This window comes from Cupressus sempervirens, chromosome 1 (genome assembly GCF_028749045.1).
Source record: "Cupressus sempervirens isolate cs-2001-9-10 chromosome 1, ASM2874904v1, whole genome shotgun sequence".
Lineage (NCBI taxonomy): Eukaryota > Viridiplantae > Streptophyta > Pinopsida > Cupressales > Cupressaceae > Cupressus > Cupressus sempervirens.
The window spans coordinates 278,145,363-278,217,451 of record NC_143118.1 but is presented as its reverse complement, the minus strand read 5'-3'; positions in this window follow the sequence as shown (position 1 = coordinate 278,217,451).

Here is a 72,089-nt window from a genome sequence, read left to right as displayed (position 1 = left end):
TGATTAAATCCTCTAATAGGGTCACACCTAATTGTGTGTTTTGTAACCTTTAACAAGGTTGGCTCCTAATAGGGCTCACTTCAGAAGAGTGAAAATAGTAACTAGTTGCAATTGGTGGTTTTCCCCAAATTGGGTTTCCACATTAAATCTTGGTATCAAATGTGTTCATGCTATTTTATTTTATGTGTTTGCAACTAAGCTAAAGTTATGATAATCATAGATAACATCTTAAGTTTTTATGTTAAGTATTTACCGAGCATATTCAATATTTACTGAGTTACAACATTTTATGTGTTTGCCGAGCATCAACAATATTCAATTTTTAGAATTTATTTTGTATTGACATCTAAGGGATCTGGGCTTTATTTTTGTGGTAATTTATTCACCCCTCCCCTCTCAATTACTCTTATATTTACAATAATGTATTCATCTTTATGATGTGCTTCCTCACCTCCTCATGGATGTTCTTCAGATGTTTAGCAAAATCTTTTACTTTAGCACTACTTATCTCATCTTTATCCAACTGCCTCAATTCAGAAGCATTTTTAGGACTATGGCCATATACAATCTAGAATTGTGATTTACCAGTACTCCTATTGAAAAAATTATTATATGGAAATTATGCCTATGGTAAAATCATATTCCATCCTTTTGGGTTATCTCCAACCAAGCATCTTAGTAAGTTTCCCAAACTGTAATTCATAGCTTCTATCTATCCATCAATATGTGGATGATGTGATGAGCTAAACTTAAAATTTGTCTTCAAAATCTTCCACAATGTATGCCAAAAAACCCAACAAATTTGGTATCTCAATCTAAAACAATACTCTTTGGCAGACCATGTAGTCTCACCACTTCTTTGAAAAATAACTCTACCACATGAACAACATCACTAGTCTTCTTGCAAGGAATAAAATGTGCCATCTTTGAAAACCTATCAACCACCACAAAAATAGAATCATTCTTCTATTGTGTCCTCAGTAATCCAAGAATAAAATCCATGCTGACATCCTCCCATGGCTTCTCTGGTATAGGTAATGGCTAATACAACCCTATATTCTACTTCACTCCTTTCCCCATCTAACATACTCTACAATTTTGTACAAAATTCTTTACATCTTGCTGCAACTATTGCTAGTAATAATTCTCAGCAAATATAGCTATGGTTTTATCTCTACCAAAATGTCTAGCTAATCCTCCACTATGCTTCTCCTTGATGATATTCTCTCTCATTGAACTTTTGGGAATGCACAACTAGCTTCATTTAAATAACATACTATTTTGGATCATGAAATCCAACCACTTCATCACGTCAAGTGTAATAGGTTCTATACTAGCCTTCCATGCTTCACCAAAATCAGGATTATCTAGATAAAAAGAACTCAGTTCCTTGAACCCAACCACCTCTATCTGCATTTCTGACAGCAAAAGTTGTCTTCTACTAGGAACATCTATAACTTTATTATACTTACCACTCTTGTGTTTCAAAATAAATGTATAACTCTACAAAAACTCAACCCACTTCAAATGCCTTTGGTTCAATTTTCCTTGACTATTTAAATATTGCAAAGCTTGATGATCAGTATACAAAAAAAACTCCTTAGGAAGAAGATAGTACTCCACTTTTTCAATGTTGGAACTATAGCATAAATTTCTTGATCATAAACATAATATTTTCTTTTAGCATCATTAAATTTCTCACTAAAGTCATCAACAAGTCTACCTTCCTGGCTCATAACAACTATGATTGTAGTACCACTAGCATCACAACCTACTTGAAATACCTTGTTAAAATTAGGAAGCGCTAAAATAAGCAGCACAGTAACTTTTTGTTTCAATAGATTGAAACTCTTATATGCTCCTATAGTCCACTTAAATTCTTTCCTATCCCCTCTCATTGTTTCAGTCAAGGGTCCACAAATACTACTAAAACCTCTTATGAACTTTTTGTAAAAACTAGCTAGTCCATGAAAAGATCTTACCTCTATCACACTCCTTGGAGAAGGCCATTCAAGGATAGCTTTCACTTTCTCTAGGTCCCTTTTTAGAACTTTTTCTTACACTAAAAAGCCTAGGTACACCAATTCCTTCTTTGCAAAACTACACTTCTTTAGGTTTATCAGAAACTTTTCTTCCCTCAACTTATCAAAAACCTTATGAATATGGATCAAATGCTCCACCAACCTCTTACTAAAGATCAAAATATCATCTAGGTAGACAATGACAAACTTACCTTGAAACTCCTTCACTACCTCATTCATGAGCCTCATGAAAGTGCTTGCTACATTTGTTAGCCCAAAAGGCATGACTAACCACACATACAATCCTTCTTTTATCTTGAAAGTAGTCTTCCACTCATCACCTTCTCTGATACAAATCTAATCGTACCCACTCTTCAGATCTATCTTTTTGAAATACTTAGCTCCACTCAAACAGTTCATAATATCATCCATCCTTGGAAATTGAAATCTATACTTGATTGTGATCTTGTTGATATTGTGAGAATCTATGCACATCCTCCATTCTCTATTCTTGTTTGGTGCTAATAGTGCTGGTACAACACATGGACTTAGACTCTCTTGAATAAACCCTTTCTGCAACAACTCATGAGATTTCCTATTCAACTCTTTGCTTTCTATTGGTGTCATTTTGTATGCTACCTTGTTTGGAAAACTAGCTCTTGGAACCAAATCCATCTGGTGACTAATCTTCCTCATTGAAGGCAATCCATTAGGTACAATATATGATACATTATCAAAAAACTCTCCCAACATATCTTTATGTTCTGTAGGTACCTCCTCTACTTCTTCTTTACTATCTTTTGGAATTATAGCAAAACACACATGTTCACACTTCATACCTATGAGAAACTATTTTCCATCAACGAAACATAATGTAGTAGCACTACATACCTTTTCCTTTTTCTCCTTCAATAGCTTGAACTTATGTTTCACTCCATCCTTGGTCAGAGTATAGGGATTTTCTTGCCCATCATGTACAACATGCTTGTCAAACTACGATGGCCTACATAGAAAGATATGAAATATGTCCATAGGTATGATATCATATAATGCCTCATCCAAATAGCTTCTAATCTTGAATGTCACTAAGCATGACTCGTCGAACATGACCTTGTGGCGATCTTGCACCCAAGAAATATGGTATGGATGCAAGTATTTTTGTCTCTTTAGCTTCAACTTGGTGACCATCATTCCTAAAACTAGATTTTTAGTACTTCTACCATCAATATCATATTACAACACTTATCTTCACATCTACACCTTGTGTGAAATAAGCTCCTTCTTTGATAAGGTTTATTCTCACCACTCAATAGGACTCTTCTATTAACTAGGGCTTCTCCTCTTTTAGCATCTTCAGAATATGAGGATCTGACATCTTCATCAACATGTGAAAAATTTGGCCTAGCCTTATATTCTTTAAACTATCCATCCTTGGTGTTGGGTGCATTCAAATGCTCTATGCCCTTCTTCTCTATAGTGAAATTTTTTTCCAAAGAAGCCTCCTCTTCTAGATCCTTGTCCTCTGCCTCTTCCTCTTTGATCTCTATTCTTATGATCATAGAAATGATTGGAATTATTTCCCCTCTAGTTTTGACTGCTACTTCTAGCCTCATCCTTTTTCTTTTGATCATCATTACTACCTTCATAAGATCATATGCCAGATCTTCGATTGCAACCTCTTTTGCTATTCTTATTGTCAAACTTCTCGCTCAATTTCTTCTCAAATTTTAAGGAAAATTGGTATGCCTCATCAATATTATTCATTCAAACCATACTTAGCTCATCCTGAATGTTTGGCCTTAACCCATAAAGATAACAAGCCACTTTCTCCTTATCAGCTTCTGCATGGCCAATTTTAATGAGAACTTGGTAGAACTCTTTGGTATACTCTTGAATGGATTTTGCTACTTGCTGAAACCCTTGCATTTTCTTCAACAAATCAAGTTGATAATCCACGGGAATGAATTGTCACTTTAGTTTAGATACCATCCATTACCATCTGGTGATTTTTCCCTTTCCCTTTCTATTTCACTCCAACTAAACCTCCTATGGCCAGATCTTTGCATGTTCCTTAAGTTTTTCCTTCATAAACTTGAACCTATTAGGATCTTCAATATCTTCATACTCAAATTACTCCTCCAGTTCATTCATCCAATTGATCAACTCCTTTGGATTAAGATTTCCCAAAAATCTAAGAACTTCAAACTTAGGTCTATTTCCAATCTTGAAGATGGCCTTAAAAGGCCTCTCTTCCTCTGGGTTTAGAACTACCTCAACTTCAACATTATCTTCTACTTGATCCTCATCCTTACTTTCATCTCTTATAGGAAGATTTATTCCTTGATGAATTTGTTCTTCCAATGTTTTCATTTGTGTTTGGAGGGCTTAGAAACCCTCAAGTGTTACACCTACAACTCTTTCACTATGCTCTCTTCATGGAGGCATTTTCAGACTTTTATTGAAATCCTAGTGCAAATTGCCTCACAATCGATGATCTGTCTACATGCTCAGCCAAAACCATAGTCCTAGTGTGAACTATCTCATTATAGGCAATCTATACACACACTCAAGAACTCTATCTCTAATACCACTTGATGAAGTGTGGTCCCCTTAATACCATAAACTCATAATAGAAACAAAGTAACAACAAAAAATGTGAGAACAAAATATGGACTTCTTATTTTCTCTACAAATGTAGAATTATAGAATTCATAAGTACAATATTCTAACCCACATGGGTGCCTTCATTACAATAAATTGCAAGACAAGCTGCAAACTATCATCCAGAGCTGTCCTAGACAATGTTCAAGTCTTTCTTAAATAGGCAATTTTATACCACTTGAGGAAGGTTCTAGACAATGAAATTTAATACCTAGGACCAAAAGAGCCTAACAATACATATAGAGTCAGCCAAACACATCTTTGACATTTATTTTCAATACTTCAGGTAGCCCAACTTTGGATGACCATAACTCTAGAATCGTTGTTCTGATTGGCTATTTTAACCACTTTTCATAAATGCCAGCTCCTGATCTATAGATTCAAAATGGTGCTAGTGCCCTTCCATTGAGTTTTTAGACCTCATTTAGGAACTCCAAGGCTTCCAAAAATGAGCCTGAATATTTTTTTACAAATTTTACCTCCAAAAATCTGCAATAACTTCTCCAATACATAAGTTGGAGTAGTGCAATTTTTATGGTAGGCTTACAACTTTGAAATGAACCTTCCTATAGAAAATGAGAACATTTAAAGCTCATATGAAAAACTTACTAAAAATAGCAAGTTCCCATAAATAGTAACTACCCTACCTACTAGTCCTTATTAAAATAGAAAAGACTAAAAATTAAATATGTTTTTGGGTGATGCAAGATTTCTCTTACACCCAAGATGCTTTTGAATCACATTGACAGTTCACCAAGTGGACCGGAGGGTGAAGAAAATCTAATGGTGATAAGAACTTTATGTCATTAGGGAAGTGGTGAGGAACCTATCCTTAGAAGAAGTCTTTTAAAGACTAGATGTAAGATGGTTGGAAAATGCTAGAAGGTGGTCATTGATAGTTGAAGTTCTACAAATTTGGCATTAGAAGAGTTGGTTACAAAGTTGTAGTTTTAGAGCCTAAAGAATACTAAACCCTATCATGTTTCATGGATCAAAGATGAGCATAAGATATTGGTAAGTGAGCAATGTGTTGCGAAGTTCAAGATTGGACATTAGTTTGATGAAGTGTTATGTGATACTATGCGTATGGATTGTTGTCAAATTTATGTTGGGTAGACCTTGACAATATGATAGATATGTTGTACAGGATGGAAGATTGAATCAATATACTCTTTGGGTGAATGCAAAAAAGTAAATATTGCTACCTTTAATTGAAAGTCTAGATGAGGTCAAGTGTACTACTGTGAGAGTTTGCATGGTTAATGAGAAACAATTTGAAAAAGAAGTAAAGAGAAATCAAGTTTATTTTTCTATACTTCCTAGAGAACTAAGTGTTGGTAGTGATGGTTGAGTAGTAGATAGTGGTAGTTGAGTGCTAGAAGAAATTATAGAATTGTTGAATGAGTATAAAGAGATTATTGCTAAGAATATTCTTGAAGGTTTACTACTAGCAAGAAGTATAAGTCATTGTATGGATCTGATTCCTAGAGCTAGTTTACTGAACAAAGCACCATATAGATTGACACTTATAGAGAATGAAGAGCTTAACAAACAAAAACATGAATTATTGTAGAAGGGACTAATTAGAGAAGGTTTGAGTCCATTTGTTGTACCTATTGTATTAGCACCTAAGAAGGATGGAGAATAGAGAATGTGTACTAATTCTAGAGCTATTAACAAGAGCACAGTGAAATATAAGTTTCCTAGGCCAAGGATGGATGACATAATGGATTGTTTGAGTGGGGAAAATTATTTTACCAAGATTGATTTGAGGCGTGACTATCATTAGATTAGAATCAAAGAAGGTGATGAATGGAAGACTACTTTCAAGACAAAAGATGGTCTGTATGAATGGTTGGTTATGCCTTTTGGTTTCACTAATGCATCTATTATTTTCATGAGGTTGATGAATGAAGTTATAAATAGATTATTTTGTAAGTTTGTGATTTTTTATTTGGATGATACTCTAATATTCAGTAAGACTAAGGAAGACCATCTTGGGTATGTTAGACAAGTATTATAGAGATTGAAAGAGGATAAGTTGATAATTAATCTAAAAAAGTGTACTTTTATGTAAGAGGACTTTATGTATTTTGGATTTTTTATTTCATTTGATGGTTTAAAAATGGATCCTGAGAAGGTTAAAGAAATTTTGGAATTTCTTGCACCTAAGAATTTGGGTGAGGTAAGATCATTTTATGGTTTGGCTAGTTTTTATAAGAAGCTTATAAATAATTTCAATGTTGTTTGTAATGTTACAACTGAGACAATGAGAGGAGATAAAAAGGAATTCAAGTGAACACATGGATCTAATAATAGTTTTGAGACTTTGATACAAAAGGTTGTTGAGTTACCTATACTAGCTCTTCCTAATTTCAATAAGGTATTTCAAGTTGAATGTGATGCAAGTGGTAGTGCAATAGGAGCTATATTAAGTCAAGAAGGTAAGCATGTTTCTTTCTTTAGTGAGAATTTGAATGATGCTAAAAAAAATTATTCTATGTATGATCAAGATTTTTATGCTATTGTTCAAGCTTTGAAGAAGTGGAGAAATTATTTGATTCCTAAGGAGTTTGTGTTGTATGCTAATCATAAAGCTTTACAATACTTGAGAAGTCAACATAAATTGAATAAAAGAAATGTGAAGTGGGTTGAGTATTTATAGATTATTAGATTTGTGACTAAGCATAAGAGTGGAGTTACTAATAGAGTTGTTGATGCATTGAGTAGAAGATGTTCTTTGCTAACTGAGATAAAGATTGAAATTCTTGGGTTTGATGAAATAAAAGAGTTCTATGATATTGATCTAGATTTTTTTGAGGTGTGGAGAGAGTGCAAAGCACCAAATCTAATAGATTATATTAGTAAGTATGATGAATATTTCATTCAAAAAAGGTATTTTGTTCAAAGGTATTCAATAATATATCTCTAAAAGTTCTATGAGAGTTAATTTGATTAAGGAAAAGCATAGTAGTGGATTGGCTGGACATTTTGAAATTGATAAGACATTGAGTTTGCTGAGGGAGAAGTATTATTGGCTAAAGATATATAAGAATACTCAGAAGTTTGTGAAGAGATGTGGAGCTTGTCAAGTTGCAAAAGGAGTAAGTTAGAATACTAGATTGTATACACCTATTTTTATTCTTGGGAAACCTTGGAGTGACATTAGTATGGATTTTGTTCTAGGATTGCCTAAAACAACAAAGGGCTATGATTCTATATTTGTTGTTGTAGATAGGTTTTCTAAAATGGCTCATTTTATACCATGTAAGAAGAAATTAGATGCTAAGCATGTTGTTGAACTTTTCTTCAAAAAGATTGTTAGATTACATGGATTACCAAGAAGTGTTATTTCTGATAGAGATAGAAAGTTTTTTGGTTATTTTTGGAGAACTTTGTTGAAGAAGATGGATATTGAGTTGAAGTTTAGTTCTACATTCCATCTATAGATTGATGGAAAAATAGAGGTTGCAAATATAGGCTTGGGTAATTTGTTGAGATGCTTATTTGGAGATGACACACATAATTGGGAGATGGCATTGGCATAAGCTGAGTTTGTGTATAATAATTCTATGAATAGGAGTATAGGGAAGACGCCTTTTGAGATTGTTACTAGAATGAAGCCTAGAGGAGTATTAGATTTAAGGAATGTTGTTGGTGAAGAGAAGAGAAGTGCTATAGGAGAAGAATTTGCTAATTTTATAGAGTCTTTGCATAAGGAAGTGAAGCTAAAGTTGGAACAAAGTAATCAGAACTACAAGGAGAATGTTGATAAGTCTAGAAGACATCATATTTTTGAATTTGGTGATGAGGTAATGGTTTATTTGAAGAAAGGGATATTCTTACTTGAAACATGTAGTAAGCTAAAGATGAAAAAGTTTGGGTCTTTTAAAATCTTAAAGAGCTTTGAAAGTGGAAATGCTAATGAAGTCGAGTTACCTGATGACATGGATATATCTCCTATATTCAATGTTGTTGATCTATATAAGTATCATGAGTCAAATGATGAAGTTTTTGTACTTGATGATTATCATAAGAAGAAAATTGAATGAGTTGAATAGATATTGGATTAGAGAGTTCGTAAAAGCACAAGAGGAAAGGACTACTATGAATATTTGGTGAAATGAAAGAATAGACCAGTTGAAGATGCTACATGAATTTCTCAATTTGAGTTGGATTCAACTTAGGTTGTGACATCTCAATAATTTAAGAGAATCATTTCTTTCTACCTTGGTTGTCTAATGTAGGAGCATCCTGGGTTGATGTGTTATTCTACTCATGTGTGTTCATTCTATCAATGGTTGTCAAGTTATAGTCATTACCGAGTTGTAGTAATTATTGAGTGCTAGAAATTTTGTAGTTTAAGCCAAGTTGAGGTTATCTAATGTCATGTTAACACAAGGTTTAGCATGTTATCCCATCTTACTCTGCGGTGTGTGTAAAGCTATCCTTCGTGTGTTGAGCTATCCTTCATGTGCCAAGTAATCCTTCATGTATCGAGTTTTCCTATTGATGCCAAGTGTCAACATTTTGGACATGTTTTCTACATTTTTGGTGTGATCCAACTTGCTAGATTTATTTTGATCATGACATTTATGATAAGATCTTGTCTTGGGATGTGTCTAGACCATTTTTGGGTCAGCCTTACTATTTTTTAATGATCTAGAATGTTTTGTAAGCCATTTTGGCAAGTATAAATAGGGTGTTTAGGCTTAGAGTTAGGGTAGTTTTTAGAGAGTTTAGAGCAAAAATGGAGAGGTTTGGAAATTTGGTGGCATATGTGTCTGGAAGTTGTGAACTTGAAGCTAAATCTTAGATCTTGAATGTATTTGTATCTGGTTGTAACCTATAAGGCCTTACAGCTGGGCATGTATGCTAATCATTTCATGAATCAATAAACAATTTTGTTTTTCTCTCTCTCTTTGTGTTGTTCTCTTTGTGTGTTTGCTTCCCTTATGTTTACTCTAAAAGGTTGGTTTGGATTGATGGGTGTGCCTTTGGCCCTATTTATTCTTGCCTTCAAGGTTGGTTTGGATTGATGGGTGTGCCTTTGGCCCTATTTATTCTTGCCTTCAAGGTTGGTTTGGATTGATGGGTGTGATTTTGGCCCTATTTATTCTTGCCTTCCTTGCATTAGTACAATTGTCTATACTTTGAACTGTGTACAAGTCAAGAAAGGTACTCTTTCAAAACCTTTTGAACTATGGTATGGATACTCACCCAATCTAAAATATTTTAAGGTATTTGGAAGCAAATGCTATATTCTCAAAGATTTCAAGAATGGTAAACTAGATGCAAAAAGTGAAGAAGGTATATTCCTAGGTTATTCCACAAAAAGAAAAGCTTATAAGTATTTAAATACTAAAACTAATGAAGTTGTGGAAAGTGCAAATGTGAAATTTGATGAATATATAGAAGTATATGAGGCTTAACCTATGAAGGAACTAGAAGAATACAAATCATCTATATACTTTTATGAAGGTATGTCTGGTGAAGAAGTTGGTGCAAATCAAGTTACAAACAAACAACAAGTATCAGTGACTGTCGAATCACATACTATGAATATTGAGTTGCATTTTGGAATCGAGCTATACTCGAATGCTGAATTATAGAATGAAGTTGAGGAACATTTTGATTCTAAGATTAGTGTACATGAAAGAAATGCTAAACTACTTAAGAGAGATGTACATAGTGACTCATAAGTTGAAAGACTGAATGAAGAAACTAGTGTTGAATCAAAATTGTCCAAATATGTCAAGAGACATCATCCTACTACACAAAACATTGGACATAAAGATGCTAGACCAATGACAAGGAACAATTTGAGTAATGATACATGTTTTTTGAGCATGAAAGAACCCAAAATAATGAAAGATGCCTTATAAGATGTGGACTGGAGTAAAGCCATGGCAGAAGAGATTGAACAAATTGAGAAAAACAAGACATGGACTCTAGTTCTAAAATAGAAGACAAAAATGTGATTGGCACCAAGTGGCTATATAGAAACAAGCTAGATGAAAATGGTGATTCACAAGGAACAAGGAAAGATTAGTCTACAAAGGATATGCACAAGAGGAAGGAATTGACTATGGAGAAACATTTGCTCCTCTTGCTAGATTGGAATGAGTAAGAACTCTTCTTGCTTATTCTACCCAAAAAGGTTTCAAAGTTTATCAAATGGATGCTAAATCTACATTTCTAAATGGTATATTAGAGGAAGAAGTTTGCATAGAATAGATAGAAGGATTTTTTGATGTTAACAATAAAAACATGGTATGCAAGACTTCATAATTATCTTGTGAAAATTAGATTTGAGAGGACTGATGACAATATCAATCTATACTTGAAGACAGAGAAAGGCAAAGGTATTTTGTTATCTGAAATTTTTGTTGATGATATCATATTTGGAGGTCAAGATGTTTTATGTAAGGCCTTTTTAAATGAAATGAAGCAAGCATTTGAGATGTCTATGTTTGGAGAAATCAAGTTCTTTGTGGATTTGCAAGTATATCAGATGAAATATGGTATATACATCACTCAGTCAAAGTATGTCAAGGAGATATGGAAAATTTTTGTTTTCTATGGTGACAAGATATAAATTGTCAAAGAATGATGATTCAACTAAGGTGAATCAAGCAATATACAAGTCTACGATTGAGAAATTACAATATGTAGTATATAGTAGACCTGATATTGCATTATCTATAGGAATAGTTCAAGATTCTCTTCTAATCCTAGGGAGAATCATTTGATGGTTGTAAAGAGAAAATGAGATATCTAAAAGGAACACAGAAATATGGTCTATACTACAAGAAAAATAAAAAATTTGAATTAAGAGCCTATATTGATGTTGATTGGGATAGAAACATTCATGACAGAGAGAGGACCAGTGGAGAACCATTTTTCTTAAGAAAGAGGCTAGTTACATGGATTACCAAGAAACAAAATTGCAATTCACAATCTACTACTAAAGTTGAATATGTTGATGCTGCTATAAATTGTACAAACATTGTATGGGTCAAATGGCTATTCAAAGGTATGAAGGAAGAGATTGTTGAACCAATGATACTTTATTGTGATAATATAAGTGCTATAAATATATCAAAAAATCCTGTGATACACACAAAAACTAAGCACATTGCAATCAAGTATCATTACTTGAGAGAATTAGTTCAAGATAAAGAAGTAAAGATGGAATATGTTAAAACAAAAGAGAAAATTCCTAATATCTTCACAAATGCATTACCTAAGGATGCTCATGAGTATCTAAGAGGGTAAACTACGGGTGATAGCCCTATCAAAGGCTATCTAACAAAATAAGAGGAGTGCCCTGCTATTATATTAACCTCAAATAGAAATAATAGTTAAATGCAAATATAACCAATACCAAAAAATAGTAGATCACATAAAAGAGAACACCGGACACAAGAATTTAACATGGTTCACCCAACCCAGGGCTACGTCCACCAATAGAAAGTCTAATATTATTACAATCCAATGATTACAACCTGATTAAAATATGTAATCCATTATAGCTTAATACCGTCGTAAGAAGCTACAATATCACCATTCATAATGAATTCTTTCTAACCATAAGGATTTTTATAAAAAATCATTGCACTTACAAAATTAGGGTTGAAATAATAGAAAAATAGTAGCTAATGCCTTTTATAATATAAGGACCTCGTAGGGGCACTACTACCAAACCCCCATAGAAATAATCTAGAGGGAAATCATGCTGAATAAACCTTTGAGTATGATTAGGCTCTGTATCACAACACCTACATCAAAAAAGCTGATTACTATCTACTAAAAGTTGATGCAGTGGATCTTATTTTAGGAGCTACCTAAAGTAATCAAAGAGCTGAAACTACAAATCAATCACAAGCAAGGTGACAAAGGGAGAAACTAAAGAAGTTTATATCTACATATTAAGATGAAATTTTTTTAGCATTATTGTCAAAGAGAGAGAGATATAGTTGAAAGGAGATATATACAGAATAAGGGAGAAATCCTAACACACAGTATGAGGGAGAAATTTTGACTACTATGAAAGAAAGTGTATTTGTTGATTACATCTACCTAGTAAGAGGAAGATAACGTAGAGGGAGATATAAGAAGTAATTTAGAGGATGAAATTTTTTGATAGAGGGAGAAATTTGAATACAAAGAATTTTTTTTTGGGTATTTTGTTGGTCTTACTATTTAAACCAAGTCATTTTGGTTGATCAGTTTGGTTTACCATCAATGCCAAAGAGGGGGATTGCTGAAAATATATTGATACAAGTATGATAAATGTGTTTCAATCATTATTTTTTTACTGATGTCAAACCTACTATTTGTTAGTAAGACAACTACTTATATGATTTAAGTGCTATCACTTAGTTGATTAATGAAGAGGATTTTATCAAATGATGTAACAATAGCACCTAGAGGAAAGGTTTAGTTATAATATGAAAAGGAGTACAAGAATCAACTAAGACAGTGATATCATAGTGCATTGATAATACACTTAAGGTTACAAAGGTTGGTTACACTAAGAAATTTTAGAAGAACAAGTTAAAAAATGTTTGTCTTCCAAGCTTGACCAAATGGACAATAGGTGCCAAGAAAAGTTAGTACAAGCCGAGCAAAAAATCAGTTGGAGCTAAGTAAATCTCTATTTCAGTGTATGCAAAGTAAAATAGTTCATGCCAAGTAAAGTTTAGTTGATATTGAGCACAAGTAAACTTTAGTTCATGTTGAGTGAATTTATAGAGGATATGGAGCAACATAGTATGTTTCGAGCATTAGAAGCAAGTTAATGTCAAGTGTCAGTATTATTTGAAAGATTGTGATTTTGATTGATCTGAGCCAACAAGTTTGTTTTCTTGAATTGTGTGAACTAGGTGGAAAATAAGATTCATGAGCTAGTGGCAAATAATTCATGGTAAACTATTTTGAGGTGAATTCAAAGAGGATTGAAGGAGAAGTTACTAGAAAGGAATGGAATGAAATAAGGGATAGATTCATTTAATATTACCTTATCTATCTAAACTCTAAAGTGGACAATGGAGAATGAATGACAAAATGTCTTACTTCTCTATTTATAGGGATGCTTGGTCAGAGGAAAGGGTTTTCATGTGTGAGAATCTAAGAAAGACAAGGAGTCTAGGGTATTGCTTCATTTAGTGACCGAAATGAAGAGTTTGAATTGGCATAATGAGCAAGGAGACTGAAGGATATATATGCTTGAAGGGTAAACAAGATTTCAAACATGAAGTGTGTGAAATCTAAGTAGAATGGAGGATTGAAACATAGATTTGTAATCTGCAAATGAAGTTGTAAGTTGTTATCAGATCAAGCCTTATTTTTACTCTCTAATAATTGTATCAATCTAGTGTAAATTCTTTGGATTAAGGTTGACCTAACAGTCATTTGTAAATCTTTAACTGGGTGACATTCCAAGTGAATGGTCTAAAGTCCTCTAACAAGGCTCACTCATAACAGGGTGATTGAAATCCTTTAACTAGGTCACACTTAACAGTGTGCATTATAATCTTTAACATGGTAGGCCTTTCATAGGGAATCACTTCAAAATAGTGAGAAAGAGTAGCATGTTACTAGTGGTTTTTCCCAAATTGGATTTTCACATAAATCATTATGTCAAATGTGTTATTGAATCTGTTATGTTTCATATTTACATTTTTGCAAATTTATTTGATAATAACTTAGAAGTTTTAAGTGATTGCATAATCTTATGGATGCATGGATGATGAGAAATGTTTTATGGGTTCACTAAACTTTGAAAAGTCTTATTTGTACATGTGGACCTTGGATAACTAATTCACCCCCCTCTCAATTATTCTAAAGAATTCCAACAAGATTCATTTTAGTTGTTATGTTGTTATTGATGTCAAAGTCTTAGTTGGATACACATTATGCTAATTTAGTAGAGTTTCATATCATTTGATTGATGAAGAGGATTTGAAGAAAGTATGATGATGACAAAGATGATATGTATTGTATTCAATGGGCACTTAAATGATTTTGACACTAATAACATAATGTTTGTTTTATTTATTTACAATCATGTAATTCTGTAATGTAAACATGAAGTTGTGTATTCATTGAGCTATACAAGCTACAAAAAGTAACAAGGTGAAAGGAGTACATTGTTAACCAAGCATTTGGAAAAGGCAAGTTGAAGGTGAATGTTAATTGAGTGATATTTTAATTGAGTAAAATATAATTTTTAGCAAGTATGAGCAAGAATAAAATGTTAAGAAAGATGGAATCTAAGGATGACTTATGGTAAAAATAAAGAATGTTCAAGAATTTCAAAGGCACAAGTCAAAATTTATTATAAGATCTATGACTGGAAAAATACAATGAAGCTATGATGATGAAGATTGAAACAAGATAAGGATAAACATAAAGTTCAATAACAATTCTATTTTCTAAGTGAAAAAATACAATGAATCTAAGATGTATGGATGTGATTAAGTGGCAAAACCTAGAAGAATTTGGAAGCATCAAGTTTAATATTTAAAGAGATATTAGAACTAATTTTTGACCAATTTTTTTTATCGATGTTATGAAGTTGGTGATTTGTGCAAACGAATGTGAAAGAAAGAAGCAAGGAGAACCAAGAAGAGGAGAAGGAAGATGAAGCAGAGTTAGAGAAAGGTAGAACTGTAAAGAAGTGAATTAGCCAAATAGAGATCAAATAAGGAAGAAGGCAGAGAAGAACAAAGATATGAGAAAAAAGTAGTGCTAATCTTACACATCATTTGATTTTTACTTTCTTACCATTTTAACAAAAAAATTGTTAGAAATAAGTGAAGTAACTGAGATGGAAGGGGTGAATCAGTTACTACAAAAATAAATCCTAGATCCCTTAGATGTCAGTATAAAAAAAAAATTTGAAAATTGAACACTGTTGATGTGTGATAAATAAAAATAAAATGTTGTAACTCAATAAATACTGAATATGCTCAGAAAATACATAACATCAAAAATTTAGATGTTATCTATGATTACCATTACTTTAACTTAGTTGTAAACACATAAAAGAAAATAGTATGAACACATTTGACACCAAGATTTAACGTGGAAACCCAATTTGAGAAAAATCATCAATTGCAACTAGTTACTATTTTCACTCTTCTAAAGTGAGCCTTGTTAGGAGCCAACCTTATTAGGAGTGGCCTTGTTAGAGGTCTTTAAACAATTCAATAGAACTAACACCTTGTTAGAGGATTTGGAAATAGCTTACCTCTTAGATACAAAAATGTATCCTTAGGTAATGGCTTGGCGAATGTCTACAATTTGTTCTTTTGTGTTCACATATTCCAAACTAACTTCTTTGTCTTAAACTAATTCTCTTAAGAAGTGATATTTTATAGCAATGTGTTTCATTTTGGAATGCATCACTAGATTCTTTGATATATTGACTGCACTAGTGTTATCACAGTATATGACTACTAGATCTTTGATCTCTATCTTCATACTTGTCATTAGTTGTTTGAACCAAACAATGTTAGAACAATTAACTATTACTGCCACATATTATACCTCTATTATGGACTGAGAGATAAAATTTTGTTTCTTGCTTGTCCAAGACACTAGTCTTTTACCAAGAAAGAATGCTCCAACACTACTACTTTTTCTATCATCAAAACTTCCTGCCTAATCAACATTAGTGAATACTTTTAAGTCCAAATTTCTTTGAATTTTGTACCATAAGCCATAGTCTTCAGTACTTTTCAGATATCTCATGATTCTTTGATTTCCATGGTGTGATTTTCTTTTGAGTTTTTTGAAAATCTTGCTACCATACCAACTGCTAATGCAATATTAGGCCTTGTATACACTACATACTACAATTTTCCAATCATTGATCTATATGTGGTTTGATCTACCTCTTTGGAATCATCATTCTTTGAAAGCTTATGTCCAGTAGACATAGGGGTTCCAACTGGTCTTAAATCTTCCATTCCAAATTTCTTCAGTATCTCATTGATATATTTAGATTGAATAATATAGATGCCATCTTTCTTCTACCAAATTTGCAATCCAATAAAGCATTTTATCTCTCCAAACATAGACATCTCAAATTCTTTACTCATTTCTTCTCAAAATGCTTTGTACAAGTCATCATTTGCTATGAATAAGGTATTATCATCAAATATTTTTGCAAATACAATCTTTGTGTGTGGTCCTTGTTTGATATATAGAAATATTGTTATCATTTGTTCATTGAAAGCTGATCTATATCAAGTAATTATGAAGTCTTTCATACCAAGCTTTGGGAGCTTACTTAAATCTATATAATGCTTTGTGTAACTTCTAGATCATGTCATTTTTTTGAGGATCTACAAAACCTTCTAGTTGTTCAATGTAGACTTCCTCATCAAGAATTCCATTCAAGAATGTAGATTTAACACGCATTTGATACACTTTAAATCCTCTATGTGCTCCATATGCTAGTAAAGTTCTAACACCTTCTAATCTTGCAATAGGAGCAAAATTTTCACCATAATCAATACATTCTTTTTAAGAATAGCCTTTACATACCAATCTTGCTTTATTTTTAGAAACTTTTCCATCTTCATTTACCTTGTTTCTGAACACACACTTTGTGCCGATTACTTTTTTATCCTTGGGTCTAGGAACAAGAGACCAAGTTTCATTCTTATCTATTTTTTCTATTTCTTCATTCATTGCTCCAATCCAACTTTCATTATCCAATGCATCTCTAACATTTCTAGGTTCAAATTCAGCAAGTAAACATGTGTCTTTCAATTTGTTTCTTGTCATTGTTCCATCAGATTTGTCTCCAATGATCTAATTAGGTGCATGATGCCTTCTAACATATCATGCTAACACAATTTCTTTTGATTTGGAATAAGTTTCAGTAATTTCATCATGAACTTTAGTATTAAGCTCAGGTTGCACTATTTGTGACTCAAATCCTTTAAACTTAGTTTGAACTAGCTAAGTAGCCTCTAACTGTGACTCAGATTGCACTTTCTACAACTCAGTAGCTATTGCATATTTTGGGGACTCGGGAGGTGAAGCCTCCTTCCTTCTAGATAGATTTGATAGGGTATCAAGTTCATAGTAAACAAATCTTTTATAATCCTCAGGCCCTTTGTTGCTTTCTTCTTCACTCTTTTCTACAAACTCATCAATTCTCACATGTGCACTTTGTATGATTTTATGAGTAGACAAATTCAAACATTTGTATGCTTTACTTCTATAGGAGTATCCTAGAAATACGCCTTCATCACCTTTGACATCAAATTTTTGTTTTCTAGATTCTTTCAAGATTTAACATTTTCTACCAAATACTTTTGTAGCCATACAATAGTTCACAAGGAGTTTGATTTGAGTCTTTCTTTGGTTGTACTCTATTCAAAGTATGAATTATAGTGTTGATAGCTTTCTTCAAATATTTGATTGTGACATTATTTTCTATCACTAATGTTCTGGCACAAACCATGATGGATATGTTCCTTCTTTTAGCTATATCATTTTGTTGTGGTGTACCAGGGGCTAATACTTGTCGTTTAGTCTCTTTTTCAATGCATAATTCATTGAATTCATTGGAGATGAATTCACCACCTCTGTTTGACCTTAAACATTTCAATTTCTTTCTAGTTTCTTTTTTACTCTTGCTAGATACCACTTGAAGTTTTGTAAAGCTTCTGATTTTTCTTTTACGCACATTATAGTCATCATTCTAGAATAGTCATCAACAAAAAGAATAAAAAAATTATCTCCACTATAACTCTCTATTCCAATAGGTGCACATAGGTTTATGTGCACAAGTTCTACGACTTCTTCTGAATAATAGTTTTTGCTTTTGAAACTAGTCTTTCCCATCTTACCAATTTGGAAATTTTTGCATAGACCTATATTAAGTTTCTTCAAACTAGGAATACATCTTACTCTTCTATTTTTGCTTATCTTAACCATATTATCAAAGTTTACATGATAGTTTTTTTTTCCATAGACAAATTTCTTCTTCTTGAGCAATAAAACATGAAATTTTACTAAGATCAAGATAAAATAGATTACCTTTTATTTGCTTGCCAAATCCAACTAGATTTCCTTTACCATATAGTAGTTTGGTCTTTCCATGCATGAATTCTACTTTAAATCCAATGTTATTCAATTGTGAAACACTTAGTAGATTATGCTTCAATCCTTCAACCCAATAAGCATTATAAAATATAAGTTCTTTAGTCAAAGAAATACATCATTTTCCTTTTATGTTACAAGGTCCATTTTTTTTTAAATCTCACACTACCACCATCATAATATTCCATGCACTCAAATTCTGTTTTATCTCCAATCCTTCTTTTAGCTATATCATTTTGCTGTGGTGTACCAAGGGCTAATACTTGTCATTTAGTCCCTTTTTCAATGCATAATTCATTGAATTCATTAGAGATGAATTAACCACCTCTGTTTGACCTTAAACATTTCAATTACTTTCTAGTTTCTTTTTTACTCTTGCCAAATACCACTTGAACTTTTGTAAAGCTTCTGATTTTTCTTTTACTTACATTATAGTCATCATTCTAGAATAGTCATCAACAAAAAGGATGAAAAACTTATCTCCACTATAACTCCCTATTCCAATAGGCCCACATAAGTTTATGTGCACAAGTTCTAAGACTTCTTCTGAATAATACTTTTTTCTTTTGAAACTAGTCTTTCCCATCTTACCAATTTGGAAATTTTTGCATAGACCTATATTAGGTTTCTTCAAACTAGGAATACATCTTACTCTTCCATGTTTTCTTATCTTAACCATATTATCAAAGTTTACATGATAGTCTTTTTTTACATCAACAACTTTCTTCTTCTTGAGCAATAAAACATGAAATTTTACTGAGATCAAGATAAAATAGATTACCTTTTGTTTGCTTGCCAAATCCAACTACATTTCCTTTACCATCTAGTAGTTTGGCCTTTCCATTCATGAATTCTACTTTAAATCCAATGTTATTCAACTGTGCAACACTTAGTAGATTATGCTTCAATCCTTCAACCCAATAAGCATTATCAAATATAAGTTCTTTAGTCAAAGAAATACATCATTTTTCTTTTATGTTACAAGGTCCATTGTTTCAAAATCTCACACTACCACCATCATAATATTCCATGCACTCAAATTCTATTTTATCTCTAGTCATATCATGTGAACAACCACTATCAATAATCCATGTATCCTTTTAAATCCATCATCAAATTCATCTTCACTGTTATCAGAATCTTTAGCCATAAAACAAGATTTCTTACCTTTGTCCTTGTAGTCACTGTAGTTCTTAAAATCCTTCTTTCCTTTGTACTTATTGCTTTTATTTTCATTCTTGTTTTCTTTTTTTGGACACCTTACAGCAATGTAACCATCTTCTTCACAAGAAAAATAGATAAGAGGAAACTTACCTTTGTATTTTCCTCTGCCTTTGGAATACTTTCTTGCAAGTAGGGCTTCAACAACTTCAAAATCACTATCTGAACTCTCTTCTATTTCTTCCTCTACACTTCTTGATTGAATAGCCTTTGACTTCTTTCTCTTTTTCTTGAGTTAGAGTTTAGCATTAAATGTAGACTCAATACCTTTGGAACTAGGAACATAGTTATCATAGTTATCCAACTCAAAAGTTGTCAATCTTCCAACTAAAGCATCCAAGGTTATTTTATTATTTGGATCACATCTCATATGTTGAATAGAAGATACTCTAATTGTATAAATAGGAAGAAGGGTTCTGAGTACCTTGCTTACAATTATTTTGTCATTAATGTCCCCTCTAGATGCTTTGATTGTGCTCACACTTGCTTTGATTCTTTCCACATATTTTGCAGTGTTTTCATCTCTCTCATTTTCATCTAATCAAAATGACCTTTGAGACTTTCAGCTTTAGCTCCTCTTACATTTTCATCTCCTACATAAATGTCTTTCAGTTTGGTCCACATTTCATGAGTTGGTTTATAGTCTTTTACTTCATCACATTCAACATAACTGAGAGCAGATGCAATATCAATCATCATGATGTTATGATTCTTCTTTTCAAAAATATCTTCAACTGATAATGTTCCAGTGGGAGTGTTGGATTTAGAATAAAGATTATAAAACCTAAGTCATGATAGTAGCCAAATGTAACCTCATAAATCCTTGCCATGCTATAAAATTGTTTGTGTTCATCTTGGAAACCTCTCTTCTGAAAGACATCATCATCTTTAGCTTAGGTCCTTGAAACCTTCTCTACAAGCACCAAACACCTTAATACTAGTTGTTGGAAATATAAGAGGAGTAACTAAGAGGGGAGGGGTGAATCAGTTACTAAAAAAATAAATCCTAGATCCCTTAGATGTTAGTACAAAAACAAACTCTGAAAAAAAAACACTACTGAAGCTTAGTAAATACACATAAAATGTTGTAACTCGGTAAAAGTTGAATATGCTCAAAAAATACTTAACACGAAAACTTTAAATATTAGCTATGATTATCATTAATTTAACTTAGTTGCAATAAAATAGCATGAACACATTTGACACCAAGATTTAACATGGAAACCCAATTTGGGAAAAACAAACAATTACAACTAGTTATTGTTTTCACTCTTCTAAAGTGAGCCCTATTAGGAGAAAACCCTATTAAAGGTTAAAAAGCACATTCTTAGGTGTGACCCTATTAGAGGATTTAATTACCTTGTTAGGAGTAGCCTTTTTAGAGGTCTTTGGACAATTCAATAGAATTGCCACCTTGTTAGAGTATTTAGAAATAGCTATTAAGCCAACTTTGTTAAGACATTTAGATCACCACTACAATGGTTAGAGAGTAACAATGAGATGATCTAATTTTTGGTGCAACTAAATTTTTTATTATAGATCTCAATTCTAGCTTGTATACTTGATCCTTCCTGATTAAATATATCTTTTCAGCTCCATAAGGGTATTTTTCTTATCCTTCTAATTTGCTTCCTCTTACTATCATTAAATCTTCAATGATCCACACACCACTTCACACACTCTAACCCACAACTTGACCTTATATCTTTCATATTGTCAAGTTAGCTAGAACACAACTTAGAATAAATAATATTCATCTTCTTAGTCAACTAGAACTAATAGATAAATCAATTAAACTTAATATGTCAAAACAAGAAAATCCTTCATTAACTGACCCTGCTTAGTATATACCAACTCAAAAATGATTTTTCTATGTTAACCAAGTGAACTTCGTTAACACTGCATATTCACAAAGTTCCTTTGATAACTAAGTGAGCTTGGTTAACACTAGTTCCATCAAAAATTTCCTTCATTAAGCCAGTGAACTTGGTTAATACTCATCATCTGCATACTTTCCTTTGGCACTCAAGTGAACTCAGTAGAAACTGCCTTATGAACTAGGCAAACTCTGGAATACTTTTTAGACACAAAAAATTATCTTCACTGCTTAAGTGAGCTCAGCATACATTGACTTATAATGATATGAAATTTGTGTAACATTAAAGACAATACACAATTAATCAATTGTATCAACACAAAATATCTTAACTAAGTTCACCTAACAAGTCTATGAAATCCTATATGGTAACATTGATTAGTGATGTTAGTAAGTTATTTATAGTAGGCCACTCTATAGACAAGATCAAGGAGTGTTAAGTTCTAGATGATCTATATGTTGAAACACTCTAACCAAGTCATACTAAGAATGTGCATGTAAATATTTAACAATGTGGGCTCCTAGTAGAGCTCATTTTAAAAGAGTGAAATTATTTGGGTTTCTAGTACCATGTGATTTCCCATTTACATGGTTTCCATGTTAAATTATGGTCTCAAATGTGTGAATGTTTTTATGTTGCAAGTTTTTTTTCATGATATTTACCTAATAATACAACTCGGTAAAAAATAGGCAATAGTGAACTAAATGAAAAATTATATGTTTGACACTCAATAATAACAAAAGTAGTGAGATATGAGTTTGAAGTAAAATGATTAAAATATTGAATTGTGAAGTTGAATTAGATCACAAAGCTATTTCTATTGATGTTTTTAGAATGTATTGGTATTAAAGTTTTTAAAAAGGCATCTAGGATAACTAGACATAACTATTTCAACCCACCTCAACCCTTCCCCCCCACTTCATTTACCTAATAATTGGTATAAGAACTTATTTTTTGGAGGTAGAATTTTGAAGAAACGTGAGGTAAAGATCTAAATATACAAAGGAAAAAAATCATGCTAGATTGTTGTAGAAGAGAATGTAGCGTCTAGTATACTCAAAATGGGTACAATTCTCTAAGTAATTCTATCCAAGGGATTCCATGGTTTACGAACCTTGAATTGTGACTTAGAGCTCCCTATCTATAATGTGCAAGAGGTGAAAATGGAAGTGTTGTGGCTCTCAAATGGGCTTAGTTATGTAGCACTTGCAAGGTGTACCATAGAATGGGAGATTTAGACACAAGAGAAAAAATGTTAGTATCCAAGAATCAATATGCAATGCAAATGATAACTAAGCTAAGTGAAATTAAAAGATGCAAGCTATACTAACAAGAATGAAATTATTGCAAGTCCTCCTATTTAAGCTAGATGAGCTAGTCTAAAAAATGAAAAGGAACTAAGCTAATGTAAATATGCCATAATGCTACTATGAAATTAAAGTGTGGATGAAATGATGTCACAAGTTATCCAAGAGCTCCAAGAGAACCTAAAAATCTTGTAGCATAATGTTGATACAAAAGAATGAGATGTGATAATGAGGAGACAGCTCTCTGCTTTAAAGAAAAATAGATTGTTGAGGTCAAAAGTGAAGAGAGGATTAATCAAGAGTGGAGAATGAATATTGAATGAACCATGTGTACAATAATCTCACCTAATCAAGATCAATGGAAGAGTCCAAAAATGTGAGAGATGTGTGGAGGAGACCCAAGATTCTACCAACCTTGGAAAGTGTGCACCTCATGTGAGACAAGAATCCTTTTATTTTATTTTTAAAATAGGGCTAATGATTTATATGTGCACACTAAGGATAAGTGGGAAGTGTTGTAATAATCAAAATAAATGGATTTTAGATAATTTGATCAAAAAGAAGAAATTACTAAAGTATGCAAAAATGTCAAAAGGGGGCTAATCGTCTAGATGACCATTTTGGGGTGATTAAATTTTCTCCTCTTTGACTAATGTGTGATAGATCTAAGAACACATTATGTCAAAGGAACACATTATCTCTAAAATTAAGAAACCAAGAAAGTAGTAGAGAAATTTGACTTCAAAGAATGAAGAAGAGAGAGAGAGATAGAAAAGAATGAATGCACAACTTGTTTGTGACAGTTTTGAACATTAGGAGAGAAATAGAAAACATCAATACTTGAGACAAATACTAAGATATAAAACCAAGAGAAATTAGATAGATCAAGAGTAAATGGAAAGGTAAGGCATATTCTCCAAAGATAAAGATAGCCATAGAAAAGCATTTGCAACAATGAAAGAACATTCCTGCCCCCTCTAGATTAAAATTGAAATGAGATAGAGGAGATAAAAAATGAGATAAATAGGATCAAAGAGAGATAAAGTAAGGTTCATAATGACTAATAAGTGATTAAGACCAATTAGTGACCACCAAGTAATAAAGATATGTTGTAGTGTAATAGATTTTGACCAAGAAGATAAGCTGCAAGATTTAGGTCAAGGAAAGTAGAAAGGGAAATTGAAGTGAAATGGTATGAAAAAGAAGAGTGGAAGAGAGTAGAAATGATAAAGAAATGAAGAAAAGAGGGTGCCCCAACAATATTCAAAGATTAGGCCTCGAAAGATCAGCCAACTATGTAGAAGAAGGAAGAATTTTTAAATGCAATTTTTACCATCAAGATGAATTTAGAATTCAAATTTGATCTTGAAAATGAATAAAAAATGTCAAAATTAGCTGAAGTAAAATCTTTGCAAAAATTGGGTGAGTTCAAAAATTAGTCAAAATAGGGTCAAAAGGTATAAAAGGGGCCCAAAGGGTCATTTTCAAATCATTTGTCTCATTTAATTTTGAGATTTGTTGAGAGAGAGAGAGAGAGAGAGAGAGAGAGAGAGAGAGAGAGAGAGAGAGAGAGAGAGAGAGAAGTTTTAAAGAGTTCCCTGAAGAGAAGGAAAGAAATTGCCATTGCTGAGAATGACACACAATACAAAGAGATTGACACTATTAAGCTATTTGCATATGAAAACTCAAGTGAGTATGAAGTCATTGTTGTAGATTTGATGGAAAAGAACAAGATCCAAGTTTAGGAAATTAGAAATCTCAAGTTAAAGCAAGAATTGCATGCCATAATGCTATGTGAGATAACTAAACAAAAGAAGAAAGCCATGATTGAAGAAGACAAAAGAGTTTTGACTCATAGATTGGAAGAGACATCATTAGACCTAACTAAGATTTTGAACATGCAATTGGATACTTTAAGTCAAATGATGAATGCCAACTATGAACTAAATGTCAATGACATTGAGATTACTACATTGAAGTTACAGAATGAATAACTATAGAATGACCTAAAGAGAGAAAAGGAGTTTCCTAAAAGTTTCAATAAGCCAAATGAAGCTATCAAATACTTTGAGCAACTACTAAAATCCCCTAGATCTAATAGTGATACATCTAGGCTCAGATATTCAAGCACTGAAGAAGGAGAGTCATCTAAAAATTTTGAATAAAGCAACAAAAAATGTAAGAACTCCAAATCCACTTGTCATAATTGTGGTAAGAAGGGACATGCTGCTAATATGTGCAGGAGCAAGACTACAAATCAGAATGCTAGACCTAAGAGCATGGTTCATTGTCACAAGTGCAACAAGCAAGGTCATCAAGTAGATGAATGTAGAACTAGAACCATGCATGCACCAAGATTTGAAGGATATCGCTATAACTGCCAAAAGTATGGACATAGAGATTTTGAGTGTAGATCCAAGTCAACATGGTTATCAAACAAGCAAGAAAAGGTAAGGAATAATGGAGACTCTTATTATTAGGATTATAATACAAAATATAGCTGTCATTATTCTCAAGAATATGGACATGTTCTTGAGAATTGTATTAGAACACACTTTAGTGGTAACTACAAAAGGTGGTTGAGTCAAACCATATGCTTTAGTTGTTTGAAGACTGGTCACATCAACAAGTATTGTCCAGCTAGGTCAAAGGCACCAAGTTGTGAATTTGACAAAGGCAAAGGCAAGGTAGACGTTGAACACATCAGAGATGAGATGAACAAGACATGGAAGAAAAAAGATGGTTGTAGTACATCAAATGAAGAAGGGATCACTTCATCCAATGGGTCAAGTGATCACACCTCATCAAACTAAGCAAGTGAGAGGTATGTGTGACTAATATTCAAGTGTTGTATCATACATTAGTTCCAAAAGAAGCTAATACTGAAAAGACTATATTAGCATGAGTGAAGATACAAGATGTTGTTGAAAATTCATGTTAAATATTTTAAGTTTTCATATTATTTTCGAGCATGAAAAAGTTTTCAATGGATACTGAGTTGAGTGTTAGTTAGAGTCGAGTTGCTTAACTGGCTAGTTGATGCTGAGTTTGTGGTGGTTGCCAAGTGATAGTAATACCTATAGATGTCAAATTTTATAATTGTACATGAACTAAGCATTAAATACAAAGTTTTGAAGGGTATAATACTATTTTTTGTTCATTTCTTGTCATTTCAAATTTGTGAAAGAGCTAAAGGTGCAAAATGCTATTCATAAGTTTGTTTGAAGCAACTACAATGATTCTAGCAACGATCTCACTCACGTTCTTCAAATTTCAAAGATTTTCTTCACAAGTTGAGTTACATAGATTAAAATTTGTTAAACCCTAGTTCATTAAATCACTTCTAGTTAAAGAAATGTGAAGGAGAAAGAAGATTTGGATGTTTAATTAGTCAGCAATGAAGTTAAACAACTAGATTTCAAAGCAATACCAGACATGTTATCAGTCAGGAATGTTATCAATCATTCCACCCAAGGTCATAATGGTCCAAGACATGAGGAAATGTTACAACTAAAAAGTAGGATGCATAAGTGACATGGAATTAATACAAGACTATGATGAGTTGTGTGAGAAAGGTGTCTTGAAGGAAGAATTTAAGATTGTAGAGAGAAAGGGTTTGACCCAAGCCTTAGATTTCTCCATGGTGTTTAAAATTGAATGGATCAAGATAGCTTTAAGTAGAATACATGATGGATGTATATGGTTGGAAGGAGGACCAATCAATATTTTGAAGAGAATAATCCATAGCATAATCAAACACCCAAACCTAGATCGGTCTAAGACTCTACAAAGCGATTCAAAATAGGTAATTGAGAAAAATATAGGTGCTAAATGAAACAAAAGAGGAATGACCATAGATACCATTACTAATCCTCTACTTGACTTTGTAATTAGGGTTATTTCTCATAAATTTTATCAGTCAAGTAGGTTAAACATTGTGCCCTACATGGTAGTTGATGTTGGATATAAAATCGTCAAGAGAGATCATACTTATGATCTTGTCAAACTTCAACTATAGTAGATTAATTATAATCGAGGAGCCATTAGAAAGTCAAAAAGTGCACAGTGTAAGTTTGGTTCAATCCTTGTGTGCATATTCTTCTATATACAAAATGAATTCCCATCTTTCGAAAAAGTTGATTTGAAAACAAATAGATCAATGGCTATCCAAATTAATGAATATATTAAGCAAATGGGAGAAAACTTTGAGTATGTTATAACTATCTATTTTGAAGATTTCAAGAAGTCTATGATGTAGAGGTTAAGGATACCTATCTCCTTCGTTGAGCAAAGTACAATGACATATATTTTCTTATGGATATTGATTACACATACATACAGGTAGCAATACCCAAGGTAAGATGGCTCAGACCCTTAGGCTATGACATCAATGTTGATGAAGCCTCAGCTACCATCACTACACTCCTAGTAGAGGAGGTTGATAAAAGTGCTAAGATATTTGTAAATTATGATGTTATGAAATCTAAAGTTGAAATGGAATTGAGAAAAGCCTCCACACTAAAGAAGAAATTTGGAGAGGTGTTGATGCTAAAGAAGAAGATGATGATGATGATGAAGAGAATGAATAGGAAGAAGAGGTACAAGCATAAGGACCTCTTGCTTTGACCCATGGCATGGGTGAGGACCAAGAAGAAGAAGAAGGTGTCAAGAGAGAAGAAGCCAATGAAGCACCAACACAGGCTGAGTAGAAGAAGAGAAAGGCTAAGACACAACTTGTAGCCAAGGACCAAGCCCAACCCAGTAAATACTATAGCACCAACCATAAGAGAAAGAACACAAGTCATCACACAAAAGGCCAGGGAGAAAGCCAAAGAGAAGACAAAGGCTACATAATTAAAGGGGCTAATGTAGAAGAAAAAAAGGAGGATATATGTTGCACAACTAGAAACAAATGATGAAAGGATAGAATCTGAAGATACAAGTTAGTTTAGAGTGGTAAGCCATGCACCTAAATCTGATCTTGAAAATAGTTTTGAGAATGTTAAGAATAATGCAGATATGACTGGTTTGAAAAATGTTGATTTTGGGAAATTTGATAGAAAGGAAAAAAATTTGATTGAGGAATCAATTTATGTAATGATGTCTAAGTTAAAGAATACTCCACTCTAATTAGACAATACAATGCCTAAGGATTTGTATATTATTGTTGAAAATAAGAGGTATTATTTTTTGAACCTAGAGAAACAAATAAGGGAATCAAGACTAGCACAAGTTATGCCAGAATTGACAAAAGGTCAAATTGTTAGAGCAAACAAGAAGCACTGTAGAAGATTTGCACCAAAATACAGGACATTTAGCATACTTCAGAATAATATTGAAGATATTGTGAAGAAATTCACCCAAAATGTAGGAAGTGATTTATGGATTAACAATAGTAATACAAGGAGAAGATGATCCCTTTTAGGGAATAAATAATGATGAGGAGGAGGAAGACAAGGAAGATGAGAAAATAAAAGGAAAAGATGATACTACTATGGAGGAGACAAAAAAGGTGGTAGATGAGATGGCTACAACTGAAGAGCAGCAAGAAGAATAGTGTGCAAGACACACAAATGTTGAGCATGAGCCCTTCACATGACACAAACATACCTATAGAAACTATAACTATTAAGGATGTTCCTAACAATTCATCTCAGAACATCAACCCCTTGATTGCAGAAGACCTCAAGAAGATCCATGACCAATCCACATTGCAAGCTAAATTGTGTGAAAATCTTGTATTGATCAATGTTGATGAACTTCAGAAGGTAGTAGCTGATATAACAAGGGATAAGGTGAATACACAAGAATCACATTTTACCATCCCTTTAGCTACTAGTGCTCAACCTTCAATAAAAACATTAGTAGATCCATCTATCAAGGTTGAAACATTAGTGAAAGTTGATACTATAGAGTAGAGGTAGACTACAGAAGAAGAAAAGGAAATAGCAATAGAATAAATAGGACAGATAGATACATCTATGCCTGCAGCATAGACAAAGGGTGAAACTCAAGTCATTGTCATAGATCAAGATAAATCTAAAGAAGGAGAACAAAAACCAAAGGTAAAGGAGTAGGAAGCCATACAAGCATTGGTAACTTTACCAACATCTAGCACTCCTACAGAAGTTCTTTTAAAGCTAAGCATGGATGCAATACCCCTAAAAATCTTAGTACTATGCTCTAGTTGTTCTAAAGTTGCCAAGATAACTCATTATGGTGATGTTACTTTAGACGAGGAAGTAGTGATCCAAAAGTTTGATTATGACACTATGACAATTAAGCAAATAAGCATTGGAAAAAATGAAACACCAAGAAATTCTTAGGAAGGAGTATAAATAGAAGCAAGCATTACAAGAAATCAAGGACATATTCTTAGATAGCTTGCTTACCCCAAAAGAAACCAAGCACTATTGGAACAATTGTCAAATATTGTGGAGAAAGTTAATAATGAAGACCTAGACACTAATGCAAAACTTACATAATGGTCTAAAAGAAAATTTCAAGAGAAAGTCAATGAAAAGATATCTAGTGAGATAACACTATCGCAAGTTGCTTTGGCAACCAAGGTTGAGGATGTGAAGAAGATACTTGAGAATATTTTTTCATTGTACACTCTTCACCCAAGAGACCAAATGACATATTGAGAGATTGGAGACAAATTAGACGATATTAGGTAAACAATTACCGAAGTTCCCAGCTCAAAGTGAGAAGCATTTTCAGTCATTGCTTCATTCACAAAGTCAATTAACTATATTAATAGTAAAATATGGTAATATAAGACCCAAATTGACATGCATTTAGGCATCCCTCACTCCTCATATGGAGATATTACACAAGGAACTAGGAATTGTAGAAACCTTGTTAAAGAAAGACCCTAATCTTTCTACACTAGATGGCCTAGTCTACCTTGTTACCAAGCTTGCTATTCAAGTTAAGTCACTGGTTGTTGCATGTGACAACTGGAATGCACCTCTAAAGATATTAATGGTGGTCCATCAATCATTTTTGGACAAACACAATATCGATGTATAGTGTACACCCTATTTGACATTTGTGTCAAAAGGGGCAGAATATCTTAAGGGGGAGTATGGAAGTATGGGGGAGCATATCTTATGGGAGAAAAACAAAGAAAGTAAACCAGAGATGAAGAGTATGAGATGAAAGAGTATTAGCAGAGACAAATCTACTCAGATGGAGCACAATTTTTTGGATACAAAATAGATATACTAACTTAGATGGAGTTACACATTTTGAGGTATATAGGTTAATGCAAAATTTTGGAATTTTGAAGTTTTTTTTATAAGCCGAGTCATGGTTATGATATACTCAAGAAGATTAGATTGATTATGGATATTCAAGGCTTTTTGACACTCCTACAAAAAGGGGAGATTGTTGATCTCAGATTGGTTTTGACAATTGAGTGTCAATACACTTAAGCAATTTACTTAGTTCATGTCGAACTAGTAATACATGCTGAGTACATTATATGATAGTTAGATCATGCTAAGTTTTCATGAGTGTTGAGCCACTCATGTGCTGAGTCACTCAAGTGCTAAGGAGATAGACCATGGTAAGTGATTTAGGCGCTGAGTAACATAGTGGATGTTGACTAGTTTGCGTGCTAAGTCAAAAGAGAATTGTAGTATATGTCAAGCACCTGTCACTTCAATTGTTGAGTGACACAGAATTGACATACTTGTTTGTAATTGCACAAACACATATGTAAACCATTTTTGAACCGACTTAAGGATAGATTTTGATTCTTTAGAGATAAGGATGAATCTATTTTCAAAATTCCTATGCAATTACATGCAACCAATCAAGAAAAGATAAGGTCTAAAGAGGCAATATGGATGAATCTCAGTGATAGATTCATACCTAACCCTAAGTCTCCTAATCTTATTAAGGAAGAAAAAAACCCTAAACTTCTTTTGGATGAATGTGTGTGCTAGAATTGAAGGAGAAGTGTAGATAAGTTTACATGTGCAAATTGAGTATTCATGGAGACTTAGAAGTGATAGAGAAGAGATGAATTACATAATTAGTTACAGAAGAACATAGGATAGAGAGAAGAATGCATTAGTGAAACATCTAATTGAGAAGTATCAAGGATACAAGTATTTAGAGGTGATCTGTTATCAGGAAAGCAGGTGCCAACCACAGCCTCTATGTTGAAACATTCTAACAAGTGATTTTGGTAAAATCTCTTAACAAAGTAGTCCTAATAGGCTATAGTAAATCATTTAATAGGGTGACATTCCTAGTGGATGATCAAAAATCCTGTAACTAGGTACACATCTAATAGGGTGTTCAAATCCTGTAACAAGGTGGGACTTAATAGTCTTTGTAAATCTTTAACAAGGCAAGCCTACCACAGGGAAAATCATAGTTTATGGTCAAACCATTGTAACCTTAATTGGAATTGTGGGTGTCATCCCCACCCTAGTTTTGCCTTCTTATTTGGAGGGTTTCTGGGTAATCATATCTAGTGTCAAATATGTGATTGTTTATATGTTTACATGTTTTAGATATATATGCTTTACATGTTATTTAAGTTTCTCAATTGAATGTATGAGATGGCTTTGTGGTGAAAGTTTTATGGGCCCATGTTTTAAAAGCTTATTCACTTCCCTAGAAGTTAATCTTCTTACTTGTAATTTGAACACATTACACATGTATTGATCATGGATAGAAGCCATAAGGACTTCCCCTATAGGTTAGTTATGGATTTGGTTGGGAGACCAAGATAGATGGTGCAGGGTCCCACCATACTAATGGACATGTATCATAAGCTCCATGAGATTATGTACCAAGAGGGGAGGACATGGACATGTGGAGCCGTCCTTGCACAATTATGGGTATGGGACCATATCATAGTGATTTGACTCAGAGTTCAGCCAATATTGTTTTTGTGTGTGTGTGTGTGTGTGTGTGTGTGTGTGTGTGTGTGTGTGTGTGTGTGTGTGTGTGTGTGTGTGAGAGAGAGAGAGAGAGAGAGAGAGAGAGAGAGAGAGAGAGAGAGAGAGAGAGAGAGAGAGAGAGAGAGGAAGAGGATACCCATACCTATATAGATACTCTAGGTTCATAGCCCAACAACATAATGGAGATGTCCTATATTACTGATAAGTGTTTGATGAGTTATCTCTATTTGACTAGAGGCCCTATGTGAGATGTGAGGGATGGGATGAGGGTCAAGATGTGCTTGGATACATGTTTTGGAGTTGGCCTCTAGTAGGGAGGTATGTAGAGATAATAGATAAAAAAATTATTAGCAGCATATGAAGACACTTTGGATATAGACAAAGGATTTCTACAAAGACCATGACTTAAGCACAATTTTGAGAGGAAGACATGGGTTGGTTTCCCATTTTGGATTATGTGACATGCCTCTAGGAGACACGTGGTTCATAATGGTAGGTCTGGGATTATCTCCCATCATAGAAAGATGTAGGGGTTTCTCCTGATAATGCTCAGAAGATGATGAGGTGACCGTTCCCATGATTCACCATTCCAGATGTCCTTCCAAATGATGATGCTCAAGTAGATGATGCTCAAGTGGGTGATGATTTAGATGAGGGAGATAGTTGAGAGAGACGGAGAGAGAGAGAGAGGGGGAGGGGGAGGGGGAGAGAGAGAGAGAGAGAGAGAGAGAGAGAGAGAGAGAGAGAGAGAGAGAGAGAGAGAGAGAGAGAGAGAGAGAGAGAGAGAGAGAGAGAGGCTCTACGATTCATCTAGAAGCCAGACAAGATCATAAAGTAGGGCACAAAGAGAAGAGTAGGAGGAGGAGATGTAATGCCCCACCTGGAGATCCTTGGAACAAGGATAAATAAAATCCAAGATTTTTTTAAATAACTATGGATGCACATGAAAATAAACATACAAGGATCACAAAGATCACAATGGTAGACTTAACAAACATCCAATTACCAATGGATCTCCAAACACCACTATTGCACAAAAATGACAAATTATAGAAGTCACAAAAATTATTTGAATCCAAAACATCCCAAATTTAAAAGATCAAACACTAGGGCTTGAGAGCTCCATTAAGAGTATTCCAAACACCTCCCAAAATATTTTCAACTCAAAAATTGCCCAATGGTTACCCGAGAAGGTTTTCTCAGAAGGTCATGTGGTATTTCCAAACAACCATGTGATACTTTACCAGTATCGTATGAAATTTTTAAAACGGCCATGTAATACTTCTAAGGACTAGGTAATACTATTTCTAAGGCCATGCAACATCTTCCAATCTCATATGAAAGTTCACCAATGATCGTGCAATACTTTCCAGTATCACATGACATTTTCCCTTAAGGCGTGTGATACTTTCTAGCATCATGCAATAGTTCTTCTTTGGGTGTGAGATGCTTTACAAGTATCACCTAGTGCTAGAACACTATTGCCCAAGAAATGCAAGAAATTTTCCACAAAAAAATAGAGGAAGAAAAGAGAGAGCTAGAACCTCTACACTAGGGAGTACCAGATCCACAAGTCGTGGCTTGGACATTAGAGGACAAGAGCAACAAGATGGAAATACAACTAAGCATCTAAACCATAGTAGTAAGAAAATGTATAGAAAGAAAATCATAATGTACAAAAACTACTAAACTCTTATGTGGTTCCTCCCAACCATTATAGCATCATGAGACCTCAAAGGTCCTAGTCATCCCCCATACATAACATCCAAAACTGCCAACTAGATAGTTAGAGCTATCTTATAAGGGTATCACTACTAAAATGTAATAACATCATAAGAATAGGGAAATATAACATGATAAATCATCAAAGCAATATATATTCCAACTAAATAAATCACATCATCTAATTATATGCTAAAAACCATAAATAAGGAATGCATCAAGTAAACTAACATCACCTAAATATGATATCCAAGAATTCCAATGAAAGTATAAATGATACAGAAGCATACTTCTAAATCTTGCATATACCAATTGAACAATAAGCATCTACCAATTGAACAATAAGCATCGATCAAAATTGAAAAATAGCCCACCTCTATACATCAGTTTGTAGTAGTGGTATAGGTAGCTACACCTCCCAAACATGTGAAACCCATAGGTTCACTCCCACCATGCTGATGGAGATAATGATCCAACCAAAAAAACACATAAAGAAAACATCCATGTCTAACACTTGTGCTAGACAATAAAGAGGAATGCAACCAAGATCATGAGACAATGCAAGTGGATTAGGTCCTGGTCAGACACTCTATAGGTCATTATGTAGGGGCTATAATGAAGAGTAGTACACTTGGAACTCCCAAGCTAAATCTAGTGTGGAAGCACTCTCAAGGTACTCCCTTGGAGGTTGTGACACTAGTGTAGAAACACTCTCAAGGTACTTCCTTAGAGGTCATCATTGAGTTTCCTCAGAATAAAACCATAGGACATCACATTGTATTATCTTAATTTTATTACCCAATTTATTTATTAGGTTATCACTTATTTAGAAACCTTCTTCATGCCAACTTGGGAAAAAATCATTGAGGTTACAAGAGAAGCCCCTCCATTGCCTACCCTACATATGTTGGAAATATAAGAGAAGTAACTAAGAGGAGAGGGGTGAATCAATTACCATTAAAATAAATCCTAGATTTCAATACAAAATAAACTTTGACAACTTAACTCTGCTGATGCTTGGCAAACACACAAAAAAATGTTGTAACTCAGTAAACACTAAAAATACTCACAAATAGTTAACATGAAAATATTAATATGTCATCTATGATTAGTATTACTTTAACTGAGTTGAAAATGCATAAGAGAAATAGCATGAACACATTTGACATCAAGATTTAACTTAGAACCCAATTTGGTAAGAACCACCAATTGCAACTAGTTACTAATTTTCACTCATCTAAAGTGAGCCCTATTAGGAGCCAACCCTATTAAATGTTACAAAACACATTGTTAGCGGTGACCCTATGAGAGGATTTAATAACCCTATTAGGAGTGGCCTTGTTAGAGGTCTTTGGAAAATTTAATAGAAATGCCACCTTGTTAGAGGATTTACAAATAGTTGCTAAGCCAACTCTATTAAGAGATTTAGATCATTGGTATAATGGTTAGAGAGTAACAATGAGATGGCCTGATTTTGGATGCAACTAAATTATTGATTATAGATTTCAATTTTGGCTTGTATACTTGATCCTTCTTGATTGAATAAATATTTTCAACTTCACCAGGATATTCTACTTATCCTTCTAGTTTGCTTCCTCTTAACATCATTAAATCTTCCTTCATATTGTCAAGTCAACTAGAATATAACTTAGAATAACTAATATTCATTTCCTTAGTCAGCCAGAACCAATAGACAATTCAAATGAACTCAATATGTCAAAACAAGAAAATCCTTTGTTAGCCAACCCTGATTGGTAGACATTAACTTAGAAAGGATTTTCCTATGTTAACCAAGTGAATCTGGTCAACACTACATACTTGCAAAGTTCCTTTTGTAATAGAGTGAGCTTGATACACTAGTTCCAACCAAAATTTCCTTCATTAACCAAGTGAGCTCGGTATCGAGTGAAGTTGCTAGATATTTTCTTTTGGACAAGGCAAACCTTGGAATGCTCAGTAGACATAGAAAACTATCTTCAATTCTTGAGTGAGCCCAGCATATACTGACTGGAAATGATATGGCATTTTGTCTAATATCAAAGACAATACACAATTAATTTGAACAATCTCCCTCTTTGGCATTGACGACAACAGAACATGTCATAGTGCAATGAAATTTTTAGAGTAAGGAACAAGGTAAGGAGCATATCCTTAGTTTCATTCAAATTCTCATTTATGAGAACTCCTTCTATCAGTGTGAACTCTTTCAGCCTTCAGTTTCTCCCTTTGTCAAAAAAATTCTATCTCCTACAACTTCTTCTAATAGAAAATTCTAGCTTTGATATCAAACCAAGTTCATTCTCCCTCTTTGACATCTCTTTCTCTCTCTTTTTTTCAAAATTTCTATGAGATATGTAATGCCCCACAAAGGGATCCAAAAGAATGAACCTAATGTTTTTACTAAGTTTTCCAAACATTTAAAAAAATAAGAAGAATAAGATGTACAATAATCATCAAGTAGTGGAAGCAATAACATATAATCATGCATAGGCAAACATAATAGATTACATTCCTTAAGGATCCCAAGACATTGAGTCACATTTAAATTTTAAGCAATACTAAGTCAGATAATTAACACATTCACATGGAAGAATAAATACAAGTCCAGTCTATTTAATTAATATAAATTTGTTTCGAATGCCACTTGGCAATAAATTTGGAATGCACAATCATCCACTGTCCATGTCACAAGGTATGAAAGGTTGAAAGAATATACATTTATAAAATAGATTACATCATCCCTTTCAAATCCATGAAACAAGCTACAATGCAATAAGTAAAATCACCCATCATATAGAGGCAATCATCCATCATAATATACAAAGATAGAATGAAAGGAAATGGAAAACAAGAAACTCCCGCCATGACATCAACAGATGAATCTCAATGGTAAAAGTCAAAAACACTACCACCCGACCTCGTGGTAAACCAAAAAGGTCGACTCGAACTGTGCTGAGGAGATAGTCTCAAGTCCCACATAGGATATCAATCCCAAAAATCAAAAGTAATTTCTAAGTCAAGGAAAACCATAAAAGTAATCTAACTCAAAGGTTCAAAGATAATATGACATCTAGACCCAAAGGCAAACAAAGACACATAGGAAATCTATACTGCTAGTGGAAAAGTGTCATCGCACGAACCAACTCTAGGGTTACCTAGCTAGTATTTTAAATGTCTGGCCACCTAGTGGCTCTATGTGACACTAGTATCCTTTCATATTGATAAAGCATACTAATGATGCATGGTCACAACCAAGCATCCTCTCTACTCCCATCCTAGTCTATACTAGCACTTGAGGCATGGATGAGGAAAAAAAAGAGTCTTATTAGGATTGTTTTACTCTCATTTAGTGTAGTGTTTTCACTTATTAACTGCTTACAATGGGTTACCCTGATAGCCACTTTGGGCCCTGATCTCCATTGCAAGCCACTTCCCAACTTATCATACAGATTACCCACCCTAGGCTCATAAAAGTACAAATCAAAGAATCACAATATTCACCTCAGTCCTATACAAGTGACTAGAAAGCATCAAAAGATAATCAACAATAACACCTCAGTTCTTTACAAGAAACTAGAAAGCCTCCCAAAACTAACTGATCAAAGACTCAAACGTCAAGACAATTATGTCATACCATTCCTCACATTATCACACAAGAACACTAAAAGCAATAATGAGCAATTAATCCAAACTTGTCAAAAAGAATACCAGACACATTACCATGGTTGAGTTTAAAAGATTGTGATCAAAACATCATAATATCACAAACATAGAACTCCCAAGGCTCTCGTAGATGTCCTAAGATTGGTCAACACTCTAGTCAATCTAAAACCAAAACATAAGACAACATACAGTTAACAATATAGTTGCATAGCTTGGTTTGATTTTGAAAACACATAATTTGAGTTAACAGTAAGGTTGAGTTTTCATTTTAAAGTAAGTTTTCCACTACATAAGATTTGCATTTTAACCCTTACTATTTAACCCATTTCTTGTATTTGAATGTAATGCATAAATGCCCTTATCTTATGAGATAATCAATAATTCATTATTTTAATTATTTAATTGTTTTTAAATTATTATTTTAATAATTAATGATTATTTTAATAATAATAAATCATTAAATAATAACATAATGAATAAATGTAAACTTTATTCAATAATATTTATAATAATAAAAAAATTAATTAAATTTCATTTAATTAAATTCAACTAATAATTATAAAAGAAACAATATTAATATATTATTAATAAGTATTAATTAATTAATAATTAATAAAACTATTAATAAAATTATTAATAACTAATTAAAAACAACTATATTAAAATTCATTAATTAGTTAAATTAATAATTAATAAAAATTCTAATAATAAAAATATTAATTAAAATTATTAATTAAATTTTAATAAAAAATTTAAAACAAATTTTAAAAGAAAAACACAATTAACTTTGGTGTTTTAGGCCTACCAGCTAGACATCAAAGGTTATCGTGTAGCTGCCATTGACGACTACTACCCTAGTACCTACTACGAGCAGCAATGACCATTAATGTTGTGAGGTGGGGAGGTGGGGTGTGGAACCTGCCTCCCACCCAATATATAATTTTTTTAAAAACAATTTTCCCCCTACCAAATCACATTATAGGTATGTATATATGTGTACATATATATACATATACATGTATACGTATGTATGTATATATATATACATATACATACATACATATACATGTATATGTATATATATATATATATATACATGTACATGTACATGTATATATACATATACATATACATGTACATGTATATATATATATATATACATCTACATCTACATGTATATATATATGTATATATATATATATACATATACATGTACATGTACATGTATATATATATATACATATATATCTATTTATATATATACATATATATATATGTATATATATGTATATGTATATATGTATATGTATATATATGTATATGTATATACATATATATGTATATATATAGATGTGTGTGTGTACACACACACACACACACACACATATAGCAAATTCAGTCTAATAAGAAAATTCAGATCAACCAGCCAAAATTTTAATTTAAAATTGATTTCTTTTCAAACTAACTCTGATCAATTAACAATTATTCAATTCATGGAATGAGGGTCTCCTAATTTTCAATCCTCATATATAGAAGAATTTATATGAATAATGGTAATTCACAATGAGAGATTGGAAGGTTTATCATAGATGAAATTTGAAACAAATGATTTAACAAGCACAATGAAGATAGGAAATTTGAAGAAACGTAATTCATTAGGTGAAAAAAATACGAAGCTCACCTAGTTCTGATGCTAATTCACAATCACCAAAACATTGTGAGAGAAATCTCTTCTCTCAAAACCTTCTCTCTAAAAAATTTCCTTCTCCAAAATTCTCAGTCCTTGCGAAATGAACTCCCAATCTCTAACATGGAGTTCTCTCCTAAATTCAGAGCACTGATTGTGCAATCACGTGAGGGAACTTGTTGATCACAATCCTCTAACTCTTTAATTACTTATCTTTTACGTTTTCATGCATGCTTTTTGCAATATAAACTATCTTTATTAAATTTATTTGCTTTTTAAAAAAAAATTAATTTATTATATTTTAATTTCATGCATAAGCTTTATGCAACTAACTAATATAAACTTTATTAAATAATTTATTTCTCTCTCTTATTAATTTTTGAAGTGTTTTTAATAAAATGTTTATTAACTTAAGCAATAATAATATTTAGCATTTATTTAAAAATGATCTCCTAATTGTATTATTATTAAATCAAATTAATATTATTATGCTCTAACATTAGACTATAATTTTCTCTTTAAATTTAATTATTTAATTTAATTAATTTCTCAATTAGTTAAATATAATTAAATATTAAAATTATGTTAATAATTTTCCATTAAATTAAATCATTAATTAATCTTTTAATTTGACTTAATTAATAGAAAAATTACAAAAGACATAAAAGATGAAATATGCAAACTCATCATAAAATACCACATACACGATCAAACTCAAGGGTTATAATCACAAATGTATGTCATATAATGAATTCAGAAGGGTAATCATCTTACATACTTGTCCTAATTTTCTAGGACAGTTGGTTTAAAGGTTTAAGATTTGGACTCAATATTTATCTCCCCTCTCTTACCATTAAGATATTGCGATAGGGTATGCTTATCCTAACAATTCAGGGAAGTTGATACCTAATACATGTAATCTACATAAAATCCATGCATGTACAAACACATATATTCTAAACTAAACAAGTAAAGGTAGAAAGTGGTGCATCGTTGATCCCGACTAGCAGGTGACTATGACTCCCTTCCTTAACCACATCAAAAATGTCATACATAAATAAAAAATACATGCACACCATACACATGTAATATGGGGTAAGTATCTATATAAAAATAACTACAAATGATCCATCTAACTAACATCATCAAATAACTAAAATCACTATAATTAATGATCATCAGAGTATAATCATGAATACATAAAGTAACTAGTACCAAAGTAGTCTCATCATATAATCAATTGAGTATGAAAAAAATATCCAATAATTTGGAAACGCTGCTGCTAATCATCAAACATAAACATAAACTAGCCTAAAAGAGTTTGGCAATAATAATTGAATGTAATCTAGGGGTAGGGACTACAAGATATGACAACAAACTTCTCCCTCTTTGACATCTCATGCCAAAGAAAATGTTTAGTAAATATCAATGTACCTCAAGTACTGATTCATTTACAATATTCCCTTGTCAATAGTACACCAACTGAAAGATCTTCAATATGCATTGGTTGATGCATCACTAAATTTCATTTAGTGAGCTTCAGATAGGGGAATGACCCTTTAGCTTACCTCTTAGATATAGAAATGCATCCTTAGGTAATGGTTTGGTGAATATGACTACAATTTTTTCTTTTGTATTCACATATAACAATCTTACTTCTTTATCTTATACCAATTCTCTCAAGAAGTGATATTTTATAGCAATGTGTTTTTTTTTGTATGGATTACTAGATTCTTTGATATATTGATTGTACTGTTGTTATTATAGTACATGACAATTGGATCCTTGATCTCTATCTTCATACCTACCAAAAATTGTTTGAACCAAATAATATTAGAACAATTGACTGTTATTGCCACATATTCTGCCTCTACTATGGACTGAGAGATATAATACTTCTTGCCCAATCAACATTTGTGAATACTCTTAAATTCAAAGTACCTACTAATTTTCACCATAACCAATAGTATTAACACTTAACACTTCTAATTTGCATCATTATCCAAGGTATCTTTAACACTTCTAGGTTCAAATTTAGCAAGTAAACATGTATCTTTCAATTTGTTTCTTGTAATTGTTCCATCTAATTTGTCTCCAATGATCTGATCAGGTGCATGATGCCTTCTAAAATATCTTGCTAACACAGGTTCTTTGGATTTGGAGTGTTTTTTTCTGATTTCATCATGAACAATAGTATTAAGCTCAAGTCCGACTATTTGTGACTCGAGTCCATTAAACTTGATATACTCTTGTAGTAGCTTGGTAGGCTCTGACTATGACTCGGGTCCTCCAAACTATGACTTGGGTTGCACTATCTACAACTTGATAGTTGTTGGAGATTTTGGGGACTTAGGAGGTGAAGCCTCTTTTCTTCTAGATAGATTTGGTAGGGTATCAGGTTCATAGTAAAAAAATCTTCTATAATCCTTAGGCTCTTTGTTTCTTTCTTCTTAACTCTTTTCTACAAACTTGTCAACTCTCACATGTGCACTTTCTATGATTTTATTAGTAGACAAATTCAATCACTTTAATGCTTTACTTCTGCAATAATATCCTAGGAATATGTCTTCATCACCTTTAAAATCAAATTTATCTTTCTTAGATTCTTTCAAGATATAAATTTTTCTACTAAATACTCTTAAGTAACTTACGTTGAGTTTGTAGCCATACCATAGTTCATAAGGAGTTTGATTTGAGTTTTTATTTAGTTATACTCTGTTCAAGGTATGTGCTACAGTTTTGATTCCTTCCTTCTAGTATTTGATTACAACATTGTTTTCTAACATTAGTATTCTTGCACAATCCATGATGGATATCTTCCTTCTTTTAGCTATACCATTCTATTGATGTGTACCAGGGACTGATACTTCTCTTTTAATTCCTTTTTCAATCCATATTTCATTGAATTCATTGAAGATGAAATAACCTCCTCTATCTAATCTCAAACATTTGAGCTTCTTTCTAGTTTCCTCTTCTACTCTTTCCAAATACCACTTGAATTTTTGATAAGTTTCAAAATTTTCTTTTAGATACATTACAAACATCATTCTAGAATAGTCATCAACAAAAAAAATGAAAAACTTATCACTATTATAACTCTTTATTACAATAGGTCCACATAAGTTTGTAAGCACAAGCTCTAAGACTTCTATAGAATGATAGTTCTTGCTTTTAAACCTAGTCTTTCCCATCTTACCAATTTGACAATTTTTGCATAGACCCATATTTGGTTTCCTCGAGCTAGGAATACCTCTTACTCTTTTGTGTTTTCTTATGTTAACTAGGTTATCAAAGTTTAAATGACATAGTCTTTTGTGCCATAACCAACTTTCTTCTACTTGAGCAATAAAACATGAACTTTAACTGAGATCTATATAGGATAAGTTACCTTTTGTTTGTTTTTTAGATCCAACGAGATTTCCTTTTCCATCCAATAGTTTGGCCTTCTCATTCATAAATTCTACCTTGAATCCAATATTTTTCAACTGTGCTACACTTAGTATATTATGCTTTAGTCCTTCAAATCAATAAGCATTATCACATATCAGTTCATTGGTCAATGAGATACATCCTTTTCCCTTTTATCTAACAAGGGTCATTGAAATCTCATACTACCACCATCATAATATTCCATGTGTTCAAACTTTGTTTTGTCTCTAGTCATATGATGTGAGTAGCCATGATCAATAGTCTATGTATCATTTTTGCTAACATGAGAGATAAGTGCCATCTTATCTCCTTCATTATCAAATTCATCTTTTACAACAATATATACCATTTCATCTTCATTGTTATCATAATCTCTAGACATAAAACAAGATTTCTTACCTTTATCCTTTTAGTCCTTCTAGTTTTTGAATTCACTCTTGCCTTTGTACTTATTGTTTTTCTTTTCATCCTTATTTTCTCTATTTGGGAATCTTGTAGCAATGTGACCAACTTCTTCACAAGAAAAGATGATTAGAGGAATCTTACCTTTATACTTTCCTCTGCCTTCGAAATATTTCCTTGCAAGTAGGGCTTCAACAACTTCAAGATCATTGTCAAAAATTTCTTCTTCTTCTTCTTCACTTCCTAATTCATCAACCTTTGATTTCTTACTCTATGTCTTCAATGAGAGTTTGGCTTCAAATGTAGATTCAATACCTTTGGAACTAGGGACATAGTTATCATAGTTATCTAATTCAAAAGTTGTCAATCCTCCAACTAGAGCATGCAAAGTTATTTTTCTATTTGAATCACATCTCATTTCTTGAATAGAAGACACTCTAATTGCATAAATAGGAAGAAGGGTTTTGAGTACCTTTCTTACAACTGTTTTGTCATCAATGTCTCCTCCAAATGCTTTGATTCTCTCAACATATTTTGCAATATTTTCATCTTCCCAAATCTTCATCTTATCAAATTGACCTTTGAGACTTTCATCTTTAGCTCTTCATATATTATCATATCCTCCATAGATGTCTTTTAGTTTGATCCACATATCATAAGTTGTGGTACAACTTTTGACTTCATCAAATTCAAAATAATTAAGAGCAGATGCAATGTCAATCATCACGATGTTATGATTTTTCTTTTCAACAATATCTTCAACTTATAATGTTCCAATGGGAATCTTGTATTCAGTATCAAGATTCTTACAGACTGAATCACTGATAGTTTCCATATGTAACCTCATAAGTCCCTTCCATGATACAAAGTTCACTCAGTTCAACCTACGAATCTCTCTTCTATAAGACATCCTGATTTTTAGCTTAGGTCCTTGAAACCTTCTCTGCAAGCATCAAAAGATCTTATACCAATTGTTGGAAATATAAGAGGAGTAACTAAGAGGGGAGGGGTGAATGAGTTACCACTAAAAAAACCCAGATCCCTTAGGCGTTAGTACAAAATAAACATTGAAAATTAAACTCTACTAATGCTTGGAAAACACATAGAAAAGTGTTGTAACTTAGTAAACACTAAGAATGCTTAACAAATACTTAACATGAAAATATTAATATGTTATCTATGATTACTATTACTTTAACTAAGTTTCAAACACATAAGATAAATAGCATGAACATGTTTGAAATCAAGATTTAACATGGAAACCCAATTTGGGAAAATCACAAATTGCAACTAGTTACTAATTTTCACTCTTCTAAAGTGAGCCATGTTATGAGCCAAAACTATTAAAGGTTATAAAACACACTGATAGGTGTGACCTTGTTAGAGGATTTAATCACCCTATTAGGAGTGGCCTTGTTAGAGGTCTTTGGACAATTCAATAGAAATATCAACTTGTTAGTGGATTCACAAATAGTTGTTAAGCCAACTCTGTTAAGAGATTTAGATCACTACTACAATGGTTAGAGAATAACAATGAGATGACCTAATTTTGGAAGCAACTAAATTGTGGATTACAAGTCTTAATTTTTGCTTGTATACTTGATCCTAGTTGATCGAATGTATCTTTTCATCTTCACCATGATATTTTGCTTATCCTTCTGATTCGCTTCCTCTTAAAATCATTATATCTTGAATTATCTTCCATGCATTCACACTTTCTAAATCTTAACTTGACCTTATATCTATATCTTTCATATTGTTAAGTCAACTAGAATATAACTTAGAACAATCAATATTCATCTCCTCAATCAGGTAGAACCAATAGACAGTTCAAATGAACTCAATATGTCAAAACAAGAAAATCCTTCATTAGCTAACCTTGCTCAAAAGACACTAACTTAAAAATGATTTTCCTATGTTAACCAAGTGAACTCAATCAATATTGCATGCTCATAAAATTCTTTTAGTAACTGAGTGAGCTCAGTTAACACTGGTTCCATCCAACATTTCCTTCATTAACCAAGTGAGCTCGGTTAACACTCAACTTCCACAAAATTTCCTTTGGCACTTGAGTGAACTCAATAGATACTATCTTCTAAACTAGAAAAACTTTGGAATGTGTAGTAGACACAGAAAACTATCTTCAATGCTTGAGTGAGCTCAACGTACACTAACTAACAATGATATGACATTTTTTGTAACATCAAAGACATTAAATAATTAATCAATTGTTTTAACAACATACCCATGCTCATCACATGATGAGTTCCCATAGGCATGCATGTTCCCAATCCAACCTAATGAACATATTTCCACTAAAATACTTCTAGGATTTTGAGCCTCATAGGTCACCCAAAAAATGCACGAATGTTTGCAGTCTTGTGTGGGTGCACCAACATCACAAAGATCATAACACAAGGGCTGGATCAAAAAACAAATAAATCATGTTCAACTGAATATGATTTTGGGAGAATGGATGTGACATGCATCCTAATGCAACATAAAAGTACAACAATGGCCTCAATGACATCCTATAGATAATCCAAGTCCATGAGAAACATCATGCCAAGAAAACTTGAGAAAACTGGGCAATGCACAAATCAAGGTAATGTGTCTTGTGTTCTCTTATGTGTGATCTATTATTTTTTGATATTGGTTATATTTGCATGTAACTATTATTTCTGTCTGAGGATTATCCTAATAGGTAAGAACCCTAAAAACTCAATAACTTTGAAATTAAAACTCATTTGGTCAGACACCATATGCAAAAATAATGGTGTGAAACCCAAAACCCTCATCTTGAAAATTAGAAAAAAATTCATACCCAACCAATCAGACAAAACTAACAATCAGAAATGGAGGGGAACACTAGTTCTTAGCCTCCTAACATACAACTACTAGAATTAAAATTATAAATGGAGCTGAAAAATAAAAATGGGAGAGCCCTACATGACAACCAAAAGGGCTAAAATGAGAATCAGCTAGATAAAATAAATATCCTACAAAAGCTATCAAAAGTTGTGGCAAACCAAGGTCTCCCTGAGCTAGATCCAATGAGACTAATCTCATGAAGATTCCCCACTTGTAGCTCTCACAACTAATAGAAATGCAATCCTCAAGGAGAGCATTTTAGAAAAGGATCTCAATTTTTTAATTTCCAAAGGTGAGAAGTGAGGAATTAATGGTTGGACTAATTGCCAGCCTTCCCTTCAAGATTCATGACATGACTTCACCACCTCCTATGTTCTATGAGTCTAGTGGTTGTATAGACATTAACATATCAATCTTTTGGTGCAATGACAGCTCTAGCTTGTAAAAGTGGTATCAGAGCTGTGTCAAAAGTTTGAATCTCCTTGTGTAATGCTGAGAGGGAAATTTTTGAACTAACTGCCAGCCTTCCCCTTCAGCATTCATGACATGGCTTAGTCGTCTCCTATGTTCTATAAGTCTAGTTGTTCTATTGGACATTAACAGATCAATCTTTTGGTGCAATGACAACTCTAGCTTGTAACATTAATTTCATCTTTGGATACTTATTCACTTTTTGAGTGAATAATTGTTTGGGTAAATAAGCAATAAAACTAGATAAACCTTGAATCAATTGAAACAAAAATAGGCCATTCTAGTAATTTGAACTCATCTATGGGAAAGCTACCAAAAATTAAAATTGATTAAAATAAAGTTGGAAAATCCTTAAACTAAAATCACAGAATTCCTTAACAAATTGCACAGAATTGTGAACCTATGCACAGAAACATTCATATGTCTAATTATATAATTAAAATGAGTCCGAATTTATCAAATCACAGGATGGTTTAATTTAGAAACTTGAATAAGATGTGTCGACCATACATGGATGACATTGGTAAAATATGAATAGTTGAATGTGTAACTCCATGTGTCACTACTAGGGATAAAAATTATGCACACTAAATACATGATTAAGTGCAATTTCATATAATAACATAGGCAAATAAATAAATTCATTAAATAACTTAATTTAAGAATCTATTCAAGTATACTAAAATAATCCATTTACATCACTCATGCTAACATAAAGAAAAACAAAGTAAGACTGAAGTAAATTACCTTAGTATTAAATCCAACATATAACATAATTAGAGATATGTCCAAATACCAAGTAACCAGATATCATCATAAAACATACTATTATCTCAAATTGCATCATCAAGCAAATATGATCAATTGAACAACATAGTAGTCTAACATCTATGATACTGGAAATCAAAGTATAACATTTGACCCTTACGTCTTCTCAAATGTAAAAAAAACATGACTTACAAGTATCTCTCAAATCAAAATATAACAAGTTATAGACTGCAAACACGACAGGCACTACACCCTCCCCCACTAGGAAAAGGCTTGTTCCTGGAAGCCTGCAAAATGATAGGGGTACAATCCTCTCAATATTGTAGCATGTTTCCAAGTAGCAGAAGTCTCATCGCTTAGGTCCCACTAGACCCTTACCTACTCTATGTCCCAAACTCTCAAAATCAATCTTTGATGTTAAAGGATACAAATGGGCTCCAAAGAAAGCTACCCATCCTCCACCTAAAAAGCATCCCAATCAAAAACATGGGTCACATCAGGAATATATTGCCTCAAAAAAAATGGAAAATATCATAGAGCTATGATAGGCTAGGTGACAACGCTAGTTGATAAGCAATAGGACCAATCCTCTCGAGGTTCTCAAATAGTCTGACAAAATGTGATGCCAACTTAGAGCCTTTTCCATAACGGATGGATCTCTTCCTTAGACACACTCTCAAAAATATCCTATCACCAACATAAAGTGATGATCAAACCTATGGGCATCAGCATACTTCTTCTACCTATCTTCACCAATAACCAAATGTTCTCTCACGTGAATAACATGTTACTCCATATCTTGAAGCATCTCTGGACCTAGAAGTACTCAATCCCTCAAATGATCCCATTTGAAAGGGATATAACATGGTCTATTGTAAAAGGCCTGAAAAGGTGACATGCCAAGAGAACTATGATACCCATTGTTAAATTCAAATTCACCAAGGTATAAATAATCCTACCACTTCACCTACCTATCCATCACTTACATGCAAAGCATGTCTTCTAGAACTTGGTTCACTCTCTCTATCTGATGATCAGTCCTTGGGTGATAAGTAAAACTAAAATTGAGATGCACATCCAAAGTGTGCTTGAGAGATATCCATAGTGTTAAAGTGAACACTAGATCTCTATCTAGAATTGATGTAGGAGCATCTTGGGCTTCGTTACAAACCTACAATTTTTTTCTTTCTACCTATTGGTGCCAAGTGATCCTTTGGGTGTCAAGTTCCTATTGGTGTTGAGCGATCCTTTAGGTGCCAAGTTCTTATTTGTACTGAGTGATCCTTTGGGTGTCGAGTGCCAATTTCCAATTGATGTTGAGTGCCAGTTTTCTAGTATGTATCAAGTTATCTAGTGTGTGTCGAGTTGTATATGTTTCTGGTTCTTAGTGGAAGCTAACTTGTATATTTAATTTTGATCATAAATTTAATGATAGGATCTTGTTTAGGGATGAGTTTTGACCATCTTGAGGTCAGCCTTTCTATTATGTAATGTTCTAGAATCTTTTGTAAGGCCATTTTGGCAAGTATAAATAGAGTGCTTAGGCTTAGAATAAAGGTAGAACTTAGAGCAAATCAAGCAGAAGATGGGAACTTGAAGTTGGTTTTTCTGGATTTGAACCTATTTGCAGTTGGTCATAACCTAGAAGGCCTTACAACTAGGCATATATACTAATATTTTCATGAATTGATAAAAAACTATTTTATTTCTATTCCTCCTTTGGTGGCTATCCTTTGTGTTTCCTTCTATTATGTTAACTCTTGTAGGTTGGTTTGGATATTTGGGTGAGCCTTTGGCCCTAGTTATTCTTCTCCTTTCATACATCAGGTGGTATCAGTGCTAGGTTCATCCTTGTGAAGATTGGATCGTGTAGAAACCTGATTTGGATTTGTTTGTAGGGTGGCAGATTTGTGGATTTGACTGATAACTTGCAGGGGTTACAATCTTTCAGGAACCTAATTTGTAAAGATGGTTTGTGGTAGAGAAAATAATGTTGGTAATGCTATATTTGATTAGTTGAGAAAAATTTCTGCCAAATTAGATGTTGTGGAGATAGCCTAGAGGAGAGGGGCATATCTTGATGATGTAAGTGATGATGAAATAGTAGCACCAAACCCTAATCAAGAACTTGCAGAAGACCAAGATGAAGCTAGATTATTGAGAGTATTGTCTAGAGCGAATTAAAGCCTACTATGGAATTTGTTCCTTATGATGGGAGATTGGATACCAATGATGTATTGGATTGGATCTCTAATATGGAGAAGTTCTTTGAGTATGAAAACACTCCTAACAATACAAAGGTGAAAATTCTAGTTACTAGGTTGAAAGGTTATGCCTCAGTGTTGTGGGAGCATTTGCAAATAGATACACAAAGGAGAGGAAAGGAAAAGATCAAAACATGGGTGAAGATGGTGAACAAGGTAAAGACCAAATTCCATCTTGCTGATTACCAAGTTAGCTTGCTAAGAAAGATGCAAAATTTGAGACAAAGATACATGAGTGTGAAAGAATATATTGAGGAGTTCTATAGATTGGACATTAGATCTAGACATGTAGATGATGATGTTGAGAAAATTGCAAGATACACAAATGGATTGAGATCTAGAATTCAAGATGAGATAAGTTTTGTGAAGTTGGAAAGTTTAGAAGAAGCATATCAATATGCCTCGAAAGGTAAGGAGATTTTGACAAAGAAGCATGAACAAAGAAAAAGAGGTAGTGGTGGTAGATTTCAATGAGGCAAAGGTAGATCTTACGGTGAAGGTGGTAGATCTAACAATTTTTTGTAGGATAAAGGAAAATCTAAATTGAAGAATGATAATAAAGGAAAGACTAAATGGAAAGGTTGTAATTATTATCAAGGAGTTACTGATTCTTACTGAAGAAGAGGTAATTCTTATTCTAGAGGTGGTTTTCATGGTAATTATTTCAGATGTGGTAAACAGGAACATAGATTCTCTAAAAGTGGACAAGGAAATAGGAATGTTGTGATTAAAGGAGATGATGAGGGTGCACCAAGTGGACTTGTGGCTGGAGAAAATTTGATGGTGAGAAGAACCTTTGTAATAACCGAAGTGACGAGGAACCTATTTTAAGGATAATTCTTTTCAAAACAAGATGTAAGATGGCTAGAAAATTCTACAAAGTAATCATTGATAGTGGAAGTTCTACAAATTTGGTATCAAAAGAGCTAGTTACCAAGTTGCAATTGCAAAGGATGAAACATCCCAAACCTTATCATGTTTCATGGATCAAAGATGAGCATTAGATATTGGTAAGTGAGCAATGCCTTGTGAAATTTAAGATTGAACATTACTTTGATGAAGTTTTGTGTGATATTATGCCTATGGATTGTTTTCATATTCTGTTGGGTAGACCTTGGGAATATGATAGATATGCTACACATGATAGAATATTGAATCAATAGACTCTTTGGATAAATGGAAAGAAGAAAATATTATTGCTTTTGATTGAAAGTCTAGATGAGGTCACTTGTACTATAATAAAGATTTGAATGGTGAATGGAAAACAATTTGAAAAGGAAATGAAAAAGAATCAAGTATGTTTTGCCATAGTTTCTAGAAGACCAAGTGTTAGTAGTAATGACCGAGTGATAGATGGTAGTAGTGACTGAGTACCAATAGAAAGTTCTAAATTACTGAAAGAATAGAAAGATATTGTTGCTAACAATATTCCTCATGACAAATATAAATCATTGTATGGATTTGATTCCTTGAGCTAGTTTAGCAAACAAAGCACCAAATAGATTGACACCTACATAGAATGAAGAACTTAATAGACAAAGATTTGATCAAAGAAAGTTTGAGTCCATGTGTTGTACCTATTGTATTAACACCTAAAAATAATAGAGAATGGAGAATGTCTACTAATTCCAGAGTTATTAACAAAATAATAGTGAAATATAGGTTTCCTATACCAAGGATGGATGACATAATGGATTGTTTGAGTGGAGCAAAGTATTTTAACAAGATTGATTTGAAGAGTGGCTAGCATTAGATCAGAATCAGAGAAGGTGATGAGCGAAAGACTACTTTCAAGAAAAAAGATGGTTTGTATGAATGGTTGGTTATGCCTTTTGATTTGACTAATGCACCTAGTAATTTCATGAGGTTGACGAATGAAGTTTTGAAAAGATTTTTGTGTAAGTTTGTGATTTTTTATGTGGATGATATTTTGATATTTAGTAAGACTAAGGAAGAATATCTTGAACATATTAGACAAGTATTATAGAGGGTGAAAAAGGAAAAGTTGTTGATTAATCTGAAAAAGTGTTCTTTTATGCAAGAGGAGATTGTGTATTTGAGATTTGTGATTTCAGCTGATGGTTTCAAGATGGATCCTAAGAAAGTTAAAGCAATTTTGAAATGGCCTACAACTAAGAATGTGAGTGAGGTAAGATCATTTCATCATTTGGCTAGTTTTTACAGGAAGTTTATAAGGAATTTTAGGAATTTCAGTGCTATTTGTAATGCTATGACAGAGAGAATGAGAGGATATAAAAAGTAATTCAAGTGGACATATGGAGCTGATAAGAGTTTTGATACTTTGAAACAAAAGGTTGCTGAGTTGCCTATATTGGCTTTGTCTGATTTTAGCAAAGTATTTCATGTTGAATGTGATGCAAGCGGTAGTGCAATAGGAGCTACATTAAGTCAAGAAGGTAAGCCTATTGATTTTTTTAGTGAAAATTTGAATGATGCTAAAAGGAAGTATTCTGTGTATAATCAAGAATTTTATGCTATTGTTCAACCATTGAAGATGTGGAGACACTATTTGATTCCTAAGGAGTTTGTGTTGTATACTGATCATAAAGCTTTACAATACTTGGGAAGTCAACATAAATTGAATCAAAGACATATGAAGTGGGTTGAGTACTTGCATAGTTTGACATTTTTGATCAAGCACAAGGGTGGATTTACTAGCAGAGTTGGTGTTGCATTGAGTAGAAGATGTTTCTTGCTGATAGAAATGAAGGTTGAAGTTCTTGATTTTGATGAAATGAAAGAGTTGTATGATGCTGATCCTAATTTTTCTGAGGCATGAGGAGAGTGCAAAGCACCAAATCTGATATGTTACATAATTAAGTATGATAAGTATTTCATTCAAGAAGGTATGTTGTTCAAAGGTATTCAGTTGTGTATTCCTATAAGTTCTATGAGGTTGAATTTGATTATGGAAAAGCATAGTGATGGATTGGCTAGACATTTTGGATTTGATAAGACATTGTGTTTGCTAAAAGAGAAGTACTACTGGCCACAAATGTAAACACTAGTTTGTATACACCTATTGTTGTTCTTGAGAAACCTTGGAGTGACATCAGTATGGATTTTGTTCTTGGATTTCCTAAGATAGTGAAGGGGTACGATTCAATATTTGTTGTAGTGCACAAATTTTCTAAAATTGCTCATTTTATACCATATAAGAAGACATCAGATGTCAAGCATGTTGCTGAATTTTTCTTTGAAGAGATTGTGAGATTGCATGGATTACCTAGAAGTATTCTTTTTGATAGAGACAACAAGTTTATTGGGTTTTTATGGAACACTATATGGAAGAAGATGGGTATCGAGTTGAAGTTTAGTTTTGCATTCCATCCACAGACAGATGGATAGATAGAGGTTGTGAATAGAAGCTTGGGTAATTTTTTGAGATATTTAGTTGGAGATAAGCCAAGTAATTGGGAAGTAGTGTTGGTACAAGCTGAGTTTCCATATAATAATTCTGTAAATAGGAGTATAGGGAAGACACCTTTTGAGATTGTTACTGGAATACATACTAGAGGAGTATCAAATTTGAGAGATGTTGTTGGTGAAGAAAAGAGAAGTGTTGCAAGAGAAGAATTTGCTAATTTTATGGAGTCTTTGATTAAGGAACCGAAGTTAAGTTTGGAACAAAGTAATTAAACATCATGTTTTTGAAGTTGGTGATGAGGTAATGGTTCATTTGAAGAAAGGAAGATTTTCTATTGAAACATATAGTAAACTAAAAATGAAGAAGTTTGGGCCTTGTAAGATCTTGAATAAGTTTGATAGTGGTAATGCATATGAAGTTGAGTTACCTGATGACACGGATATATCTCCTATATTCAATGTTGCTGATTTATATAAGTATCATGAGTCAGATGATGAAGTAGTTGTACTTGATGATTATCCTAAGAAGTAGATTGAAGAAGTTGAACAAATTTTGGATCAAAGAGTTGGCAAGAGTACAAGAGGAAAAGATTACTATGAGTATTTGGTGAAATGAAAGAATAGACCAATTGAAGATGCTACATGGATTTCTCAATCTAAGTTACATTTAGCTCAAGTTGTGACACTTGCATGATTTAGGAGAATCATTTCTCTAACCTTGGTTGTCTGATGTAGAAGCATCCTGGGTTTCCTAAAAAACCTACAATTTTGTTCTTTCTACTTGTTGGTGTTGACTGATCCTTTGGGTTTCGAGTTCCTATTGGTGCTGAGTGACCATTTTGGTGTCGAGTTCCTACTGGTGCCTAGTTCCTGTTGGTACTAAGTGATGCTTTGGGTGCCAAGTTTCTAGTTGATCTCGAGTGCTAGTTTCTAGTTGATGCCGAGTGCTAGTTTTCTAGTATGTGTTGAGTTATCCAATGTGTGCTGAGTTTTCAGCGTTTTTGGTTCTTAGTGGGAACCAACTTGTGTATTTAATTTCAACCATGAATTTAATGATAGGATCTTTTTTAGGGATGACTGTTGACCATCTTGAGGTTAGCCTTTCTATTATGTAATGTTCTAGAATCTTTTGTAAAGTCATTTTGGAGAGTATAAATAGTGTTCTTAGGCTTAGAATAAAGGCAAAACTTAGAGAGTATCATGTAGAAGATGTCAATTTGAAGTTGGTCTATCTAGATTTGAATCTATTTGTAATTGGCCGTAACCCATAAGGCCTTACAACTAGGCATGTATGCTAATATTTTTATGAATCAATAAAAAGTATATTTTCCCTCTTCCTCCTTTGGTGGCTATCCTTTATGTTTTCTTTCATTGTGTTAACTCTTGTAGCTTGGTTTGGATAGTTGGGTGAGCCTTTAGCCCTACTTATTGTTTTTCTTGCCTACATCAGCAATAATCTAACAAGGGATCCCATGCAATGGAACAATATCTTCTAGGAAAACATGCACTATAGAAGCAACTATGTAGGATATCCTTATGGATGAAAAATGTGCTACCTTGGACAACTTGTCCACTGTCATCATAATGCAATCATGTCATCATGATGACATAGGAAATGCTATGATGGAATCAATAGATATTGTATCCCATTTTCACTCTGGAATGCTATGCAGTTGCAAAAGACCTTCTAGATGCTAATGCTTTTCCTTTACTATTTGAAACTCGAGACATTGAGTGAAAAAATCAGCAACTTTTTAAGATCAGCATACATGTTCTTGATAGTGGGATGTGAAGAATATAGCGCATGATGTACTTTTGATAAAACCAAGATATGAATACCACCTTAGACTAGTACAAAGAAATGCCCCAGTTGTCATATTAGTTCATCAAACTCAAGAAAATAACCTAAAAACCTCCCCTCAAGGGTACATCCAAATTGGATCTCTATCCTCACTGCTTGATATCATGTGTCACTAGGCAAGGCTTACAAGATATGGCTTTTCATATCCACTCCCAATGACGAACTTGATATCTAATGCTGCCTCCTACTCAATGCATCTGTGATGACATTTTCTTTCCCTTTAATGTAGTGAAAATCAATGTCATATTCACATAGGATCTCCATCCAACAACATTATCATGCATTCAGGTTTGGATGAGTAATTATATACTACAAGCTCCTAAGATTGCTATGCAACTCAAAGCGGTGTCCCAAAAGGAAATGCCTCCAATGAACATGAGCATGCATTGTGACCACAAGTTCCAAATTATCAATGGGGTAGTTGAGCTCATTATCTTTGATTTTTCTAGACTCATATGAAATCACATGAGCATCTTGCATTAACACGATACCCATGCCTTCCAACAAAGCATCTATACAAACCATTAAATTACCTATTGGATTAAGCACTTCAAGGACTATTGCACTAGTCAAGCACTCCTTAAGAGAAATGAATGTTGCATCACACTGGTCCCTTTTTCCTAAAGAGAAGTGATGGGATGAACCACATGTGAAAATCCTTCATGAAGTGATAGTAATAACCCACCAATCCTTTAAAAATAAGAACCCCTAAAAAAATTAATGCATATCAGCCAATCCATGGTAGCTTGGATTTTCTTTGGATCCACTGTAATACCATCACCAATGATTATATGCCCCAAATACTTCACCTCAAACTAGAAAAATCAGCATTTACCCAAGTTTCTATATAACTGATGATCTCATGAGCACTTCAACACTTAGCATACATGGACACTATGTTGCTCAATAGTCTTAGAATGGATCAATATTTCATCCAAGAATAAAATGACACATTGATTGAGGTACATGTGAAATACTCCATTCATCAAACTCATTAACATTGATGGCGCATTGGTTAACCCAAATGGTAAAACTATCAACTCATAATGCCCATATCATGTATCAAAGGTTGTCTAATGAATGTTGGCCTCCTGAATATGAAGCTGGTGATATCTCGACTTAAGATCAATCTTTGAGAAAACACATGTTCCCTTCATTTGATCAGACAAGACATCTATCCTTGGAAAAGGATATTAGTTCTTCACTGTCACCTTATTTAACTACTAGTATTCAATGCATAAACATAATGATCCATCTTTCTTCTTTACAAAGATGACTAGTACACCCCATGGGGATACATTAGGATAAATATGGTCCTTGGCAAACAATTCCTTCAACTATAGTCTAAGCTCACTTAACTCCTGAGTAGTAATGTGGTAAGGAGATGATGAAATTGGTTCTAATCCTGGTATGAGATGGATCCAAAAATGAATGTCACACAACACTAATATATATATATATGAAATCCCTTTAACACATCCATTTTAGTTGATTAGTTGAGATCATGTGAATTGAGGCTAGTCTTTTGACCCCTAAAAGTTCCAACTACCCACCTATGTCATCAACACATTATACTGACTTACAATGGTAATCTATATTCGCGTGATGGGTGGCTAACCAATCCATGCCCAACATAATGTCATATGTTCCCAAAGGTAGGATACGAAGATCCACCATGGTGGTGAAGGTACCCAAGTTCAATCTAAAACCACTGGCTGAGGAGCCTACAACCACTTTCAATCCTATGGCTAACTCAACTTGCCACCTATCGACCTGACATGTTGCCACTACCCCACATCATTGAATAAGAGATGGTGAAATAAAAGAATCTAAAGCACCTAAGTGTAATAATATTGAAGATGAAATACCATGCAATGTACCTATAGCCTCAACTATGGTACCCTAGTGCTTATCTTGAGAATTATCAATTTCTGCAAATACGTAATGGCTTCCAATTGCATCTCCCATAGTAAGCTCCAATTTAGTTGCACCTCTATCAGGATGTCTTACTGGTATTTCACTTCTCTATGGATGATCTATCCACAAGAGAAGCATTCTCCTAAAAATATGCATCCAGGTCCATGATGACTCTAGTTAGCTCTAGGACAAGGTACACTTCCCTTGATAGAATGTTGCTAACTACTCTAAGAAGAGAAGTTAGTTTGAGACTTTTGGCCATGGTTTGGGTCATCCCCTTTCTTCCTCAAGGTACATGAATACTATCCACCCATGTACCATTGATGATAGTTTTTTTGCTTCTAGTGACCTTGACCCCCTTGCAAGGGTGTCGATTGGGGTTGGCCTTTACCAAAGGACTGAGTAAACTATGCATCCTACACAAAAGTTTGTGCACTCTAGTTTTGAGAACTTGATTTACTATTGAACCCCCTAGCCAAATTAATTTCTATAATTCATACCTTCTAAATGGAAATGATAAAAGTCCTAGGTTGGTGCATCTGAACCTCTCAAATAAAGGAGTCTTTTAGACCTCAGACAAAATGCTGAGTAAGGAGTATTTCATCATGATTATAGTATGAGTACTACCTAAGCTCAAATAATTTGATCTCATATTGGTCCACTAACATGTTCCCTTGTCTAATCCTATGGAACTCATTTGCACAAGCCTCTTCAAAGTGAGGAGATACAAATCTCTCTAAACTTCTCCTCAAAGATCTCCTAAGTGAGATCTATGATGATGATCTAGATCTTTTACCCCTCTATATTCTAACAAATGGATGTGTGGTCCCTCAACTATATAATTGCACAACAGGCCCTTAGATTGGTTACATATGTATACATGGAAAAGCAATGCTCTATGTCCAATAACCAAGTCTTTGCCTTAACACCACATCCCTTGCCATCATAGAATGATGGTTTGGACTATTGATGAGATTTCACAATATCTAAATGGATGGAACCCTCATCATCATGGTCCCTACCACCCTGATGGTACCTTCTGCCACTAGGTGGTGTGTAGGAATTGTTAGAAACAATAGTCCACCAAGATAACTAAGAAGGGCGAGTGCGGTGAATCAGTTATCCAACAATTCAAATATTTATCTTCTTTAAACAAACTTAACCATTCAATCAAAGTAAACCACAAACATAATAAGATGCACATAGAAAATTACACTAGATATGTTGACTAGGGAAACCCTTAATATGAGGGAAAACCTAGGCGGGAATGATGCCCACAAGATGATTTACTAAGATAAATATTCCATGTTAGAGGATGGACCCTGTTAGGCGTCTATTACAACATTTAGTACAATGAGTCCCTAATAGGAGACATTCAATCTCTATTAGGAGATTCCAACCCTATAAGGAGTTGTTGTATAATGTATGCAAGAAGAGCCCACTACCCAAACATGCAATTTCAACTACAAGAAGAGCTCACTACTAAAACAAGTAATTTACTATTATCTTCTTTCTTTCCTCTATCTTTTCAACTAGATCAATCTATGTTAGACCTTGTAAAATAGGTCGTGAACCTTAGATCACTCAAAAAAACCTTGGCAATGAAGTTTCCTTCACTTTCACACTCTCTTTTTCTTATCCAAGATTTATAATTTGCATTCCTCCATACGATGATAAAGGAAAATATCCTTCCTTTATATTGAGTCCATAAAACAATTCCCTAAGTCAGTTGTTAGCCCTTCTAAATTAATTATTATAGGATCACATTAATAACATGTTACACTTAGTGATAACCTTAATCTCCTGCCTTACAACTTGGATAACTTTCCATACATGCATTATTATGATGAGCGAGCTTAGCCACATCATCCTCAACCTCAATCCTCAAAATATCAAATCTACTAGGAGATATAACAAGTTTACCAGAACATGCCTCGATAAACTCTATCTCAGAAGAGACATCACCAAAACTTACATAACTTCTTTTAGACTTATCCTTTTTGCTTCTAATATTAACTGTATATACTAGATACTCAAAAATATTTCCCATAACCTTAGGTATTTATCATGCTCAACTAGTCATTTGTATCAACTTAATCTTTCCATTGTTCATCTCTCAGATACCACAGGAAACATCAAACATGCTATGTTGACATCAATGAAAATCTTAGTCATGAATGTAATATATCATCAACATTCATGTTTCCAACCAATCTTCCAACAATCTCCCATATCTTCAAAAAATATCCCCCTTTGGCATTGATGGTGTTGGTCTGGGTTTTCACAACCCTGGTTTTGTTTATTTCACCAGTGAAAATCCCTAAATGTGCATTCCAAGTAATTTGAAATTTGATCAAAAAACCCTAGGAAAAAAATTCACCAAATAACCGTGTGCCTTACCTTGTTTGGCCCTAGCCTTTGAGAACTTTAGAAAGTATTGTTTGAAATTATTTTTGGCGAGACATTTTTATCCTAAAGATTTATCCACGTAAAGATGCCTTTATTAATCTTTTGATAAACTTTATAGAGTTTTCTTAAATTGCATTATTTTATTTGAAAAAAGGTCCAAGTTGTGATATCATACAAGCTTCGTAGATCCTTTTAAGATCAAGGGTTGAGGCTTTCCCATAATATGGAGTTGTGAGGTATTTAAATATTATGAGCAAGCACCTTTTTGAAACATAGCCCCTACTGACATTTTAGCTTCTGTGCATTGAAAAAGGTTCATGGTTGTCAGAGCTAGTGAGAACTTTTGCAGGTTCATCACTACTTTTGATACATGCTTTGGATTTCTTGTGATATCATTGGTTGATTTACTAATAGAGACATGCCTTTATCACCAAGAAGCATCAAACATTGATTTCAATTGAATCAAGGGCTGGCACTTTCCCACAAGAAGGAGATGCTCATAAATTAAATAATGCAGGGAAGCAAAAATGGGACAAGTGGCATAGTCTAACAAGATGGGCCCACCGTTCTCAAAGATGCTGATGAGATGTCTTTCGTGGAAAATGTCAGATGAGTTGGAACGGATGGAAATACTTTATTTGTCACTACAGCCAACGTGGTATTTAAAACACCTAATTCTATAACCGTTGATCTTTCAAAGATCAAAAGCTAGTGCATGTCTTCATTTTGAAGTTGCAAGAAAGATAAATAATGCGGGCAAGTGGTTCTTGGACATGTGGCAAGGTGGGGTCAAGAAATTTTAACTATATTTTGTGGTGTGACATACTGTAAAGTGATCACTGATATGTACTTCCAGATGTGCCACTGAAGAACTTTGTCTGCCAGATGGAAATGAAGCCTCATCAACCCTAGATCTTTCAAAGATCGAGGGCTAGTGCAATCCCAAATTATGACGCTACTAGTCCAATGAGGAATGTGAGTATGCACCTTTGTGATGCATATCACAGTGGGGCCAAATTATGAAAGAACGCTAAGTTATGCCATGTGGTCTGCCACTTATGCTTAGTTGGAAGTACTTATTCTATGGGTGTGAAAACCTTAGAAATTAATGTCATACTCAGGTGGGTTAGAGTACAAGGGTTGAGCAGGGTCATTTCATTGGTCCAAGTGGATGATTGACCACAAAGTGCAGAAAGTTTTCACACCATTGATCCTATCTTGATCAACGAAGGACACTTTCTTGCATAAAGAACTTGAGGGAAGTTTAAACAAATTGGGAATGTGCCATGCAGACACGTGTCCATGGTAAAGTCATTTTTCTCATCTTCTAAGGTTTAGAGATTTCTAGTGTTACCATTGATCTTCTAAAGATTGACAACTGGTGCAAGCCTGCAATTTGAAGATGCTCATCAGATAAGAAAAGCGAGAATGTGCCAACTTGACACGTGCAAAAGATGATATCAAGCACCTGCTCACTCAGAAGAAGATATGGGACCCACTAGCATGGAATGTTGTTAGAAGGTGCAAACTCATATGAAGGTTTCCTATTGGTCAACATAGCTAACTAAAATTTATTAAAATATGAATTGATCTGATCGTCAATCTTGTCTTGATCAATGAGTGGTGCTCCCTTGAAATTCTAAGGTGCAAGAAATGTTGGCAAGTAGTATTGTGATACAAAGCCTTGTTTTTAAAGCCATAAAGTTGGTTGCCTTTTAAGTCAAAGATGTCTGATCTGGTGAAAATCTATGGATAGGGTTCAAATTTGGGTGCAATTTGGAGGTAACAGTTACTAAGAGTAAATATGATTCAGATTTCATTTGTGCAATTTCAATGTATGAAAAGAACTCATGAGCTCACCGTTAATGACTCACCAAAGCATAGAAAGAACATTAGGGGATACAAAATTCTCAGAGCCAGGGCACAAAAATTTTAGCTAGCGATCTAGTAAAAATTGTAGGAGAAATCACACAATGTAAAAGTGTGAATTCTAGTGGGTAAGTACTTTGTGACTCTTTAAAAAATTTAAATATCTACTATTATAAATTTTCTAGGGTTTTATTCAAAATGCCTCCTTGAAAAGAGTTCATTGGACAATTGGATTATTTGAAGCATTTTGTGCATGATGATTTTCTTGAACAATTCCCCTTATCAGTACATGAAATAATTAAGGGGAGGGAACTCATTCCAAAACACCTAAGAGTAGCTATAGTAGAAGGTTTTTATGACAGATCAAATTGGGTAAGAGATGCCCAGGTTTCCATGGCGAATCTAGAGTTGTTTAAGAAATAGTTTTCAGAGTGATAATTGGTCAGCAATGTATGGGAGTTTGACATTGGTAAATTAATAGTCCCCACAATTTTCTTTGATAGTGATTTGTTGATGGATTTGGCCAAGAAGTATGATCCAATTATGGGGTGGGTAAAAAACCATGCTAGAGTGAATCTTTTTAGGTTTTTTCTTGGATTAATTAGTGATGTTTTCAATTTCAATCCTAATCATGATGTACATGAAACCATTGACATGGATGACCTTTAAGCAAGGTATGATGCACAAAGGATTTACCTAAGAACAAGGTCACGAAAAGAACATGCTGCTAAAATTGGCACTTTTCCTATGATTATAGCTAGTACCCCTGAGCCATTGCTAAGAAGGCATTTCAACCTCAGAGCTCAAGCATTATATTTTTCTCTTTGTAACATTTTTGGAATGGATGACATTGATCAAATCCCAGGCTCTATTGTCCTCACCATGGCTCAAACTCTTCAATTTGGGATGAGCAATATCCTAGATTTGGCTACATTTCTTGCGAAAGAAATTCACAATGGTCTAGTAGGGATAGCACAGGGAAAAGTGGACAAACCATTCTGTTGGTATTCATTTCTCATGCATGTATGCTGGTACAAGGTATTTACCTTCTTCTCTAAAGGTATGGAGCTGGAAATGACCAGGGATGGAGAGAGGAATCAAGTGCAGCTATGGAGTGTAGATATGTTTTTAGAAGCTATAGATGCCAATTATGTGAGAGTTGATTGATAATTTTCATCAAAGCTTAGGCTGCTCTTGAAAGGGGACAGCCCCAGAATTCCACAAGCATTGTTAGAATTGGTCAAACCCAAGGACCATGCAAAAGTGCTATTAGTTAGTCATAACTGGGGGGATATAATCCCTTACAATGTCTCAACAGTAATAAGAGTATATGACTTTTTGGGAAAGCCTCATGTTCTACCTTTCCATGTGCCCTTGAAGATAAGGATAGCTGAGCTCCTATGGCAGATAGGCACTAAAGATGAGAGGGAATTGTCTAAGAAGGGTACCTTCTTTCCAATTGTTACTGTAGTGCATGATTTTGTTTTTGTCAGAAAAGGATGGAAGCACCTTAATTTGTTTTTAGATAGATATAACATGGCAGAATCTCATGTCAGATTTACTGACCTTGAAGGATTCTATGACCTCTTAAGAGAGAGGGTGAAGGCTTCTCGCATGAAACAAGTAGTATATTATCCAAAGGATATAATTAGAAATGTTTTCACTTTGCAAGAATAAGAATTGAGGAAAGACAAATGGATAGTATTCAGTAAGACTTTAGAATTCATTAATGCTTTTGACCCCCAGTACGACCCATTGAAAGATAAGAAATACTAGGGAGCTAAAATACAAGCATTAATGAATAATTTTTCTATAATAATCCAAACCATGAATGAAAAGAAAGCCATATATGTTGAGACATATCCAGACAAGGCTGCAGAGGTACAAAGAAGGATAAGTAGTAGAAATGTGGTGGATCCTGGCCAGTATACTTTGCAAAGAAAGGCAGGTTATGTAATGGTTCAAAGTGTGCAACAGGCACCCCTTCATTAGAGGCCAAGACCAGAAACTCCATTTGTAGCCAGTTCTCCAAAAAGGCAGAAATTAGAATAGGGATCTTCTTCTTCTCAAGTAGAACAATACTCCCCAAGCCAGTCCCCAGTCCAAATCAATGATGAAGCATCTTTGAGGGAGGAGCTTAGAAAAATGGGTGGAGAAGGGGATGTAATTGTTACTTCTATAGACTTGGAGATTGGAGAACCACAAGACCCTCCTACACCTTCCTTGGACTTAACCATTGCTGATTACCAAGGTAAGGAAATTGATCCGATAGTTGCCCAAGCTTCTAAAAGGTTTATTAATGATGACAATTTTGTAAAGTCTAGGGCTTTTGCACAATTTTTTTGGAGATTAAACATGGTAAATTTTGAGAAAACTTGTGAGAGGATCAAAGAAGAACAACCAGACAAACCTAATATAGATATTAAGGAAGAGGTGAAATCAAAATTTTTGAATGATTTTACTCAATTTACTCCTGAAGCTAGGAGGCAAATAGTTAGATAGCTAGGAGTCCTCCTTCTATCGGAATGGGATATAGAAAATGCCATTATTTTTTATTCAGTAAGGAAACAGAGGGATGTTCAACTGAGGATTGCTAAAGAAATACTACAGGGTCAAAGAGGAGTCAAATTTAGTGATGACCACCAAGCCCATGTTGTATGGTCCATGGAAAAAAGGGACAATACCAGAATGCAAAAAAATTCCCATTGTAGAGCATGCTGGTGCATTGACAGTGTTTAGGGCTAGTGAGGTGGGTAGTAAACAAATAATTGGGATGGCATCAGAGATGCTAAAATTTGGTAGCATGGTGTTTGGCCAAGAGGAAGATAAATTTGCCCAACTCAATGCCAGGTTTGAAGAAGTTTTGAAAGCATATAAGGAGACGGGCATGCAAATTCAATCATTAGAAAATAAAGTAACTCAAATGGAGAAAATTCTTGGGAAAAGAAAATTAGGAGAGACTAGTAAGCCCAAGATTGCATACCCCCCACAGCCACATGTTGAGCCTTTTAAATCAACACCAATTATTGACATACTTGATACTCCAAAAAGGCCTTAGTTCTATACTGTAGAGGATTTTGAAGAGGAGAACAATAAGTTATATGCAATGCATGTAGAAATTAATAATCAATATGAAGAAAAATTGAGGTAAGGTATTATGTATTTAATAGATAGGATAGAATGGCCTACATTTTTTGATCAGTTAGTGAGGATTTTAGCTATCAGGGATGAATTGAAGCAAAATGAAGCTATATTTAGACCCATTGTATAGAAGTGGACAGAGAGAAATTTAGATATCACTGCTATGTGTATATTTGTTATTCAGCTAACATATCATCAGATAGAAGGAATTTTTTTATGTACTAAATAAGTTGCAAGGTTTTGATGATAAGAAATATTCTTTCTATAGAAGATTAACTATTTGTTTTTCTAAGTATTTTGCAAAATTTTTTTGATTTATTCCCTTGTTCTCTAAAAATAGTTGATAAAATAAAGGAAAAGGAAGAATGGAAGAGGGAGCTAGATGAAGTCTTCTGTGAAAGAATGAATAAGGTTATAAATGAAATGGGACATTTGTTATGGGCAATGACAAATGAGGAGTTGGTAAAAGTACATATATTTTATAACTCCATCAGAAAAGATTTTGTTGATATAGAGGCAAATGCAAATTCTTTCGTAACTATACAAAGAGAAGTTCTAAATTCTACCTATAATAAGTAAAAGGAAGAGTTTATGTCCACAAAATGGACAGAAGGAGATGATGAGGTGGAGAATGATGATAAAGAAGAGGGCACAAAAGTAGAAGCCACCTCTGCCACTGATGATAAAGAAAAAGAGGATCCTCAGGTGGTAGGAGGTGACTCATCACTATCACATTTGATGGCCACCAATCCCAAGGAACTAGAACACTAAAGGAATTCGATCATAGTGTTTTTGTCTCCCCAAAGGGAATAAATAAAATGGACCCACAAAAGGATTTTCAGTGTACCAATCTTTCTGTTATTCACATTTTGTCATTTTGTGATAGGTGTATGTAAATATTTCTTGTAAAGGACACCTGTCAATTTCTCTTAGCCTGAAGCTCGTTGCATCTCACACTATATAAGTGAGATTCTAGGGCTAGAGAAGGGTCCAATTTCTATTGTTTCTAGGTGATATTCTTAGTTTGTTCTTGGTCCAATATTTAAGGAAGTTTGTGATGTATTTTCTTTGTTAGTTCTTGAGAATACATGAATATAGAATGATCTCTGTGTTTCTTCTTAGGGTCATTCTGAATTTATTGCCAATGTATACAATTTTCAAGGAAAACGAATACAAATTATGAGCTATCCCCATATCATCTCTTTCTAAATTGTGTCTCCTTTTGATTACTTGGTTATCTTGATATTATATGAGTAAAGGCTTGTGCAATTGAATGCAATCTAGTTAGGTTGTATATCTATTCATCACTGCTATTAGTTCAATGGATTAAGTAAAAGCTTTGATGAATTTGATAAGGTTGCTACAGTAATAGAAAGGATTTTTGAATGATGAATTCTGATAAGAATTGCTAATAATATTTTTTGCAAGGAAACAAATTAGATCTAAGGATTTGTAGTAGACTCTGAACCCTAATGGATTAGGCACTGGTCAAATTAATTTAGCTAGAAGAGATGTGTCATAAATGGTTTTCAAATATAGAATTATAATCAATTTTAACTTTATTTCCTAAAGATCTTCAAATTTGGCCAGTACTTGTTTGTATGGAATGTTTTAGCTTTAGTTAGCCACTATTGCTGAAAACACGTGTAGATCTATAGAAGAATTTTGGCCAGATCTATTGTATGGGATGTGTTTATCAAATTGTCAAGAATTATGTAGGTATTTGAGAATTTGAGATGAGAATCAAAATGAAACTAAAATAATTCTCATATAGTGTTTCCCAGTCTTGAATCATCCCTAGGTATACCCACCCTAGTTTTGCAGAGCCTAAAGAGTAGAAAACCACCCCTAGTTTTTTTGAAGTTGGGTCCAAATGGTTTGCACATATAATTGTTAATAGGAATTTTCTAGTCCTTATATTGTGTGAGTGATGTCATTTTGGCATTGAGCATTTTGTTGCTTAGTAGTTTTTCAAAACACCAATAGATGGCAACATAGATGAAAACCATCTAGTTCCAAGAATACCAACAAAAGACTATCCATATTCAAATCATCTTCATCAATCATACTCCTCCATTTTTGTACCTCAATGTGCTCATTACCAAGCTATCATTCCTCATACTGTGCTAATGCCAAACATCTTCCTTAGCACACTGTCAAACTTTTGTCCTTATCATAATGTTTTCCTACAATACTTTTCCCATTTAGCATAATATTTTTCATGCCAAACTTTTCCCCCATTGACATCAATGTCAAAGGTTTTAGCAACCAACATCTCTACATCAAACTCTACAACAACTTACTATCTTGAGTTTCAAGAGACACTATTCAAAAAAACATCAAAAAGAGTCCTAGATGACTCTCTCCTTCTTAGATACTCCCCCATATAGGTAGCATCAACATTTAGTCGAGACAAATAATATTGCTTTGTTACCCTAGACTGATGCACTCTTGTATCTTCTACTTTGATGTAGGAAGGGGCATAAGCCCAAGCATACCTCACAAATACTCAGAAGTCTCTTTGGGAGGAGGCTTAGTGAGTATATCTCCAATCTACTCTTTAGTTCTCACATACTCTAATCTAATATCCTTTTTTGCAACTTTTTCTCTCAACATGTGATACTTAATAGAAATGTGCTTACTCCTTGAATGCAATAGTAGATTCTTAGACATATTTACTATTCTTGTGTTGTCACAATGTATAATAATAGGTTCACTAATTTCTATCCTTGTATCCTTTAGCATCTACTTCATCCAAATAACTTGAATGCAATTATTTGCTACTACAACATACTCCACTTCTGTTGTACTTTGAGATGTACCATCCCAATTCATGCTTAACCAAGAAACCAATCTTCCTCCAAGAAAGAAAATTCCTCCACTAGTGCTCTTTCTATCATCCATAGTACCTGCCCAATCTACATCATTATAAGCACATAGAGTAAAATCATTAGATCTATCATACCATAATCCAAGCTCAAATTTTCCCTTCAGATATCTAAATATCATTTTCACTATTGCATAATGTGCTAATCTAGGATCAGCTTGGAATCTTGCAACAATTCCAACTACATTTGCTATATTTGACCTTGTGTGAATCAGATATTGCAAACCTTTGATCATATATTTGTACTTCTTTTGTTCAATAGTAGGTGTCTCATCCTTAGTAGATAACTTGTGTCTAGTTACTATAGGTGTTCCAATAGGTTTACATGTTTCCAAACCAAACCTTTTCAATAAATCCTTCAAGTACTTAGTCTACAAAATAAATATTCCTTCTTTATTCTATACTATCTACAATCCTAGGAAATATTTTTTCTCTCTTATCATACTCATTTCAAATTATTTCTTCATCTCTTTTGCAAACTTCTTAATTTCTTCATCATTACCTCCAAATATAATATCATAAACAAATATTACCAAAATCATCAAGCCATCCTCAGTTTCTATCCAATATAGATTACTATTTTTCATAACTTTGCTATATCTGAGCTTTGTCAAATACTTGTCCAACCTCTTATACCAGGTTCTAGGTGCTTGCTTCAATCCATACAATGCTTTCCTTAGTCTACATACTATGTCATTGTCATCTATCAAAGGACATCCTTTAGGCTACTCAATGTATACCTCTTCTTCAAGTTCTCCATTTAGAAATATTGAATTGGCATTCATCTAATATACTTTGAATTTCTTCTATGATGCATAGGCTAAGAATAATCTTACTACTTCTATTCTAGCCACTGGAGAATAAGTCTTCGGATAATCTATTCCTTCTTGTTGTGAGTAACCTTGTAAGAACCCCAAATAGGCTCTACACTGATCACTGTTTGTTTCCCTGGGTGTAATAATTGTTTTTGGTTTGTTTTTGAAATTTTTAAGCTATTTTTGGGTTTTTGAGTTGATGAAAAGAAAATACAAATATTGAAAACTAATCTACCTCAAATTATAACTCAAATCTAATTATAATGCTAATCAAATTCATTTATTCAGATGGCTCCTAATGTTTGTACAATACTTATTGCTGGAAGCATAAATTAAAAACATCATCATTAATAGTTGAAAAAAACCTGATTTTTGTCTCTAATACGCAACCACGCTGCTGGTTGCTTCCTCCTTGGGCACCGCCTATCAAAAACTGCAATATTAAATCTCTGATTTTTAATTCACTGTAGCGCTATACTATTCACAACACTGTAGCTGTTGTTATAACCCCTTCCAACCTGTAACAGATTCATCCAATTCTTTCCTACTAAACACAATATTGACTCTAGAATGAAGTCAAATCACAGGCAAAATTCAAGTGATATTTCACACCCTCAAATTGCATCAACTCTGAAGATACTACATCCTCCACAGTCTAAATTCTTCTCAAACTTGTAGAAACCCTTGTTGCCACAACTTCAAGAAATTTCACAAGGCAAAGTTTTTAAGCACTTCTCATAACCTGCTCTTGAAGGAAGACAAGGTTTGTTTATAAGGACTCCTCAACTCCAGAATGAGTCTCCACGCTCAATGTGGGATAAAAGATATAATAATAACATAAAAAATGTTATTACATTAAAACTTAGAAAATCCCTTTTAATTTTTCCATAAGCTTGGACCCACAATTAATTGAAACAATGCCCCCTTTTATGATATCATGACCCTCACTTAAGTTATATATTATAACTTAACAATATAGGCTCAAAACCAATAATGTTTATTTTAACTAAATAAACATTAATATCTCCATTATTACTCAACATTTTTGAATGTTGTTTGGACTGGGAGCTAACATGATAGAACTGCATATGACCATACCCCTTTTCTAAAAATAGCAGGGGTCTATCTTTATAACTCCAAAACTGCTAAAAATAGCTTGACCAAGGAAAACTCAAAGGAAAACTCTGGCAACCCAGAAGAGTACTCTTCTTTGGTCCTTGGAGGATCTCCACACCAAGGTGACCCTCTATCCAATCTTATTAGCCTACGAGGGTCTCTAATAGGCTAATCACCAGCTAAAGTGATGTCTCTAGCTAGAAGGGGACATCACAAACCTTTACATACCAATCTTTCTTTGTTTCTTACAACTTCTCCTTGTTCATTCATCTTTTTCCTAAATACCCATTTGGTTCCTTACACATTCTTGTTTGCTGGTCTAGTCACCAATTCCCATGTTCCATTCTTTTCTATCTGATCCAATTCCTCTTTCATAGCTTGTTTCCAGTAATCATCTTTACATGCTTCATCTACATTCTTAGGCTCAACATGAGATATCAAGCATAGTTCTTCATTTTCCCTACTTTGTGTCATCGCACCTTTTTCTTTTCTTTCAATAATCTATTTAGATGGGTGATTCTTTTTCATGTTCTTTCCTAAAGTAGGATTTTTTATCTCCACTCTTGGTTCTACTGAAGTTTCCAAGCTTTGTTCTTTACTTGGCTCTCCTTTATTCTGCAAATTATTGTTAGTCTCAAGAAATATCTAATCATTCTTTGGCTTAGTAACAACATCATCATCTAAATTGTAATCAACTATTCTCTCTTGTATTATGAACTTCTCATCAATTCTCACATTTGCAATTTCCATAATAGTCTTAGTTCTCTGATTATAACATCTATACGCCTTTCTTTTCAATGAATAACCAAGAAACATACCTTCATCACTTCTAGCATCAAACTTATCAATCTCATCATCTCTCTTTATGTAACACTTACTTTCAAATATTCTAAAATACTTTAATATAGGTGAGTGACCAAGCCATATCTCATAATGTGTCTTATTTGTGTCCTTCGTAACTTGCACTCTATTCATAGTGTAGTCTATTGTATTCATAGCTTCTCTCCAAAATGTCTTGGATAGATCATTCTCTGCTAACATAGCTCTTGTAACTCCTGTAATTGACTTGTTCCTTCTCTCTACAATGTCATTCTATTCAGGGGTTCTCGGAGCAGATAGCTTTCTTTTAATTTCATTTTCTTCACAAAATATGTTAAACTCATTTGAAGTAAATTCTCCTCCTCCATCTAATCTCAAACATTTAATCTTCATACCAAATTCATTATCAACTCTATTTTTGAATATCTTTAGCTTGTCAAATACCTCAAGTTTCTCCTTAATAAATGCAACCCACATCATTCTAGAAAAATCATCAACTAGAATCATAAAATACCTTTCACCATAGAATCCTCTAGTCTTTGTAGGACCATTGAGATCTATGTGTACAATATCCAACTTCACTATAGTAGTAAACTTATTGCTAGGAAAAGAAGTTCTATTATCCTTTGCTAAAACACATTCCTTGCAAATTATGTTAGTAGGCTTTACAATCTTTGGCAAATCTCTAACAAAAAACATTCTACTTGTCCTCACAATACTATCGAAGTTTATATGACAAAATTTCTTATGCCATAACCAACTATCATTTATATTTACAACCAAACATGTGATTTAAGTAGGATTCAACTAAAATACATTACATCTAGATCTAGTTCCTCTTCCAATCACCTTTCCATCTTTATTTTTTATCACGCATGTCTTTTTAGTGAACTACAACTGATAACCTGTAATGTCCCTTTACTAATTTTTTTATGATATTTTCAGCCTCTAATCAGAACTTTAAAATCAAACAACCAATATTACAAAGATCTGCCAATTTTCCAATAAAACCCAAATCGGGTATGTCCAAATTAGTGCCAAAAACTTCACAACTTCACAAATTATTAATAAATCTGAAAATGGACATTTTTACAGAAATTTCAGCAGCATAATAGCCTAAAAAATGAAATTTCCATATTTGTATAGCCTTTACACAACAGCCCACAAATTTAGGGCAAAACTATGCTCAATCGGGCTCCCGAAATTAACACAAAAAATGCCCGGAAACACCACAAAACACTCATAAACTATCTCAGAAGTTTAATCATGACCCAATACATATATTCAGCCCTATTTTAACATCATAAAGTCTGAAATTCAACAGCAAACCAAACTGATATGAAACACTCAACTGAAAACCCAAACTCAAACCAAAAACAACCCCGAAAACACCCAAATCGGCACTATTCAGCACAAAGGCAAACTCTGTATGAGCATGCACATGGAATGGCTTCAAACTCCCATCCTTAGCCTTCCTAGAAACCTGCAAACTCCCATTCTTGGGTCTCCTTCTCCACAGGTTTGGCAGCCTCTGAAGAACAACAAGAAAATTAGCAAGAATCAAGATGTAGAATGAGCCCAAAATGCCTCCAAACCCCTTTTAAAGAGGGCATAACCCTAACTCACGTCCAAGAGGGGTTAATAAAATATAATTTAATAATAATTTTTATTTATTAGTCCATTGGTTTCCAAAGATTAGCCCCTTTTTCTGAAATTTCACCTTTTTGGAGCCTGCCTGCCTTAACAAAGTTTATTTTTTTTTAATTATTTGAATAGGGGACATGACATAACCCTTGTCTACTAGTTGTACAACACTCAAAACATTGTTCTTTAAACCATCAACATAGTATACATCTTTAGTATTAGTTTTACCATGAACAGTTATAGATCCAATACCTTTTACCTGGTATGCTTCATTATTTCCAACTCTGACAATTCCTCCATCCTAAATTTTGAAGTCAACAAACTTGTTCATGTCACTAGTCATGTTATGTGAACAACCATTATCAATTATCTAATTAGATTTCTTCTCAACCTATGATACCAAATCTACCTTCTTTGGACATTTTTCTTTAATTGTGAAAAATCCAATTTCATCATCACTAACACTTAAATCTTGTTCATTAGGATCATAATCTTTATTTGCATACAAAAAATCTCTATCTTTTCTAGGCTTATGATTTCCCTTATACATTTTCTCCCTATTAGGACACTTAGATCCATAATGACCATATTCATCACAAGTCCAACATTTAAAACTTTTCTTTCCTCATTTTTTCTCTTCTTACTAGAAGGGCTACTATTTCATCAATATTTCTATCTTCTTCGGATCTGATGCTGCTAGAAAAATATCCTCTAGCACTTGTTCTCCTTGATAAGTTAGGTCAAATATTCAAGGCACTAAAAGTTGTCTCTATTATGGTCAATTCTCTAGACTATCTAAGTTCATTCTC